This window comes from Macrotis lagotis, chromosome 3 (assembly GCF_037893015.1).
Source record: "Macrotis lagotis isolate mMagLag1 chromosome 3, bilby.v1.9.chrom.fasta, whole genome shotgun sequence".
NCBI lineage: Eukaryota > Metazoa > Chordata > Mammalia > Peramelemorphia > Peramelidae > Macrotis > Macrotis lagotis.
This window is the reverse complement of record NC_133660.1, coordinates 160,278,507-160,350,595: the sequence shown is the minus strand read 5'-3', so window position 1 is coordinate 160,350,595 and position 72,089 is coordinate 160,278,507. Positions and strand designations below refer to the sequence as shown.

The 72,089-nt window shown below is 35.7% G+C and overlaps 1 long non-coding RNA gene and 1 pseudogene across 1 annotated transcript; both read right to left on the bottom strand.

The window, feature by feature from the left end:
• Positions 1–11,046: 11,046 nt before the first annotated feature.
• On the bottom strand, positions 11,047–11,863 carry LOC141516292 (signal peptidase complex catalytic subunit SEC11A pseudogene; annotated as a pseudogene).
• A 28,153-nt stretch (positions 11,864–40,016) lies between these two features.
• Positions 40,017–48,040, bottom strand: LOC141517896 (uncharacterized). Its single transcript, XR_012477024.1, has 3 exons — positions 47,868–48,040; positions 45,256–45,376; positions 40,017–40,071 (listed from the first exon to the last, which is right to left on the bottom strand). It is a non-coding gene; the product is annotated as an uncharacterized LOC141517896 (long non-coding RNA).
• Between the last annotated feature and the right edge of the window lie 24,049 nt (positions 48,041–72,089).

Here is a 72,089-nt window from a genome sequence, read left to right as displayed (position 1 = left end):
CAGGATTTCTCATTTTTGTGACAATTCCTTTTCACCCTTGCTGGCCAGTATTGTTTCTGGTGATAGTTTGATCCAGAAACTTCTTACTGTTCCTGAGATGCCTCTTCTATAATGTAGCAGTGTCCTGTCATCTCTGGGGCCATTTACATCCTTGGAATAGGTGAATGAACTTCTTCACTAGGGAACCAAGTTCAAATCTTGATGTATAGCCCCTTCTCTCTGTCTCTCTCCTGGGTTCTCAAGTCAGTCTTTTTTCTTTATGAAGAGAAAGTTTCAAAATATAACCAAGGTTATGAACTGGCCATGAATCAACCATCCATAACATGGTATCAAAGAAGCAAAGTAGGAGGAACCCATTCACAGGAAAGTTTACACCTTATTAAAGAGAGAACCTTATTAAAGAAATACGGAAAAGATTCAAGAAATTCCTTCCAGATCCCTTCTGGCTGCATTTTCTACAATGGGGAAAAATGTTCAATAAAAGCAGTATTAGTACTAGCCATTGGGAGACTCCTATATAATTCAATATATCCTGACATAATATCTGGTTGTCTTGTGAATCTATGAGTAGAACTTAAGACTAGTCTAGGTGATTTTTTTTTTAAAAAGCATCCTATCCCTAATTTTAGTGCCATTTTCCTACCTTCAGAACTACCCCCCCAAGGTAGTTTTCAAGTTTCAAACTTTATTCTATCCCTTCATGGAGGAACACAATTTTCAGAGTGCATGCATTATAAGGAGAGTGTTAGTAGGGGACAGGGATTCTACTTGCCACTTTGCCAGTAGACTAGTTCACTAGACCTCAATTTCCTTATCTATGAAATGGGGAGAATAATGCATGCTTTCCCTTTCTTTTGAGGTTGTTGTGATGATCAAATAAAATCATGTATCTAAATGTACTATAAAAGATGAATGATAATGGTAAAGTTTATTCATATTAAATGTTATGGATTTGATGTTATCCTTACTTAGATATTTGAAACCTAAAGGAGAATTCTTAGAGAAGGATCAAAGACATAAAATGGAAATTGATCTAATATTTATTTTCTGCTGTGTTCAAGAGGACTGTTTGAGGCACTGTAGTATATACAAAGTAGAGGCAAGATATATAACTTGTCCTCATGGACTAGTCCTTGAGGACCTGTTCTCAAGTCCAATAGGAACATAGGATGCATACAAGTAAAATACAATGTAAAATAAGTTCTATTTCATGTGATCTGTGCTCCACTATTCACTGTCTTTGAACACATTCTAAAAGGCTTACTAATTTTGTCCCTATTTCATGGAATCTGTGTGCTACTAGTCACTGTCTTTGAATACATTCCATTTGCCTTTTCTCATGTTTGTTTCTCTTCCTATAATGATGTTCTGAATGTACCTAAGAGTGATACCGACTGCTAAGGAGTAAGGAAGAGAGATATAACTGAGTGGGGAGTTTGGGAAAGTCATGGCTGGGGAAGAATTTGAGGTGGGCCTTAATGAAATAGAAATAAATCCTTAATAGTGGAATTTTGTGCTTCAGTGAAGGAGCAAGGCATCTGAGTGACCTGGTAGATAGAGTGTTGGGTTTTTAGCCAAAAAGCCTTGAATACAGATTTGGCCTCAGATACTAGCTGTGTGACCTTGGGTAAATCACTTAACCTCTGTTGGTCTTCATTTCTTAATATGTAAAATAAGGATAATAATACTCAGTACCTCTCAGGATTGTTGTGAGGATCAAATAAGTTACAAAAATATTTGCCTAACACATAGAAAATGCTTTAAAATGTTTGTTTCTTCAACCCAACTCCTCCATTCTCCATTTTGTGAATGAGACTCTTCCAGTGTTGCCCAAATTCTGGACACTATGAAGTGGATCAGCCACTTGGAATCTGTAAAGCTCAATTCTCTTAGTTTTCCAAGGATACTGATAGCAGTAAGGATGTGGGCAGGAATAAGAAAATGAAGTTGGTAATAGTTTCCACAGTGGGATAATATATAAAACCAGAAAGTTTTAAAAATTATTTTGGAAAATTATTCATTAAAATGTCATATGCCACCTTACATTGTATCTGTAATTCTCTGTAAGCAAATAATTTAATTTTTTTTCTTGCTGCAAAATGAATTTAAGTTTTACAGTCTTGTACTTCTCTAGGACAGGCAGCTTTAGATGGAAGAATAATGGACCCCACACAGACCTCTCAATTCCCAAAATAGACCTGTGAGATTCAAGACATTTCAGAAGGGGAAAAAAGTCTCTACCATAGTTTCCTTTCTTACAGGTACAGTAGAAATAAAATAGTTTCCATTTGTTTCTACTGTCATTTTAGCCACCTTTGGAGCTTCATTATTTATTTGTTTCTTTTCCTGTTTCTACCCCTTATCGTCCCCAACCCTGTTTTCTCCCAAGATTTTTTCACAGTTCCTCGCGGAGAAGTAAACTTGTAAATTACCTGACAATAAAAGTCAGAGGATAAGTAAATCACCATCAAATCTGATAGGAAAATCAAAATGTTTGTGATATGTCAAGCCTTTAACAAGTCAACCACGTCTTTTAAAAAAATGTGTTTGCTCTGTTTCATGCTGAGAAGAACCTAGTAGTTCTATGAATTTTGTTTCAATGTTAAGGTAAAAGTCACAATGGCAGCAGGCTTCAAGGTATATATCTACCACCTAACAGGAAGATTATTAAGAATTTGGTCCCATAGTTTAGATCCTAGAGAACAGGGCTGACTTCTATCAGTCAGTTAGTTCTACCCTTCTCTGTACCTTGCTCATTGTAGGTAAATGTTTGCTGAATTGAATTTTTGTTCAGTTCCATGGGATAGAAGTTTAAATCCATGTTCCCTGAGCAAATGATACTTTCTCTCTAATAGTAGTTTTTTGTTTCTCTGTAGTTTTCAGAATTATTCTTTGCTTGGATCTAAAATAAACCAACAGCAATAATAATAAAAAATCCCAAACCCCAGAGTTTGGTCCTCAGAGCTCTTATTCCCTTCTTCATTGATCTAAAAGAAAGGAACAAATGAACAAACAACAATAAAACAAACCCAGAGTTGTTATTTTGACCCTTCTTCACAAATAAACAGTTGTTTCCTATTTGATTTACTTCCTGTGGTGTATAGAAGATATACCAACAACTTTATGAGATTGGTTGAGAAAGTAAATTTCTGGTACTAAATAAAATATGAAAACCTTTTCACACATTTTTAAAGCCTTACTAATTTTGTCCTATTTCATGTGATCTGTGCTCTACTATTCACTGTCTTGGAACACATTCTAAAAGGCTTATTAATTTTGTCCCTATTTCATGGAATCTGTGTGCTACTATTCGCTGTCTTTGAATACATTCCATTTGCCTTTTCTCATGTTCGTTTCTCTTCCTGTAATGATGTTCTCCCTAAGTCTACCTATCAAAAATCCTACCTATCTTACAAAGTCTAGTTCATGTACTGTCTTTATGAAATTTTTCCTTATTTTCCCAACCAGAAGCAATTTTTCTTTTCTTTGAAATCCCATGTCACCTCTTGTTTGGATCTCTTTTATGCATATCTCATCCTACTGAATAACATTATAATATAGTTATTTACCAATCTTAGCTCTCCTCTGCTCCTTGAGGGAAGGAATTGCATCTATTAACCTTTGAATCTAGTAGGTAGTTAATAAATGTGTTTTTCTACCCAGGGAAGGAAGGAAAGAATTTCCCAATTTGTTAAGTTTATTTTAGAAAGCAAAGTTGAGAAACTTTGGATTTTTAGAAACTAGGAAAGGGTGAAAATTTTTAAATGAATTATCTCACTGTGGATCATTTGATATACCTATCAAATTTGGCATTCTTATCTTGAAAATGGCAAAAAAATAAATCTTGACTTAGCAAAGCAAAGCCAAACCCCAAGTCCATACTAAATATGTAGTATCAAACATGGTCAGAGAAAATTATTATTTAGTTTCTATTGATATGAGTAACTTTTCTGATTTAGAAGAACAGAACATCTACTCACTATGCAACCAAATCTATATATGCAATCTCTGGCAAGTTTCAAACTGAGAGACTCAATTGTGTCTCAATTGTGTGTGTATTCAAGTTTTTGAACAAAAACACTTTATCTGGACAAGAAAAAGAGCTGAAGGATTTTTCATTCTCACTTTCAATTCCAAACCCTCTATTTTCTCTTGCAAATTCCCATTGTAATACTTCTGAGTTGCCCAATTATTCCTTTGTTTTTCCTTCTATTTAGCCAGTAACAAGGAGGCTTACTTGCTATGTCCAAATAGCCCCAAAGTATGACCATATCAGTCCGGCTGGTTTCTTTAAAGAGAATAACATTCTCTTTGCCATCGTTGTTCCAGTGGCTCAATATATTCTCTGGATACTTCTGCCAGGTTATAGGTGGAAATAGCAATGACATGACCAGTCTCTGCAGCATACTCCTCATCATTAATTCTATTGTACAATGAATCAGACCATTCTGGATCTCATTAGCCAGACCCCCTAACAGCTTGGCCATTTTCAAATGGACTGCTAGTTACAGATCATGCATGCGCAAATATGTCATCAATTCCACATAATTCCCCTAATTGAGAAACTTGTACTTCCATTGCGTCCTCAAAAAGCAATTTCCTAATGACTTACTAAAACAATACTGTCTTCCAGCCTTTCAAAGTTCCACTTTTGCATGGTGTTATGCTATAATTAGTAATACAGCACTGATGATTGAGCTGAATACCAATTTAAGCAATTTTGCACACCTTTAACTGAGTTCAGCTGCTAATGGGGTATGGTGCTCTGATTGCTACTTGCCGCCTGAATGCAATAGCAATGGCTAGATCTTGGGATTATTGTAGCATTTTGATTTTAGCCTCTTAATATCTTGAAAACTATTGGAATAAATGAGTTCCTGGGTCTGCAATACCAGGATTTAATTGTTGGGTTCTTTTTACTACTTTCTCTGGTTCATGAATCCCAAAGGAAAATAATGAGCCTAAAATTTTGTATCTTTATAGAATCTAAACATTCCTCTATGAGGGAGGCAGATACCAGGAATTATGCTTGTTTTATGAATGGGAAAACTGAGGCATGAACTGGGTGAATAACTTTCCAAATGTCATAATGTAGGGTACTAGGAAAGTGGTGAAGAAATCAAAATAATCAAAATAATACTCAGGTCAATAGATTTACATGACATTATTGATCAAAGAATTCAGGACCAGTCTTTGTTCCCAATTTACTCTTTTCTTTTCTATTGCTCTTATCCTCATCGGTGAACTCTTTTTTATTAGTTAGCTAATTGAAACTATTAACTATATCAGAGTAAAGGTCTTTTTTTGAAATAGCATAGTATGAATGGAGGTAGTAGAAGGTCCTCTCTATAAACCTGAGGTAAACTCATATATAACCAAAAGTGGGAAAGTGAACATTCACACAGAGTACACTAGTTGAAAAGGATAGAGAGAATTCATGTGGTTAAAGCAATTGATGTCTCCAGTGTTAAGATGCTCTGAGCTCTTTTTGCTCTCTTGATAGCCTTACACTGTTCCTTGCTGAGAATAGTGTCTCTACTGGGTCAGTTTTACTGGGCTCCCTAAACCTGCTTTTTAAATGAAGCTCATCTGAAAAAAAACCCCACAGCTTTAGTGTCTGGGCATGCTGTCAACTGGGCACCATACCTTCTCCTGAGTGAAGGAGAAGGGAGAGGTGTTCCCCACTGCTCCACTGCACTATGAGATAGGCACAAGGGAAAAGAATGACTTTTCCCCCCTGTTATTTATCTACCACCAATTGCTTTTCAAGATCAATCATTTAGCTCTGATATCAATTATTATAAACATGCTTCAATGGAAAGAGATTTGGAGACAGACAATCAGGATTTAGATCTTTTCTCTGTCACTTACCTCTGTGACTTTGAACAAGTTTCTTAACTCTTTGGGCCTTGCTTTCCTTATCTATAAAATCAAGGGGTTGGATTAAATGACTTCAATGTTCTTTCTTTTCTTCTAAGACCTTATGATCCAATTCAGTACAATAAGTGTTTCAGAGGTATTTTTTTTCTGAATAACACTGGTTCTAAAGGTCCTTATCTTATGATATGAGTGATAAAGAAAATAAAACAATAACTGAAACACAAAATGTAAATCCTTAGGTAATCAACTTGAAGGAGTAGCAACAATGTCTCCAGGAAATGAATTTTCCCTTGGACTATAAGAATAGCAGAGGCAGCCATGAAGTCAATGATTGGAGGAGTCTATTGCTGGATACTAGTCCCATGATGTTAGGGACACATGTGTACAGAAGATGGATAGTGGGTAGAATGCTAGTATATCATTTCAAATTCTTTGTATTGTAAATTGGGAATTCAGAGAACTGAGAATTATTGCAGAATATAGAAGCAAATATCCTTAGCCCATAACTAGTTGGCATCTCTGAGGTGTGTTGGATCCTAGATCAACCATCATGGAGTGATGCAGACTTGTGGGGACTATGGTGACTAAACCCCAGGAGATATGAGTTACTTGGCATCTAGATTAAACTTGATAGCATTTCTGAATGGGTCCATTCCAATGAGAAAACTACAAGCTAAAAGAGAGTCCAGAGGTAACAAATGCCTTTTGACTTGGAGGCAAGGCTGAAGATCAGAGAAGACTTTAAGGAGACATTTGCAACTTTTTAAGCAGATGTAAATGATTCTTAGAGATCAATATGGAGAAAAGGCAGGGTCAGATGGGGGGGGAAGTGCACTATCTTTCAGAGAAAGGGGATGGCGCAGAGGGAGGAAAGGGTAGGATAAATTCAGGAAATCAAGAGAACTCTAGTTTAGTTGGAGCATAGAGTGAGTACATGAAGGAAAGTTGTAAGAGGCAGGAAATTTTAATCTGGTTCAGGTCATACTCTGGAATCAAGGTAAACTGTAGTCAGACTATAGAGATTGAATATGAGAAAAATAGAACATTGAATTTTAATTAGAGTCTCTCTTGATTATTCAAGATGTGGCTTCATTCAAGTAAGATCTCATCTCATATGATCCTTACAAAATCCTGTGATACTAGCATTATCTCCACTTTATAGATAAGCAAACTGAGACCCAAGGATAGTTAATTACTTGCTTAGGGTCACAAAACTTCTAAGGTAGGATTTACATTCAAGTGTTCCTGACTCTTAAGTCCAGTGCTCCATCCACTACAGCATGCTACCTCTCAAATGAGGATAATGATTCTTATTCTAACTATCTCAGAGGGTTTTTGTCAATAGCAGAGGTGTCAAATGTGTGACTTAAGGGCCACATGTGGCCCATAATATTCCAGAGTCTGGCCTGAACCACAATAAAATGTAATTTCTAGTTGATTTTAATATGTTCATGTATCAATAAAAAAGAAATATGCAAACATGTGTGGTTTTCTAAGTCAATATATGGTCCATAGGGATACTTATGAGTGTGAAATCATTGGTCAAAAGCATATGAGATAATGCATGTAAATAGCATTGTAAATTATCAATTAAATGCAAATGTGAATTATCATTATTATTATTTCATTGAATAATAGATTTGGAAATTTAGACTTGACTCTCTGGGCAGTAAGTGAAGGTTTTGGAGAAGAGGAATTCTTTGTTTAGGAAGAGAAGGAAAGAAGTAATGAAAGGCAGGAACAATTAAATTAAAGTTTTGTTGGGCTCCTATGTATCCCAGCCTAAAATTCAGTTTCCTAAATGGTTCTTCTACAACTCTTAACTTGATTTTCTTTTTAAATTACACCCTGCTGACCAGGGACTCTTGGCTCATTAAAAATAAAGCAGGTAATATGATTCAGTGAATGGAGATCTGACCTTGGAGTCAAGAAATCTGTGTTCAAGTCCTGCTTCTAATCTATCTTGGCCTCAGATCACTCTTTAAGCATCAATGATATTGGAAATATTATTGGCATAAATGGACACATAAAATAAAAGATTCAGAAAAGAAAGTCTTCTATATTTGCCTCTGTAAGGTACTTTTCCTGCTTCAATAAACCAGAGAATCACATAGAATTAGCCAAAAATATTTTCCCCACAGTTGCTATCACTAGCTGTATTTCCCTCCACCCTAGTCCCTTGCCACTCTCATTTTGTCTCTTCTTTCTCTCCTTTCACCCTGTCCTTGCTCAAAAGTGTGTTGTATCTGGGTACCCTCTCCCACAATCTTCCCTCTCTATCACCTATCCCCTATCTTCCCTCCCACTGTTCCCCTTAACCTATCCCTTTAATCTCATTTTTCTCTAGGGTAAGATAGATTTCTATACCCTATTAAATGTGCATGTTATTTCCTCTCTGAGCCATTTCTGATGAGAATGAAGGCTCACTCATTCCCCCCCTCTCCTTCCCCTGCCATTGTAAAAGCTTCCTCTTGACTCTTATGTGAAATATCTTAGTCCCTTCTTCTCCTTTCTCTTCCTAATAGTACTTTCCTTTATCACCCATTGACTCCATCTTTTTACTATATTATGTCATTATATTAAGTTCCTTCCTGTGCTTTGTCTATATATGCTCCTTCTAACTGCTCTTATGAATGAGAAAGTTCATATGAGTTATCAATGTCGTCTTCCCATGCAGGAATGCAAGCAGTTTATTATCATTAAGTTCCTCATAGTTAGTCCTTCTTGTCCACCCCCTCTATGGTTCGACTGAGTCCTGTATTTGGAGATCAAACTTTCTGTTTAGCTCTGGTTGTTTCAATAGGAAAGTTTGAAAGTCCCCTGTTTCATTGGCAGTCTGTCTTTTTACCTGAAAGAGGATGTTCAGTTTTGCCAGGTAGTTGATTTTTAGTTGTAACCCAAGATCTTTTGCCTTCTGGAATATTATATTCCAATCCCTACAAGCCCTCAATGTAGATCCTTCCAGATCCTGTATAATCCTGACTGTAGAGCCATGGTCATTGAATTGCTTGTTTCTGGCAGCTTTTAGTGTTTTCTCTTTGACTTGGGAGTTCTGGAGTTTGGCTATAATATTTCTGGAAGTTTTTCTTGGCCTGGAAACTTCTTTTGGGATCTTTTTTAGGAGGTGATTGGTGAATTCCCTCATTTTCTATTTTACCCTGTGCTTCTAGGCTCTCAGGGCAACTTAGTAAAATTGTATTACTTATTTTTTTTCTTTTAGTTTTTCAAAAGGCAATGGGGTTAAGTGGCTTGCCCAAGGCCACATAACTAGGTAATTATTGTCTGAGGCCGGATTTGAACTCAGGTACTCCTGACTCCAGGGCTGGTGTTCTATCCACTGTGCCACCTAGCTGCCCCCAATGCTGTATCATTTCTTGAAAATTGAGGTCTAAGCTCTTTTCCTGGTCATGAGTTTTAGGTAGCCCAATAATTTTTAAATTATCGCTTCTGGATCTGCTTTCAAGGTCAATTGTTTTTTTCCCATGATGTTTCACATTTTCTTCTAATTTTTGGTTTATTTCTTCCTGATTTCTTGCAAAGTCATTGACTTCCTTTTCCATTCTGCATTTGAAGGAGCTATCTTCTTCAGAGAGCCTTTTTATCTCCTTTTACAGCTGAACAATTCTTCTTTTTAAGGCATTCTTCTCCTCATTTGCCTTTTTGTGTTGCTTTTTCCATTTGACCTAAACTGGTTTTTAACATATTATTTTCTTCAGTATTTTTTGTATTTCTTTCACCAAGTTGCTGACTTGGTTTTCATGATTTATCTGCATTGCTTTCATTTTTCCTCCCAGTTTGTCCACAACCTCCCTTAATTGCTTTCCAAAGTCTTTTTTGAGCTCATCTATAGCCTGAGTCCATTTTCTATTTCTCTTGGAGGTTTTGAATATAGAAGCTTCAATTTGTCATCATCTGAGTATGTATTGTGGTCCTCCATGGGACCAATGTAATTTTCTATGGTCTGATTCTCCTTTTTCTGTTGTGTGCTCATTTCCTCAGCCTATGACTGATTTACCACACTTTCAAGGCTTTGGGTTTTTTTGAGCAATCCACAGGAATCTTAATTCCTCTAAGGTCTTATGAGAGGTTTGAGGCCCTCCCCATGCCCTGGAGCTGTGAGAATGGTCCCTATTCAGTTATGGTAGTTTGGAAGCCCAAACTGCAACCTGGATCTGAGTATGGGCAAACAACTGAGTCCTGTCCCAGGGAAAGTATAGAGATTTCTGCAGTCTTCCTTTGACCCCTTTATTGGCTTTGGGCTGTGAGCTCTGGATGTGCTGGGTGACTTTTCTGACTCTGCTGCAGGTTCTTACTACAGGGATGCTCTGAGACTGGAGCTCCTCTCTGCACTCACTCTGGTGCAACAGATCTCTCACCACCCCTTCCAGCTGTTCCCAATGATTAAACTGCCCCCCTGCATCAGCCCCAGGAATTCAGCCTGGCTATGCTATGCTGTGACTGTGGCTGTGCTGTGGCTGCAGTTGTGCAGTTGTGCAGTTGTCCAATCCCCAGTCTCAGTGGAACAGACCTGTCCCAGAGATCTAAGTTGTCTTGGCCTGGAAATTGTATCACTCAGCCTTTCTGTGGGTTCTGCCCCTCGGATGGCTTTTGGAGGTTTTGGGGGAGCGAATTTCTGGGAATTCCTTCCTTCATGCTGTCATCTTGGCTCTGCCCCCGTAACTTGGTATCTTTATAAAATTTAGCTTTTTGGGCCACCTTCAAGAATTTTAAATGGTATTTGGAGTGGGGATTGTGTCCATAAAATTACAGAATGTTTGCCTATTATGTGAGAAGATAGATTCACATATCTCTCTTAAAAAAGCAATTTTTTCCTATTTCAGAAAACAAAGAAGATTGCTTGAAAATATGCATTAAAAGAATTAGACTTAACAATTAGGAAGTTTGGAGGAGAAAGAGTTTATATGGAAACATTTTCAGTTCAGTTAAGAAAATAAATATTCCTTCCCTTTCTTTTGCAGAGAAGTCAAGTATTAAAAAAAAAGAATAAAGTGCCACAGATAGCCTACTCTATTTGATTTAATTTAGAAGATGAAAAGGAGAAAGTTTGAAAGTTGATTTAGAATCTTCCCCTATAAATTAGATCTCTTTCTTTTTTTTTTGGCTCAACCTTTTAATATAAAAAAATTCATTGATGTACAAAAAAATGCTAAAATGTGACATGAGAACATATGAAAACCTGTGGCTGAAATTCCCTATGTGTGTGCACACAGGCACACAATGCACCCACCCACACAGTCACCCATACTCTGCAGTGGAAACTTATAAACTAATTCGAATTGATGCAACCAAGAAGCATTGAAATCTGCATTTTTTTTGCTTCCACTTTTCACAGATCAGGAACTACTCCAAACATTTTGTAACAAAAAGCATAGTACCTTCCTCAGGAGCTATAAGGCAGACATCTTACTCCCGATGGACCAGCACAAATGAACCCAGTAAAAAGAGGACTGCATATTTAAATTTAGGATAATCAATCATAAGAATTGTCACAATTCCAATATAAGGAACAAATCCTCTAGCTCGTCCTACTACATCCTTCTTCTCCAGCCAGAGTTGTCCTTGCTTATAAAGCCCACGGTCATCAACAGCATTATTGTCTCCTTTGGTCAAAAACTTGACATGTCCATCTTGCCTTTCATGAATTTTCAAGACTTGGTGAACAATGGGAATTTCCCTTCCTTCTATTTTAAAGACAACAATTTCTCCTACTCTTATGGGATCTTCAATTTGATTGGTTAAAAAAAGATCTCCTCTGTGAAATGCAGGTTCCATGCTTCCACTGAGTAACACAACAATTGGACTTTCACTTTCAGTTACTACCATTAGTCCTTTCCAGATCATTAAAGCTGAGGAGACAATCATCCCAAAGTTTAAGACTTGATAATAGAGCTGCCGCTTGTTCATCTGCGGCACATTGTACAAGAAGTCCAAGGGACAGCATGGCATGGGCGGGATGGAAGCGAGGGCAGATCTTTCTTTTATCACAGTATTAGTCAAAAGGTTTAATTGCTATTACTTTTTCTTTCATTTCGATGAGAAAAACAACCCCTACTCTTGACAATAGTTTTCTCAAGTTACATTGGGCATATAACTATGTTTCCTTTTAAAAACATTCAGAATTTTAGCATAGCTACAATATATACCTATATGGTGAAAGAATTAATACCAGACTGAAAAAAAACTTCCTCCCTACCTCCACTACTTGAAAAATTCCACCAAATAAATATATACATTGCTCCAAGCAAAGTTTCATTTAATATTGGACACTAACTGTTCAGAATTGGTTAGTTCCTCATCATTAATGAGGTGCTTTCATGCCTATGAGTCATTCTTTGTACCAGTCTTGAAGAATAGGTTTCAATTGCAATTCCCAATTTGCAGGAATTGAACAGAGAGGTTAAGCAATTTTACCAGAGGTCACATGGTGAGTTGGTGGTAGAACTGAGATTGGAATGCGCAGTCCCAGTTGATAATTTCACTTTCATTGCCATTTTAATGAAAGCTGTGTAGTTATTCATCAAGTGCTTTTCATTCAAAATAGAAACTCTCTCAGAGGAAAAAAAGACAAAGTGCTAAGGGATACAGGGGAAAGCCATTCATTCTATTTGGAGGTGGGGTGGCTTAAAGAAGGACTTCATTGAAATGGAAGCACTAACTGTGGATCTTGAAAGATGTGAAATATTTTAACAGGCAGGAATTTATCAGAAAATAAATATGAGCTCCCAATGTAGGGTCATATATTCTTTTCCATATTTCAGCTATAGTTCTTATGACTCGCATTACATAAAACTTTTTATTTGCTTTGGTTTGCTTGGTCTAGATCTATTATTTACTTGTGTATGGGAACTCTCAGTGTGGAAATTCCCTTCATTCTCACAGATACATGGACTAGCAATTTATCCATAACTTCCATATAAACCTTGCCTGAGGACATAGAGACACTAAGTGATATTACCATGGTGACACAACCAGTATGTGTCAGAGGAAGGACTTGAAATCAGAGGCGATGCCATGTAAGGTAGCTTTTCTACCCTCTAAACTGTGTTGCTTCTTCTGCATAGTAACATTTACTTATATAATTTTTATCCTGTACTTTATTGTGTATAATAATAATGACAAATTATTATTTAATTGTATTAAATGTATAAGGCTTTTATCGGTAGTAAGATAATAAACTCCTCAATGGCAAGAACCAAATCTTAGTTGTGTGATTGGGAAAATCACTTAATCTATGTCTGCCTCAGTTTCTTAATCTATAAATTTGTGAATAATAATAGCACTTATCTGTTAAGGTTGTTGTGAGGAGCAAATGAGATAACATTTTAAAGCCCATTATAAATGCAAGCTATTATTATTGTGAAATATGAATGTCTGTAGGACTTTCTACAAAGCTCAGTTAGGGTGGTGCAATGAATGGAGTGAGTGCTGGTTCTGGAATCAGGAGGACCTGAGTTCAAACCCAGCCTCAGACATTTTACTAGCTTGTGTGGCCCTGGGTAGGTCACTTAACCTGTTTACCTCCATTTCCTCATCTAAAAAATGAGCTAGAGAAGGAAATTGCAATTACTCTGTTATTTTTGCCAAGAAAAACCCAAATGGAGTCATGAAGCATCAGATACTACTGACAAAAAGTCCTCCAAAGTCATCACAAAGGGGATGGTGGGAACCACTTGTACTGGACCTGTGATTTCATTAAATTGAGAAATTCCTGGGTAAAGAAACTCCCTGTAATAATTCAAATCTGGCACCTTTTTTTGCAGTTTAAAGTCTTAGAGGATTATCTAAAACATGGAGAGGTTGTCATTTGCCTAGGTTAACACAACCAGTTTGTGACAAAGGCAGGAGTTGAACCCAGGATTTCTTGACTTCAGGATTGGCCCTCTATCCTATTTACAACTCTGTCTCTCTTTTTTAGGGATGTTATAAGGATAAAATGAGATGTGTTGAGGTACTTCAAAGATCTTGAAGAGCTAAATAAATGCCATTTATTATTATTATGATTATGCAATATAATATATTCATATATGAATTTCAGAAGATTCTAATCAAATCCTCTGATAACTTTAGGTTGTTAGATTGGGCAAATTACAACTTCTCTGTTCTTTCAACTATAACTGTTTAAGATTTTAAATTACAATTTCAGAATCTGCCTTGGTGGAAATAACTTCCATACTGGGAGTACTCTGCACAAATGAAATGGGTAGGGTCTAAATCTACATCCCAAGCAAAACAAAACAAGATACATTATCATCATGATGGTAGTTTCTAACCACGCATTTTATGAGAAAAAAAACTAGTAAAGTTTATTGTGTTGTGTAGGCATTATTCAAAATAATTCCCATAGTTGTTTTTCTTCAGTATTTGATTCCTTCTCTTTTCTCTCTACAGTTGCTCCCCTGCTTTCTGATTTATTGATTTCTTCTTTAATGATAGTAGTTCCACATCTATTTTATGATTCTTGGCAGTTGACTGCTTCTTTCCAGAGCTGACTGGACAATTTGAAAGGCCTGCATTTCATCAGAGAAATTGTATGTTGAGAAGACCAATTTCCTCCATTACTTCCCTTGTTATTTTATATTTGGACAGCCTGAGTAATACATAAAATCAAAGTAAATGATCAAGAACAAAAGAGAAATTCAAGAATGTAATATTGAAGTTTCATAGATTGGAGACCCAATGGCAACACAGTTTATAGAAGTGGTTAGAGCCATGGCCAGGGACAGTGATTCCCAAGGTCAGCAAATAAGCTGGGCCTACTACTAGAAGGTACTGTCTCATGGCTGTTGTAGTGTGCAGAAAGTATTAGCTGAGTATTTAAAGAGTAAGATAAAAACCTTATATTATCCATCTGGTTGAATTTGGTACTTTTAGAATGTTGACATTGTTCTCAAAGGGAGAGTATAACACAGGCTAACCTGTGGACCTTGGGAAATATTCCACTTTAGAGGCTCAGCTTTCTGTGGAGAAACTTTTTTTGGTTTTTGTGTCTGTTCCTTGTCCCATTATTTTACTGGAATAGAACTGGGAGATGGTGTGTACCCCATTAGTGGAAATGTTTCTTTATTTTTGAGTTGTTTGTTGTTTCCCTGTCCAATGGAAATTCTTTTCACTTTATTTGATCATCATAGGAGATGGAAAATGACTGGTCACCCACGTGTATGTACAGTACTTCAGAACTCCCTTCAACCTTTTTTTTAAATGGTTAAACACTGTTAATCTTTTAATTTTTTCATATAGCTCTAATTCCACTTGCCTTTTATTTCTTTGTTTTCCTGATAAAATATATTTATTTATTATCAGGCTGAAGAAATCTTGCATAAGGAAATAGAGAATGATTATAAATTTGGGTGATGTAGTTTAGAGGATTCAACTAGGGTTAGCTAAGAATATCTTTGGCCCAAGGTTAAATCAATTTATAAATATCAAGAGGACCAGCTTAAGTATAATAATATTTTCAAATGAACCTATTACTGTTCTCATATACTACAGCCCTCTCAATATTTTTTTACTTATTTCCTACGAAAGACATTAAGAACATATCTTGATGATTGATGCCTATATCTGCATAATGAATACATAAAACAACAAAAGCACAGCATCTATGATAGAACTCTATGTCATGAAATTGAGGCAAAAATTTTTAATATTTATTATTACTTGGATGATTTCTTAAGAGATCCTTTTTTTTGGAGTAGCAAGATGATACCATCATCAAGAGTTCATATCTTCAATCAGTATCACAATTAAAGATCTAGCCTTTCTCTGAAAAGTTTATTTAATTTCTGTAAATATATGGTCAAGAGAATAATAAAATGTTATAAAATCATAGTTTCAAATTGTGAAAGAACCTTAGAGGTAATATCGGACCAGAAGGACATCATAGTATAGTGAAAAGATTGTTGGACATAGAGTTAGAGTATCCAAGTTCAAGCTACACTTTTGTTAATACCTATATGATTTTAAACAACTCACTTAACTTTTATGGACCTCAATTTCTTCACTTGTAAAATGAATGCTAACCTAGGGGTTCCTTTTAGCTTTAAATATATGATAAACAAACCCCTTCATTTTATATGTGATGAATCTTGGTTCATAAATCCCAGAGATCAAATAATTTACATAAGGAAATAACAAATTTCAGAACCTGGATCCAAAACAGGTCCTTTGATTCCAAATTTACTTTTCTTTTATGCTGTCCTACATAGTTGGCTGGAATTCACAAGGCTGGATAGTTGGCTGTTCTAGTCTTCTCAGTTATTGGATTTTTACTGTAATTGTTAGAAACAGAATATAATAGAAGAGGAAGTATCAATACTTATGGCAGATGGTGTTCCTTTCAGTCATGGTACTAGTATATTGGAAAAAACAATATTAACAATAAAAGTCCTCTTTCTATCTTCTCTAATAAGAATATGGAATTTAAATTCACTAGTGAGAAGTAAAAGGAATGGGGGAAGAATTTATTACAAGGTAGAAAGGCACTCTCCACCTCAGTTACAAAGGCAGAGGGCTAATAGCCTTCCATAGCCATCCTTTCTCAGAAAGATTTGCAAGAAGTCAGGTCAAAAATGACAGTATTTCCTTGCAGATGGTGCACTAGACAGTAGGTTAGACCTTCTTCCTTATTATTGGCATCTTCAGGAATAGATTTTGAGCTATGGCACTACCTTAGTTTATGATGGGGGAAATCAATTGATTTCTTTATGTTTCATTTGTTTGACTATCTTTTAAAATGTGGCTCTTTTTTGGGTAACATTTGCTTTTATTTGTGAGATAGAACCAAGATTCAGCAATTTTGCAAATATAGTCTATTGAGGCAGTTTGATGTGTTGGAAAAGCAATGAACTAGGAATTATAAGATTTAGGTTTGAGTTTTGACTTTACCACACTGGCTCTGTGATCATGAACAATTCACTTTACCCTTCTGAGACCAGTTTAGGCCTAATGGAAAAAAAACAAAACAAAAGACAAATGAGGAGAACAATGCCTTATAAAACAGAATTGGCCAGCTGGAAAAGGAGATAAAAAAGCTCTCTGAAGAAAATAACTCCTTCAAATGCAAAATGGAACTAAAGGAAGCTGATGACTTTGCAAGAAATCAGGAAGAAATAAAACTCTTCCAAAAAAAAGCCACAAATTAGAAGAAAATGTGAAATATCTCATTGTAAAAGCACTCCAACCTTGAGAATAGATCCAGAAGAAATAATTTTAAAATTATTGGACTATCTGAAAGCCACGATCAGGAACAGAGCCTAGACTTCATTTTTAAAGAAATAATAAATTGTCCTGAGATCCTAGAAATAGAGGGTAAAATAGAAATTGAGAGAATTCACCAATCACATCTTGAAAAATCCCAAAAGAAAAACTTCCAGGAATATTATAGCCCAATTCCAAAACTCCCAAATCAACAAGAAAATTCTAAAAGCTGCCAGAAACAAACAATTCAACTACTGAGGCTCCATAGTCAGAATTACACAGGATCTGGCAACATCTACATTAAGGATTTGTAGGGATTGGAATAGGATATTCCGGAAGGCAAAAGGTCTTGGTTTACAACCAAGAATCAACTACCCAGCAAAACTGAACATCCTCTTTCAGGTGAAAAGATGGACTTTCAATGAAACAGGGGACTTTCAGACTTTCCTATTGAAATAACCAGAGCTGAACAGAAAGTTTGATCTCCAAGTACAGGACTCTGGTGAACCATAGAGGGGGTGGACAAGAGGGACTAAGTATGAAGAACTTAATGATATTGAACTGTTTATAGTCCTGTATGGGTAGAAGATATTGCTAACTCATATGAACTTTCTCATTTATAAGAGCTGTTAGAAGGAGAATATATAGACAGAACATAGGAAGGAGTGGAATATAATGATATAAATAGTAAAAAGATGGAGCCAATTGGTGTTAAAAGAAAGTACTGGGAGGAAGGGAAAGGAAATGAAGAAGAAGCTGAGAAATTTCAAATAAGAGTCAAGAAAAAGCTTTTTCAATGGAGTGGAAAGGGGGAAGGCAAGGGGGAATGAGTCAGGCTTCATTCTCATCAGAAATGGCTCAGAGAGGAAATGACATACACACTTAATAGGGTGAGGAAATCTGTCTTACCCTAGAGAAAAATGAGAAGAAAGGGATGGGATAAGGGGGAATGGAGGGAGGAAAGGGGGGAATAGGTGATAGAAAAGAGCGAAGATTGAGGGAGAGGGTACTCAGATACAACATACTTTTGGACAGGGCCAGGATGAAAGGAGAGAGAGAGAATAGAATAAATGAGAGTGGGTAGGAATAGAGTGGAGGTACAGCTAGTAATAGCAATGTGGGGAAAATATTGAAGCAACTTCTCTGGTAGACTTAGGATAAAGAAAGCAACTCACCCCAGAGACAGAGCTATTTGAATCGGAACACAGACTGAAGTACATTTTTCTCTCTCTTTCTCATTATTCTTGAGGTCTCTCATCTTCTTGGTGGGAGAGAGGAGTTTATGTTTACTCTTATGTTTACTCTTATAACACATTCAATTTTGATCAATGTATAGCATGGAATCAATGTAGAGACTATCAGACAGCCTTCTATGGGGGGTGGGGGAGGGAAGGGAGGTGGGGAAAAATTGTAAAATTCAAAACCTTACAAAAATGATAGGTAGAAACTACTATTGCATATAATTGGAAAACAAATAAAATGTCAATTTTAAAAAGTTAAAAAATAAAATCAAATTGGGCTAGACAAAGAAAGAGGTAAAAAAAGAGCTTTGAGTATTAGAGTTGGAAGGACCTTAGAACAAAGAATATTAGGACATAGATCAGAGACTATCAAAGCTGGAAGGAACTTAGAGTTGCTCTAGTCCAACCTTCTCATTTTATAGATGAGGAAACTGAAACTAAGAGATGGTAAAGTGACTTACACACCTTTGCTTTTTTCTTTTTTCTTAAAATGGACTTTTCTTAATATCTTTTATTTTGAAATCACTTATTTCACTATATTCCTTTTTCTCCCTACTTCTGGAGAGTCATTCCTCCTATCAAAGAATTTTAAAAAGAGAAAGAAGAGAAAAACATTTAGCAAAACCAACAGACACATTGAGGAAAAAATTTAATATTCTATAGAACATTCCACACTCATGGATCCCTACTTTTTCAAAGAATCATAGGTCAATGTTTGTCTAGCTCTTCTTTGGGTCCAGGCTTGGTCTTTGCCATTTTGCAGCATTTAGTATTGACTTATGGCCCTGACTTTTTTTTGGGGTTTTTTTTTTTTGCAAGGCAAATGGGGTTAAGTGGCTTGCCCAAGGCCACACAGCTAGGTAATTAAGTGTCTGAGACCCGATTTGAACCCAAGTACTCCTGACTCCAGGGCCGATGCTTTATCCACCGCGCCACCTAGCCGCCCCTAGTATTGACTTATGGTCACTGTTCTTTTCATGTATATTGCTGTAGTCACTGTGCATATAGCTTTCCCAATCTAATTTCTTCACTTTGCATCGGTTCATATCGATTTTCCCATGCATCTCTGTATTCATCATGTCATCATTTCTTATAGCATAGAATTATTATATTATATTCTTGTCCCACAGAAAAAAATTGGATCACCTCAATTATGGATTTCTTTATTCTTTGTGTGGTCTTATTCAGCTTTTATGATACCATTTTATACTTCTTCATATTGCACATTGAAGTCTCGGATATCAAATCAAATCAACAAGCATTTGTTAACAACCTACTGTATGCCAGCACCTTGCTAAATATCAGGGAGATAAAGAATGGCAAAAGTCAGTCCTTGCTCTTAAGGAGCTTATTTTCTTCAAATATTGGGTTATACTGTCACTTTTGACATTTAGTCAAATAAATGCTCACAGATATATATATATATATGTTATGTTTGTTGTTTGTTCACTGTAATTCTTCAAGTTTCATCTTTAAATATTCTGAGAATATCTGGTTCAGTGTGTCTCATTCTCAGCTTCCCACAGATTTAGTTTTTTTCCCCTCCATCACTCTGTACTCTTTTATGAAACAACTCTATTCTTAATATTTCAGTATTCTTCTATAAGATTGTGCAAATAAATTTAAATTCTCAATCAAATATTGCCTTAACTACCATGACTGTCTGGTGAAGAGATCCAGTGTGCTGGTTGAGACAGTTTTTGTGCTATTTTTTTTGATTCCCTTAATTACTTAAAAGCAAAAAGAAATCCCTTTACTAGTGATGTAATCTATTTAGGGAATTCCTGGTAGGGATACTCCTTCTATCAATGCATATCAATAATTGTTTTGAACTTTATAGTCTTAGAGAATTGCCTGAATATTGAGCGATCAACTGACTTACCCATGATCAAAAAGCTATATGCCAGAAGAGATCTTGAACCTATATTTTTTTATCTTTGTCTCACTATCCATCTTGATATGTTGTCTTTCTGGGATTCTTGTATATGAGATGAACTTCTATAGAACATTGTGGTAAATTGTGTCAACCTCATTTTCTTCATTCTCTTTCAATTTTTCATTGTTCAACAGCTTTTTGAATAGTCTATATTTGATCTATTATATATCTATTATATATCTTATCTTCTCATCTTCACTCTCTCTAGTTTGATGTTGATTTTGATTTCACAAATTAATATTCTGATGGTACACAGATGACTGCTTCAGAAGTCACACCTATCTCAGTATCCAATCATTTCCTGCTTAAATAAGATGTGGTCAATTCCATTTTTCAGTAAATTGTTTTATTTTTATGTTCACCATGTTCATCACCATGACTTTCAGTCTTCCTCATCCCATATCTCCAACCCCTCATATTCTACCCACCTTTCTCTTTGCACACAACCACAACCTTAGTTCAGGCTTCTATCAGTACTCTCTCACACTCTTGTAATAGCCTCCAAACTGGTCTTCTTGCTTCCAATCTCTTCCTTTCAGCCTATCCTCCATGTATCTGACAAAGTAATTTTCCTTAAGCACAGATTTTGCTATGTCACTGTATTACTCCAATTGTTTCTTACTGTTTCTAGGGTAAAATATAAAATTGCTTATATGGTTTTAAAGTTCTTTACAAACTGTTTCCAAATTTACTTAAATTTTTGATACTGATAGGAATTTGAATTAATTTAGTAGTCACTGATTCAACCAAATAAATATGATTTTCCTATTCTTTTAGCTCAAACTAGGCCCATGTGAATAATGAAGTAGGGTTTTCTAAAATCATTTTAGGGTAGCATTTATAAGAACATTTATTGAAGTCTTTATTATTACTATTTATTTTTTGTTATTGTTTGTTTAGAGCAAGGGCCTTAAGTCCTATATCTCTAGGCTATAACAAGTAGACTACATGCCTGAGAAATGTGACACTTGGATCCCATTTCTGGCACTGCCCCTGGCTCACTATGTAATCTAGTATAAATCACTCATGCCTCTCCCTTCCCAATTGGCAAGTTAGCTGCTGAGAACACTTAGCATTGTCTAGGCCTAGGATATCAAAATTTTTCTCTGGCTGTGAGCTTGAAAACAAAATGGTAGGATTGATATCCTTTGTCAGAGGATCCAGACAATCATGTTTCCCTAAGAAAACTCAGAAGCATTTGAGTCATGCCCACCAGAGGGTCAGGCACACATTTTTCTTCCTTTGCAGTTTAAAAAGAAATCTTTTTGTTTCACTTTTGGAAAGTACCAAAATGTTGGATGATTCAGGAAATTTAAAAAATCACAAAGAAAAATAATATTGAAAATTTGTAAAGAAAGTATTGCTCTTAAAAGCTTTACCTATGAAGCTTCTCTCCTGGCAAGAGGAAGAACCTTTTCTGAGGAAAAAACTTTCTTTATCTCATTAAACCCTCAAGTCATATATATTGAATGCTCTGTGCTGGGTATTCTGGCTTATTTTATAAAATCATTTCCTAAGTTCTTTTTGAAAGGAACCAATTCACTGAGTGTTATCCTAAGTCATTCAATAACATTCTTTCTTTTCAACAGTATTAGCACCTTTATTATAAATTGGCTCATTTCAAGTAGGTGGGTCATAATTAAATCAGGGTGACTTAGGTGGGATGAGTTTGAATCTAATCTTCTTTATTGGATTAAAAACTAGATCTTTCTGTTAGTAATATATAATATTTACATAGAATTTTACATTTTACTTTACAAAACTTTTCTGATAATAATAAGAAACTTTTTCCTTTAAAAGGAGGGGAATGTGGAGAATTAGGAAACTGTTTTCATGGTTCCATCCCTGAGGAAAATTGAGAGTAAAAACTTGCACTATTAATACAGATTGGAAACTTGCCTGCAGTTTATAGTCTTAGAACATTGACTGATTTGTTAGCATTGAAAAATTAAGTGATTTGCCCAGGGTTACATAGTAAGTGTAAGAAGCAGAACTTAAAACTAGATCTATTTGATTCTATTTTACCTTTCATCCCCATTTGACAGATTAACAAACTGAGAATGAGAAAAGTTGGGACATTTTTAGGGTTACATAGTTATAGTTTATGTTGGTAAGAACTTAGATATAGATCTTCTTGAAAGTTTATTGCAATTTGGGATTTAATATGATTCTCACTCAAAGGATCATAGTCTATGATTTTATCTAGCTGTTTGTGTGTGTGTGTGTGTGTGTGTGTGTGTGTGTGTGTGTGTGTGTGTATGAGACAACCCTGGTAGATGCTGGAAGATCACAGTGTGTACATTTTCTTTACTAACTGCTGTACTGAAATGTTGCTAAGACAGCTAGATGATATCATGGATAGAGTCACAGGTTTGGATTCAGGAAGACCATTTCAAATTCTGCTTCGGACACTATGACTCCAGGAAAATCACAAATTCTCTCAACCTCAGTTCCTTATCTATGAAATAAGTAAAATACCACCCACCTTATAGGTTGTTGAAAGGATAAAATGAGATAAAATATGTAAACTTTGAAAACTTTGCAAACTTTAAAGCTTTATAGAAATACTAGCTATTACTAAAATAATCATCATAGGAAAAGGGGACAAGGAATGGTAAGGAGGCAAATTCAGCTTGAGAGATATGGGGAGGGGATGCCTCTTGTCATGTGTGGGTCTTTTAAATTGTGTGCATATCTCAGGTGTTTATAATGTCTTGCTTTTCAAACTACTATTTGCTATCTGTGAACTTACAAAAGTAACTTGTTCAAGTTCCTTCCTGGAACTCCATTTTCTCTTCTGTAAAATGAGTGAAGTAGACTGTGTGACCTCTGAGATCTCTTCCTCTTCTAGATCTAAGATCCTGTTTCATAAAATGAGAAAGTGGGACTAAATGGTTTCCAAGACCTCTTCTAACTCAACTCTCATCTTTGGATCTCTTTCCTTTTCCTTATCTACTGCATTCCTGGACCTGACCTCCTTCCCCCCTCCCCCCAACCTCCTTGTTCCTCCAAACTTCATAAAGTATTAAAAATAGCAGGACTGCAGGACTGATTGTCAGTCCTCAGAGATAGCTCTTGGTATAAATATATTGTCTCTTACAGATAAATAACAAAATGTCTATATTTGATTCTTGAGTACCTTACCAGATCTAACTTCAGTTGTCAGTTTGGTCCATGTCTGGTACTAGAGACATTTTAGAAGTTCATTGTTGTAGCCTCAAAATGATGATTTTGGAGGTTTTTAATATGGACACACATTTGCATTGTTCAAAGAACATTTCCTCCCTTATCCTGCAATAGGCATTTCTTCCTATTATACAAATATTGGTAAAGTGAGGCAATGAGAGAGTCAGGGACAGAATTACTGTGAAAATTCATTGCTGAGATAGAATTAGAGAGAAGTAATGAAATAAAAAAGGGATTATTAAATCATTTGAGAACATCCTTCAGTTTTAGAATGGTCTCCTCCTAGGGCATTACTCATTCCAACCAGGGTTCCAGGGGAACTTATAATATGCTTCCTAATCCTTCTGCACATCACCTTTCGATTTGGCAGTTTTTCTCTCTTTCCTCCATTTTAAAAAAATTCTGTGCTTTCAGACACCTTATTAAAGCAGCTCTCTTTAGACTGTTAGAGCTAAGAGTCTGTCAGCATTTTCCATTATAAACCTCTATCTGCTGACACTCGAGCCTTAATTGGCACTGTTGTATTAAAAAGACAAAAAATGCTTTAGTTAAAGCTAGGGAGACAAGCTGAATTTCTAGCCTTAACTCTGCATTTCCTGAATTTGGTGGGTTGAAGTTAGGACTTTCATGTCAAATTTCTTTTCTTTGGAAATGGTTTCCACCTTTGTCCGCAGTGCTCAATTTACCTGCAGAGAATTAAAGAGATCTCCCTTTGGGACACTTTGTTTCTTTGTTCTCTCTTTGCAATTTTCCCTGAATTTAGCTGTAGTCTTTCCCCATCCCCCTCATACTCTTATAGGATCATTATGGCATGATAATCACTGAACTGTTAGTTTCAGAGCTGGTAAGTACCTTGGAGAGCACCTCATTTAGTTGCCTCATTTTATAGATGAAGAAGCTGAGACCCAGTTAAGTTTGGAAGTGACCTACTCAAGATTGCCCTGCTAGTTAGCAGCAGAGTTGGAATTAAAGGCCAGATCTTTCAGTTCCCCGTTTGGCAAGATTTCTGTTTTAGGTAAATCCAGATGAAATGCTCTATGCTGAGCTCTTTAGTCAGTCATGAGATACCTTGGTGTAGTGGAAAAAGCATTGAACTGAGACAAGAGGGCTTTGGATTTGAGCCTGGTTTTTGTCATTTGTTGTGGTTTAGTTTTGGATCCCTTTCATTTTTCAAGAGGGTCAATGACATCAGAATTAAGGCATCAGATTGTAATGCCTTGACTCTTGTGTGAATTGGATTTTAGTGAGGCAGAGTTGTGCAAAGTTATCAGTTATCACAATGTCATTGAAGTCCAGTGGCATTACCAGATGACTGGTAATGCCTTGGGATTCAGTGGCTTTGATGTCTGAACAAATTCTAAGCTGGGGTGGGGAGCCTTTTTTCCTGCCTAGGGCTATTTGGATATTTATAAAGTCATTTGAGAGCCATATGAAATTATCAACTAACCCTAAAAAGTTCCTAGATTTACTGAATTTCAAGACCCACCTACAGTTGCCTTGGCAATGCCAGATGAAATGATTTCACAGGAGGTTCCCTGCCTATGCAAGTGATTCCCAGCACCTGCTTTAGTCACCTTCATAGCCTTTGGAACAAATTATTCTTTCCACTTCCCCATAGGGAGTCTTCCCAAGCTTGGGACAGACAGTGGCTTCTCCCCCCAACTCACTATTGGTTTGAGGCATGTCAATTACTGTCAACCTGGTTTAGCCTGTCTACTAAATTGGGTTTACTGGAGTGTGCCTGCTGCACATGCCATAGCTACCAGGGGCTTGGTGAAACTAGAGCTTGTTTTGTCATTTTCTAGGTGGGAAACAGGATAAATCATTTATTCTTTCTAAATATCAGTAAGTCTAGGATAATATTGTAATATGTGGAGATAAAATGAATTAAAGCAGGTAAAGTGCTTTGGAAACTTTAGTGTGATTCAAAAAATCATTGGTTACTCATAGTTAATCAGTTATCAAGGACTTTCACAAAGAGATAGGTGTTAAATTAATTTTCTTCACTTTCCCTATTTTCTTTCAAAAGATTCCTTCTTTTCTGTGGAAAATGATACAAAACATGGAAAGACCTACTTAAACTGATGCAGAGGTAAGTAAACAGAAGAAAGAGAATAATATACATAAGGAATTGGATTAATGAAAACAAAACTGGAAGATAGCCTTACTCAGATTAATTCCATTGAGGCATCTTGGTCTCAGAAAATAATTGAATTCAATAGTTATCAGGAATACAAAATCAAAAGCAGGAGCTAACTTGCTTTTACAGTCATATCATCAACTTGTTAGAAAGAATGAATGACATGTAGTTGAGACAAATTCAACTTGAACTATTTAATAAGCTGTTGGTTCTGAAAATGGAAAATGGATAAACACACAGGCATTGAAATTAACTATTACCATTTTCTAAGTAAGTTTGCAACCCAGATTGAGAATATGAACTTAGTTTACCATTTTCCTAAGTAAGAGAACAGAGGGCCAGCAGTTTTGGCTTAAAAAAGAGAGAAAGACAAATGAGTGTACAGAAAGATGAAATAGATAACAGTCAAAAAAATGGAATACATCTATAAAGATTTCTATAATAGCCTATTTTTCTTTTAATAATAATGAAGTAATAATACCCATTGTGTGGTATGAGGAAATAGAAAATCAATTAAGGAAAATCAAAGATAGCAAGAGCAGTTGGATAAGATCAGAGGAGACCCATTCTGAAGGTATGTTGAGGACTTGAAGGGTAGAGGGAAGAATCAATTCTCAAATTTTTTGTAAGGGGAAAGATACCAAGTACTTGTCAAGATCATTATCCTTATTAAATGTAATATTTCTGGTTTTAAAAAATTATCCTAGTCCGTTTGAATCCTGATTCTGTCCTCCCATGTATTAGCTATTCCTCTCAGCTTTGTGTCATTTTCATTTGTCATTTGATAAGCCTGTCTTCCTTTTTACCTTCCCATAGGCCAATTTCTAGTCACTTATATAGTAGATATCAATCAAATCTCAGCTTATTTTACTTGTTACTCCTTTTTATAGGGAATTTCCACTCCAAGATATTGCTTAAGGGAAGAAGGAAATATAGCCACAGTTTCAAAAGGTCATTAGAGCTGAGGCCTTTTTCAGTTGGCAAGAAGGCAAACTATGGGCCACCTATTACTAGATACCACCTCCTATGCCTAAAGTATTCTCTCCTAGATAATGGCTCCAGGAATCAAATCATATTGGAGTCACTGTGGAAATGAGCCAAGTTATCATTGCTCTTTGTCTCCCCAGTAGCCAAGTTTTAATTCAACTTCCTCTTACACCATTACTTGGTCTCATAGACATTCTTCTTTTGATATGGATCTCTGTCAGGCTCCTTTGTAAAAATGTAAACCTATTACATTCTCTTTATTCACCTTGGCACTTATGTCCTGACTTCAAATAAATGTCCTGAAGCCCTTTTGGCTAGCTTTTATAGAGCAATGAATTTCCCAGGTACCTTCCATCTGCTGTCCTGTACTCATTTAAGATTGAAAATGAGAGCAAAGAATCACTAGATACAAGTAATGACTTATAATTTCTTCGTGAATCTTCTGTTTTTATGATATTATTTCATTAGCACTTCCCTGATCTATGGAATCTCTTCTTGATAGGGATGATTAAAGTTTAACTTATACATTGGTATTTTGATGGAGCTGTGATTGCATTAAACCCCATCAGAACCTCCTAAGCAGGGGACTCTGGGAAATGCTGGTCCATTAACCAGTTTTCTATAGGATCATTTTGCTCTCTTCTACTGGGTGATGGAATGTGGAACTCAAAATATGGTTTGGGGGATAAAATTGTTTCTAAAAAGTGCTGTTTCTCATCTTTTGAAGATCTTTTCTCTAGAGGAGTTGATTTCTCTGTGTAGTGTGTGACCTCTAGCTATCAAGGAGTGATATTAGCTTAAAGTTTCCCTTACATAATTACATGATTATGTGGAATTTTGGATGAAAACCCTACTCATTTCCTCATCTTGGATTTCCTCATTTTTGTCTATGTATTTCCATAATTCCTTAACATATTTACGCAATTCACTGGAGGCCTTCTTTTGCTTTCTTTAATATTGCAGAGGTATTAATAGAGGAGGCAACTACATGACATAATGAATAGAGTGCTGAGCTTGGAGTCAAGAAGAATCATCTTCATAATTCAAATCTGGTCTCAGACACGACTAGCTCTGTAACCCTGGGAAAGTCACTTCACCCTGTTGCTCCAGTCGATTATCAAAGATTTAGAGAGATTGAAGACAGAAGATTTAAGGTCACTGAAAAGGTAAAAGATTTGAACTCTGTTTGGGATGTTAAAATTGCTCAAGATTTTATTATAGCAAATTATTACAAATATACAGCTTAAAACTCCAGAAAAGGAGAAATCATTTTAAGAATAGGTGAAGTTTGAGTGAGAGTGAAAGTGTGTGTGTGTGTGTGTGTGTGTGTGTGTGTGTGTGTGTGTGTGAGAGAGAGAGAGAGAGAGAGAGAGAAACAGCCATGTGGTATGGGGGCCCATGGTGAACCACCAGAATCTAGTATGGGAGTACATGGCATAGGAAGGATAGAGAGTTGTAGAATCCTGCAGGGTCAGAAGATAGAATCAAGAAGAAGAAGAAGAGCCCAGAAGGGCCAGTGCTTCCTGACAAATACCCTTCTGTGGGAGGTTGGGCAAGGGATGGCACTTGGGGAGTGGGCTTGCACCTTGGGCCAGGTATCTTCCAGTGGCAGGCTACATACTTGTCCTTCCTGTTCCAAGATGTGCGACTCCCAAGTTCAACATGTTACTTCCTGTCACACCAGCTTCTATGGGAAGGTGAGATGAAGGGGAAATCCTTCTCCTCTTATGTCACCATGACCGAAACCCCAGGTAGAAGGTTGGAAGCTGGGGGGGGGTTGGGAATGAAGAGACAGGATACAAATTTTACATTAAACAATGAAACAATAGGAGTCAATTTACATCTCAAAAGTACTTTCCACACCCTTAACAAGATTCTCAGATTTTAATAGCATTAAAAGATTACAGATTTGTTTCTGCTGCATTCATAATATTCTACATCAAAATGATATTGCAGAAGAAAAATGGCAAGGTACTCTAGTGTCTTTGATGAGAAAACTGAAAAATGAAGTCATGAGGATTTGGATGAGATTGAAATGACTTAACAAAGTAAAAAAGTCACACATACATGTATATGCATATGCATGTTGTCTATATGTAGGCACACACATATAGATAAATAACTAAATAATTACTTATCAACAGCTGTAGCATTTTATCTTACTTATTAGTTTCTTTAATATTTTGGGGGGAGGCTGTCCATGATGACAGTGACCATCCTGTATGTTTTGGCTGTTTTGGGTGTTAAAAGGGGTTTTCACAAAAGAATTAGCTGAACAATTAAAACTTGGCAACAATAGGTTTTTTAATATACATGAGAACTCATTCAAAATTTGTGGCTTAATGAGACAGTGTGATAGGGGCAATAGAGAAAGACACAGGGCAACCTATACTTTCACAGTGAGGCCAGGGGAGTGAAAGATCTTGAATGCTACATGACACAGGTGAGGGCCTTGGAATTATTGGTAGGTGGGCAGGATCTCAATTAGGCACACCTGATTAGCATCTCATATCTAGGAAGAGACAGCAGAGATTGGTTAGGAAGAGGAAGCCCCCCCCCCCCAATATTACCAAGAGAGCTTCTAGAATAGGACTTTTCAGTAAAAGTAGGAGCAGGGAGAAATCCTATTGGGCAGGAAAAAGGAATCATGTCTAGAGCAAAAACAGCTTTCCCCAAGAGGATCTCAGTGTCCAATCCCAGGGAGAGTTTTTTAATCACTATGATCCATAAAACAAAATAAAAAAATTAAAAAAATAAAACATCAGTTTCTTTGCCCATTCCCCTCAGTACTCCCAGAACTGTCTCCATAGGCCTATGTTCTCTCAGGCTTTTAGCAGTTTTTAATTATTACAATAGCTATTTTAAAAAATATTAAAATACATCTTATTAGTCATTTTCTCTGCATTAAGGTTAATTTTTTTGATTAAGTTATTCCTTAGCATCTTTAGCATCTTGAGAAAAGACAAATGGTACCTAGTTTCATTATTTTAGGTTCCACCATTGTTATTCTATTCAATTGTTATTTTCTACATATAGCTCATAACAGCACAAGAAATCAGAAAATCTTTGGTGAGAGTTTTGAGTTCTTTCTGATATCTTCTGGTTTTTAAACCAATCACATTTTCCTCTTTTAAATTTCTTAATGATACTTTAGGTAAGTGATCCAGATAATGAAACACAGGAAGAGTTAAATCTTAATTTTGGAGTTGATGCTGAAGAACCGTGGTTGATATTGTAGTGGGAGCAAAGCTCCCTTAGTAGATGGACAATTAAAAAGGGAATGGGCAGATCCAAACTAAGATGTAGAAGATGTGCACTCTATTGCTCTATATAACATGGTCAAGTGTAAAAGAGTCTTGAATATAGAGTATAGTTCTATATTACTGCAGGGTATTTTGGGTGATCTGCTATTCTCAATTTCTTGACTTATAAATGTGCTATATTCTTTCTGCTGCACAATACTATTAACTGGCAGAACTAGACTTTGAAAAGAAAGAAGTTTTACCTCCTCCTCCTCCTCCTCCTCCTCCAGTATCCTAATCATCAGATCACTGCTTTTCACTGTGGTGCTATTCATCTAATCATATTTAAATCCTCTAAATATTCAGATTGACAAAATGGTGTCAGACCAAGCAATATTTTTCCTCCCCATACAGCATAAATTAATTAGTTTTAAGTATAAACTCATCAGAAAGAAGTCTAGAATATTTGAACTTTAAATTAAAGGTAACAGTTTTAAAATATTTTAGTGAAAGAGAACTGGGAAAGGGCTAATGCAGCTACTTGTTATGATTTAAACTGGGTGCTATTCTCAGTCAATAGTTCAAATGAATTGGCTTGTAATCGATTCAACTTCCAAAGAGAAGGTGCTTATTCTGAAGTTTCATCTCACCTTTTTAGACAGATAAAGGCAACCAGAAAGAAAAATGACATTGTTGGATGGATTGTGGGAAAACAGGTACATATTTGCATTGTTGGTGGAGCTGTGAATTAGTGCGACCATTTAGGAAAGCAATTTGGATCTTTGTCCAAAAAACTGGTAAATCATGTTTACCCTTTGACCTAGCAACTACTAGGCCTATACCCCAAAGAACAAAGTGTCAAGAAAGTTAAGATTTTCATATCAATTAATATGAAATGTGAAATGAATTTAATCATAATAATTTAGTTTCTAGAGAATCTTTTTACAATCAGGGTCTGAGAAACAGGGAGAACAAAGCAACTAATAATTTGCTTCAATTCTGCTTTTTCCTTTTTGTTAAGGGAAGTGAATCAGAGAACTGTCCATTGTACACAAGGAAAAATAACATGTATCCCCAAGATTATACAATCAACTTAACCATTCTCATATGACTTGAGGGCACCTACGTAGTCCTATATGGATGATCCTGACTCTTAAGACTTGCTGTAATTGATGTCTTGTCCTGCATGGTGGATTTATCCTGGGAAGGTCACTCAAGTCTTCAAACTAATTGTGTTATGATCCATTTCCCCCTTCCCTTCCCATTAATGATCACATGTATATATTCTCTGCCTGAATTGTAGAAGCAAGGTGGAGCTCCAATCAAGAGAAATCTCATGATTTGCAAATTGGTTCATTGCAGTGAAAGCAATTAGTGAAACTGCTACCTGATTACTGGCACTCTCTCTGGCCTGCTCTGTCACTCCTAGGTTAGAGACTGGCTCAGTAAAAATTGGGTTAACAGAAGGAAAGGATCTATGAATGTAAAAATATTTATAACTGCTATTTTTATAGTGGCAAAGAATTAGAACTCAAAGGGGTGCCCATTAATTGGTGAATGGGTGAATAAATCATGGTATAAAAATGTAGTAGAATACTATAATGTCATAAGAAAAGATGAATGAGATGGTTTCAGAGAAATCTGGGAAGATATGCTTGAAATGCTGCAAAATGACATGAGCAGAACAAGGAGAAAATTTTATATTTTAACATCAATATTGTAAATATTAATAATTTTGACTGACTTTAGGTCAATTCCATAGCACTGATGATGTAGAATATTGCTTCTTGTCAGAAAGGCAGTGGAGAGAACAAGGCCAATACTGAACATGGTCAATATTGGAAATTGTTTTGTTTGACTCTTCTTGCACATGAATTTGGCTTTCTCAAAAATATGAATTTGTAATATGGTTTTGTTTTCTTTTCTTTTTCATGGGGGAAGAACTGGAAGAGAAAGAAAAAATGCTTTTTAGGATAAGAAAAAAAGAAACCTTAGGTTTTGGCTTATATCCAAGTCTCTCCAAAATGGAGAATAGAAAGAAATTTAATGTTCAATGTAGATCAATTATTGGATAGATTTTGTTTCCTACACAGAAAAACAATGATATTATATATGAATCTAAACACAACTTAAAACAGGATTCAATAATTTAATATATAAATAGTAATATGCTCTCCCAGGAGGCCAATTTTTAAACCTCATCAGAAAACAAGGCCATTTTAAATGCTTTTGATTAAGGCATTTTATATTTTACCTTGTTCTGCATTGTCTAATCATTTTCTCCTCTATGTCTTCTGATAAAACACACCAGGTTTTAACCTATCCTGCTGGTGTGATCATCTTTTCCAAGAACATTGATGTAATTGTTGCCACTCCCCTCCCCCCACCCCATGTAGCTACCAGTCAGCTCCAACTCAAAGAAACCAGGACTATCTATAACATTTGAACTTGTGAGGTCATGTATAAACTTAGACGTCTTTATCTTGGGAAAGGCATTTATTCACTTGATATCAGAAAATAACAAAAAACAAAAGAGGTAACCCCAAAGCTAGGCTATTGATTGCTTAGGGAGGACTTGTGCTTTAGATGTCACACCCTTGAGTGAAGAATAGGTCAAACTGCCCTGCCTTGCATTCCTCACAAGAAGCCTCACATGGATTATTGAAGTCAGGGACTGAGCTGGAATCCATCTCTCCTTTTACCTGGTGTAGCATTTCTATGAGCTAAATCTAACTTTACATCTGGCTTATTCTTTATTGAGAATGTACCAGCCTTTTCTTCTTACTCTGAAAAAAGAAAAAAAAACTGCTTGAATTTTGTAGAGTCAGCTTCATCCTCATCCAAAAATCCAACTCATATATCCACAAATTCCAAAAAGAATGTAAACTCTTAAAAGATAGACACTAGTTTGGATTGAAGGCAGAATGAAAAAGGAAGACATTCAAATGTGGACAAAGATAAAAATGGATCTACTCTAGTAGAAACTCGAGTCATGGAAGAATTTCCATTTAGTTAACTTTATTCAGTGTTGAAAATTGCATATCGGTCTATAAACATGGGGGAAAAATGTCTGTGTGTCTGTGTGTGTGTGTGTGTGTGTGTGTGTGTGTGTGTGTGTGTGTCTGTGCTCATGTGTGAAAATATATCAGACTGAGTGGAGCAGCAGGCCAGTTAATGATCTGTTGGGTGAAAATTATATCTGTAACTATTTTAGATTCAATGTGCAGTAAGAGAAACTACATGGCAAGAGAAGTAATAGGTTTTAGATATTTAGGAAATTGTGGTAAAATTTAGGTGAATATTTAGCATAAACAATTTTGAATTTCTCCTGAAGGAAGCCTCTTTTAATATGGAGAAGGGGGAACAGCACAGAACAAATACCATCTATAAACTGATGAGAAGTAGGAATTTAAAAAATACATATTGTAAAAGATGAAAACTTTAAAGAATATATTAAAATTGGTGTGATGACTAATGTGTATGAATATGTATAAATTTATTTTCCATGGTTATCATGAACACTGTTATCATGAAATATTGTTTTTCAAGGATAATAAAGGTAATATTTAGATAATTTAAGTATCTGTGATTTAGAGTTATCCCTTTCACATAGGTGGGATTAGGGGCATGGCATTCTATGATCTGGAAAATCTGAATTAAATTTTTTATCCTTCTATTCATACCAGAGAATTATGAACTATTATGGTACTAAAAGATAAAACAATAGTATAATATAATTTTTGAGTATTTTTGAGCTTCTAAACTTTTCCTGTGCCATCTAGAGCTTTCATAAATCTCCTCTCCAAATTCCCATTTAATTTCTTATGCTGATCTACACTACAGAGAAACTGCAAGGTGGAAAGGCGCAATAAGAAAAGGATAACTGTAATTAGCATGACCTCTTTCTTCCATATGCAGAGGTTCAAGTTACTATATTTAAAAAAGTTCTCATGGTCAACAAGAATTCACCAATTTGGGACCAACCTTCTAGTGAGGAGACTTTCTGAACTTAGCTAGCGCATCAACAGGGTCCACACTCAGTCTTTACAGCTTGGAAAAATCCATTAAGAGACAAGATGTTGCATCAGAAGGTGACATTAGTATAGAATGTATATACAAAGTGATAAATAAAACTGTAAAAAAGCACCTTTTAAAAACTGAAATTCATTTTTTAAAATTATTGAATATTGATTTTTTCTTTCTTCCTCCCTACTGGGGAAAAAATGAAAAACAGAACCCTTATAACAAATCTATATTAATGAAGCAAACTAAGTCCTGCAGTGGCCATGGCAAAAAAAATATGCCTTTTCTTCACCTTGAATCTCACCTTTCAGTCAGGAGGTGGGTAGCATGCTTTTTCATCAGTCCTTAAGAATTGTGGTTGATCATTGTACCAAAATCTTTAAGAATTATTTATTCCTACATTGTTGTTATTGTGTATAAATTGTTCTCCTGAAAACTAGCCTTTTATAATTTTGTCCCTGGGGTATTGGGGTCAAGTTTGAAAAGTAAAAGAATATGAGAAAAGTCAGCCTATCCCTTCTCTTATTAGAGTTCAGACTACCCCAGGACAGAAACTGGACTAGATTGAATGTCTGGATTCAGAGTAGAAGGGCACTTAGGAAGGAGTAGGGACCCAGTTCTTTAGGTCCAGTAACCCTTATTATTGCTATCTTCCCCCCCTTAAAAAAGAGATATGGCCAACAGGAAGCAAGATCTCTGATATATTATAAACTATCATCTGAAGAACCATGGTCCAACTGCTGAGGGAAGCTAGAAAGATATCTGCTAATAAAACATAGTAGTGGTTTTCTATAAGCTATATCATTCTTGGAAATCTGCACATGACATGTTCAGTCAGAGCATCAGATAAGAGAGATCCAGGAAACAAGAAGAGGCAACAGAACTAAAGAATCAAGATATTCAGCGATCTGTTACAACTGGTTTCCATGATCTATAGATCATTCTTACTAGTTAGCCCCTCTCTCATCATCAGACCCTTCTACAATTTCAATTCTCCCCATACTGACCCTGAGGTCCACAATTATAGGCTTCCTACTGATTTTTTTGCCCTTGCTGTCAAAGAGAAAGTTGGTATATTATTTTTAAAAAAATGATGACTGATTCTATGCATTTTGTTACATAAATATTTATCTATAGTAGTGGAGGAAAGATCTCTCCTCTGGTATAGATTACAACTTATACATGCTTTTGAATTGCATTTTGTTCTTTTCCATATCCTCCCATAAAGGATCTCCTCAATGCGTTGGAGGCTTTCTTCAGGGTCTTTGAATATTTTATAAATACCAAATACACAGGCTGTTATCCCTCACTCTTAATATATAAACAGTACTCTTATTTAGCTCATACATTTCACAGTTTACATATAGGCATGTGATGGAAAAGAGGGCAGAAGGTATGAAGTTTACTTAATAAGTTATTTAAATAGGGTTCCTATTGGACCAAAAGATAGCAAACATATGAATCACAAATTCAGATTTAAATTAAACTTTAAAAAAATTGCCGGCTATATACAAGACACATAGGTATACAGAGACATTTTGAGTATGCAAAAATGAAAATGTAGCTATTGTGACTCCCAGTCTCTGGAGGCATTTTCCCTTGGAAAACTCTCTTAGGAAGCACTCCCACCCTCCGAAAGGGAAATCAACAAACACAACTTATTTGTGTCCCATTGGACATCCTCTGAGTCTGTGGCTCTGTGACTAATATGCCTCAAAAATCACACACAGAGTACACCTTAGGGAGAGATCTATGATGAGTCTGTTAATTCAGGTTCAGTGGCAGCTGTTTGCTTGATCAGTGCCTTCCAAGGTTCCTCCTGTTCTCAGAACTGTGACAGTAGGGACTAGTGTGTGACAAGAGAAAAGGTTTAAAGGAAGAGGAGAGAATGGCTAGTCAGATGGAGAATCAAGGAAACAGCAGATAAAGGTAGCAATATCTTCATATAAAAGAATCCCATCTTAATTATTTACTAGCTAAGTCTCTTACCCCTTTTCTTGAAGTTGGTGTGAGCAGGAAGCACTATTTTCTTGTACCTGAGTCACAGATCCTTTAAGGATACTAATAAAAACTGCCACACTCTCATTACCATTCAGACAGGACACCTTCCTCCAGACAAGTCCTGCCTACCATGGGAAGAAGGCATGAACAATACTGATAATCAAGTGAAGCTGCCAGATATTTCCAAGTCAGATTTGATTTAAGAAAAGGGGGGGGAAAAGGAAGGAAAGATTGGTAGCTTTCAATTCCCCCCCCCGAGGAAAAATCTTATCATCTCTTTTCTTCTTTTGACCATATCTAATTGGTCAGTGATTCTGTTTCATGACAAAAGTCACTTATTGACACTGAGTTTTGGCTTCACATGGAAAAGCTATTTTGCAATGGAGTTATGAGTTTTCTAATTAGGGTTTGTAGAGAACTTTGAGATTCATTTTGGAAAGTCACTATAGAACTCCTAAGTAGTATTATCATAATGCTTATTGAGAGGTGATGAATAAATTTCTTAAAATAGTCTTATTCATTGTTGTATGGCTGAAAGCATGCCATACTAAGTCTCATTCATCTTGGATATAGAGTTTCTTGAAGATGAATGGAAAGAGGAAATTAGTGGAATTTGGAGTAGCTTGTGGAGAAGAGAACAATTTGGGAAAAAAGGGTTCATTTTCTTAGAATGACAAATGCTAGAAAATGCCTTTAGCAACATTTACACAGACTAGGTAATTGTAATTCTAACAAATGGGTGTCGATTGGTGTTACCTCAAATTCCCCTCAAATGGAGAGTCTAAGGAGAAGTTTTGACTTTGAAGTAAAACCAGGCACTGCAGCTGAAGAATATATTCATGGCCCCTGAGACTGAAAATTGTAGGTTATATACTATTTAGTAGCTATTGTCATTTTTTCTTGTGTTTCTTCAGATTGTCCTTACCTGACTCCTTTAATGGAGGATTCTACATTGGTGACTCTGGTAAGCAGCCAAGAGAGAAGGTAGTTCCACTAGATGATACTAACAACGCCTTGAGGTTCATATCTATATAGCAAGGGAATATGAATCATGGCATTATGAAATAGAAATGAAACAGTGTTAGGAAATTTGGGGTTTGAATTCTGCCTCACACAATAGTTATTGAAACTTATTAAGTCAAAGAAGAGCTGTAGTCTTCTCATTTGTAAAATGGGATAATAGCATTCTTTGCCAAAAAAAGCCAAATAGGGTCACAAAGAGTTGGACATGCCTGAAATGACTGAATGAAGTGCTTTGTAAATCTTAAATAACTATTTAAATGCAAGCTATTATTAAAGAATTGTATAAATGGATAGAAATAGAGGTATTGAATTGAGATGTGCTAATTTGAAGTTTGATAAGAAAAAGATGAGAAATAATAAGATTGCTTGAAGGGAGCAGGTGGTAAAATGGTTTTCATCCATTTGGCTTGCCCTATGTAGTCTTTTTGGGGCAGTGCAATGGCTAGAGTGCTGGGCCTGCATCAGGAAGACCTGAGTTCAAATCCCAGCTTAAACATTTACTAATTGAGTAACCCAAAGCAAGTCACTTAACCCTCTTTGTCTCAGTTTTCTCATCTATAAAAATGATCTAGAAAAGAAAATGGCTCCAATGTATTTGCCAAAAAAACCCAAAACCTCAAATAGAGTCATGGAGAATCAGACATGAACGAACTGACTGGACAACAGGCTTTTGAGTTTCTGAATCTATTTTAGGAGAGCCTATCATGTCCTAGGGCTTGATACAATCAACATTCAATGTCACTAGAAACCAGGACATCAACTGGAGATGGTCACGATTTATAGGAAATCTCTCATTCCCTTGAACTTTACATTGGGCATCCTCCATGACACTGGTAAGCTCCTTTAGTGATTGTAGGTCTCTCTGATGCATACTTTATTTAATACTCATAATCTGAGGACCATCTTTGTTGGTGAATCCATCAAGGGAACTTGTATGCTCTTAATAAATGCATAGAAGACACCTTCTTGGAGAAGAATCTTTATTTCTTTTTCACCAGGCCAAATCAAATTCTTTTCAGAAGTCACCAAGCAAAAATCATAGTAGGATCTTGACTGTAAGAATGTAGCTTGCTATAGAATATTGTTTGTGTAAGCATGCCTGTTACATTCTCATATCTTCATTAAAGATATCTTGATAAATGTGTAAGTTATTCTCAATATTTTCTATGTATAAAAAGTAGACATAGGGGTTGTTATTAACTTATATCTTTTTTTTTTAGTAATAATGCTAAAAATTGTGATTCTCTTCATCAATTGTTCAATAGCTTTTCCTTTTTTAGGTAACTTGAATCACAATTTCTTAATGTCCTCAGCATTCTCATTTCCAACATGAATCTCCACTGTGAATACAAATGTCCTAGATGTTCTACCCATCTTCATCTATTCTAGTTCTATTTCTTTATATGATACATGGGGGACTGAGATTTTATCATGAAAATATGACAATTTTACTGTTTTAGGATTATATGTTTGAAGACAGAGGGGACACCAGTTGTCATCTAGCCCAACTTCATTATTTGACATGATAGGAAACTGATCTCAGAGAACTTAAATGATTTGTTCAAGGTTTTATATACATACATACATATACATATACATATATATGTATAATCTATGTAGAAGAGAACAGAAATAGATTTTGAAACCCTTCTCAATGACAACTAAGCCAATATTCTTTCCAGCATAGCTTGCTTATTCAAGATGAAAATAGTTTTATTATAGAAATACTATTTTATTTTTGATCTGTTTGTTGTATTCCTTCTTGGGTCATCTTTAAATATCCTTTGTATCATATGGTTTAATTGAACCTCATCCCAAACTTTCTTCTTTTAACAACTTCTTGCTACTTTTGTGAGATGAAACCATTTTTTACCATTCTTTGTATGATTTTTATTGAGTTTATGTATTAAAATCATATTGTATTTGGTTACCACAACCTCTCTGCTTGTCAAAGAGATCAAATATTTGCTAGTTGAAGCAGTTTTTGGGTCCTTTTAGCCTCCTCAATCACTTGCCCAAGATCATACAGCTAGTGTGTCTGAGCTCAGATTTGTACTCAGGTCCTCCTGACTCCAGGGCTGGTGCTTTATCCACTGGGTAACTTAGCTGCCCCCATGATTTTTATTCGTTATTTTTCATTTGGGTCAAATTTGATTTTTACTTTAATAATTAGATAATCTTACTACATACTGATGATTCAGAAATGATCCCGACATTGGTTTTAAGTTATTTCCATTCTGTTAAGGTGTGATCAACTTTATTTTTTTGTTTTATTATTCAGTCCTTGCCAGGTCCAGCATCTCCAGACTTTCAGATAGGTAAGTAAGAGGTTCCTCTGTAATCTATACACATTTGATTTCTTTTATTTCTATATTCTAAGCCATATTACCCAACATAGGACTACATAAATTATAATAATAATAATAGTAATGAAAATTATACTAGCATTTATATGGTGATTTAAATTTTACAAAGTGCTTCACAAATGTTACCTCATTTTATCCTCGTAACAACTTAGGATTTTATAAATTATCTTAATTAAGGATAATTATCTTAATTTTATAGTTGAGGAAACTGAAGTCCCTGTTTGTTTAGTTAGTAAATATCTAAGGCTGAATTTTAACTTAAGTCTTCCTGACTCCAGTCTGATGTCTTGTCCATTTATACCATCTAGTTGGTTTCATGGGATCATATTTTTATAATTGGAAAGGACCTTATAGATCATTCTATCAACCCTCAATTATTTTATAATGGAGGCACAGGGAGATTGTGTCTTCTCTTTGGCCACACAGAGAAGATGAGATCTGAAACAAGGTCTTCCTGATGCTAGGTCCACCTCTCTACTCTTTACACTGTTTTTTTAATCATCTGCCTATTTGACTTTTGCATTGAAGCTACAAGTGATAAAGTATATGTTGACTTTATTTAAAAGATTTTAGGAAGTTTTTATAATTTCTTTCACTTCCTATCCTCTGCAACAAATATTGTCTCTTAAGGTATAATTATTTTCATGGTAGTCTTTATGTTCATCGTGAACCCCATGTTGAAAAATAATATTCTCTGTGAAATTATGTTTCTAGTTGTGTTTATATGCATGATTAATATAAATTCCTCCAACTCCTTTATTTACCTTTCCCAAAACTGTCATCCTTCCATTTAGTGCCATGACTTTCTTTTGTCTTCTGTTTTTAATTACTATAAGGATATAAAAATTGAAGTAATTAAATTCTCTCAATAAAATATAAATTTCTTGATCACTGGAAGAAAGGATGTAAACAAGCAATTATTAAGTACTTACTATGTCCCAGGAAATTTGCTAAGAACTTTATCTCATTGGACTAATAGCTCATATTTAGAGTATCTATAATTTACCAGTTTATAGTTAATATAAAAAATATGATTATTATCAACCTCTTCCATTTCTGCTATTCTGTTCCTCTCATTGCCTGAGGAGAAGGGGGTTATACAGGATGGAAAACTAATTTTAATTTATCTGTTTTATGAGTGCATTGACTAAAGAGTTCATCATTTAATGACTATCCTAGTGGCAAGGATTTTTTTTTAACTTAGCTAGACTGGTTCTTGGAAGATAGGTCTCTCTTTAGAACTATCTAATTCTATAATATAAAACTGATGGATCATTTTATGGACTTATCTGTAACTTGATGGGAGACACAGTTAATGTTTTCTTGACCAAGACAGTATTAGGACTGGATCTGAGTTCTTTAGTCTTTTGGTTCTTGAATAGGTATACAGTTTTGTTTCTCTCCAATTTCATATCAGAAACATCAAACATAGCATTTGTAATTCTGCTTGCTATAGGTGATATGTTTCTTTGGATTTTTTCTCATTTTTATTCTATAAAGATTCACACTATGGTGAATTTATCTCCTACAGGGACTTGATACAAAATTTGCCAAAATTGGACCTTTCAGTGAAATGTAGTGGTCCTTCATTTTTCAAAGAGGATCAGTGACATCATGGAGCCTCCACTCTTGTGTGAATCAGCTTTAAGGGATGTACAGTTACACAAAATCTTTCTCTTCCAGTGTCATCAAAGTCCAGTGGCAAGAAAAAAGTCAAGATGACTGACAATAGTCCAGGATACAGTTCATGACTTTGGCATTTTCTATGACTGACCAAGCTCTAAGAACTTGACAGTGCTTCTACTACTTTCATTGCTGTTGGAACAAATGGTTTTCATCTACCCATTCTGCCAGGAGATATCTTCACATCCTTGAGGTAGAAATCTTCTAATTGAGGCCTGTTGGTTACCCTTAACCTGAGGAGGGGAGAAGGGAGAGATGAAGGGAGGGGAGGGAGAGGAGGAAGGGAGTAGAGGGTAAAAGGTGAGGAAGAAAGGAGGAGGAAGGAGAAGGGGGTGGGGGGAAGAGTTATATTGAATTAACATCCACAGTTATGGAGATAAATTTGAATGATGAGCCAGTAAAGGAGAATGAACAGGAATAGTAAGCCAAAGAGGAGGAGAATCAAGAGAGATGTGCCATAAAAATGCAAGAAAGAGTGAAATAGTGACTTTAGCTTTTTAAGGCCAGTGGGTTAGCCATCTGAGTCAACCACAGTCAGGGAGGCAATTAGTCAATACTTAAGCAGATTTTTCAAAATCAGTTTCTCTTTCCACTTCAGTTGAAGAGGAGAATTACCTTCTAAAAGGTCTCTCTGAGCAGCTATACTTTGTGCAGCTCTGATTACTCAGAATAGGAGATCAAATAGGCCTGTTGGGGTCAATCTTCTTGTTATTAAGAAAAACTGACATGTAGGAGCTTTTAGAAGGTGATTGATTATAGTGATTTAAAACAAAATTTCAAGTAAGAGATTCCGGTATCTGAAGCTTAGGTGGAAAATTCTTTATCCTCAGTAATTGTGACTTTTGAGATAAACACTGACTTCCTAAGATGTTAGACCTTTCTTTCCCTTATCAAATGTCTCCTCTTCTTGCCACTCCCCATATAAACTATATTATAAATAAAAGTTTCAAATTGTCAAAGATGCTGAAAATGCAAGCTTTCTCTAATTTGACCCTTTTCTAGTCTTCTCATTCATGTACATAAAGTCTAGCAGTGAAATCTTTGGGAATGGGGGTCACCTAGATGTAAGATTTGTCTGGGTTATAGACAACCTTGATTTGGTAAGTTTTATGTGTAGAAAATTCCATAAAAAATAACAACATATTAATTTGACATAGGGGTAAGACATTGACAAAATGTAGCAACCCAGAAAAAGGGCATTCCAGAATGATGAAAAGACTTAGATTTTTTTTTTTAACTACATGAAGGTCAATTAAAAGAAGTTGGATTGTATAATGAGAAATGAAGACAAGTCTTGGGGTGCCATGATTGCTATCTCTGAGTATTCCCTCTGAGGAAGAGGTATTTATATTCTTCCATATGATCCTAGAGAATCAAAATTGGAATAAAAATGGAAGTTATTCAGAGGAAAATTGAGACTTTATTTTATTTTATAGAAATCTTTCTGAAACTTAGAATGAATCAAAATGGAATGGGTCACTTCATATTCCTTCTCATTGATGGTCTTCAAACAAAGGGTAGATCACTGATTGTGTGTGTTGGAGTCAGGATCCTTTATCAAGCACAGATTAGGTCAGACAGCTGCTGCTGCTGGCTTCTCTCCAACTCTGAAATTCTGTGATATGGGTGATGTATAATAACCCTCATGGCTTAGTATGGTGATAGGGAGAGAAAAGAGAGAGATGTTTGTGAAAAGAGACAAGGGGCAACTAGGTGACCCTGGAGTCAGGATGGACCCAAGTTCAAATTCAACCTTAGATGCTCACCCAACTGTGTGACTCTGCTCAAATCACTTAACCCTGATTGCCTCAAAAAAGGAAAGAGAAAGGAGTCAAGTTTTGGTCTCAATGGTTATTCAAATTAAGGAGAAATGTAACATTTCTTCACTGTGTGTTTCTGGCCCCCTCAGAATTCTCTTTTCCTCTTTCTTTTTTTATATACAGTGAGAATGATGCATGGTTCTTGCTTCTCCTCATTTCACAGAACTGTGATGAGAATGTCAGAAATGAAGTAGTTATCCTTTGCTCTGAATTTCTGCTCTTAAAAAAATTACATTGAAATTGCTCTTTGTACACAGTTTGTTTAATCGAGTTCTATAATTTTTTCTGCAATTTCTGTGCATTTCTTTTGTAAAATCACTTACTAACTTTAGAAGACTTTCATGTCAAGTTAAAGAACTGTACTCATATCTCTGAACATTATAAAAAGAAAAGATTTAGGCACTGTTATTCACTAAAGAACAGTCACAGTTAACTTTGCTCATCAGAAATACTTCTTGAATATGGTAGAATTGGAGTTTCTTTTAAAGTGGTGTCAAATTTAGAGTACCTAACAAAAATGCAGCTATTTTAAGTATTTCACTTTAAATAAGAGAGTTTAATTCCTTATCTTTCCTTAGAGGACTAAGAAGACAAGATATATATATATATATATATATATATATATATATATATATATGTAGAAACTTATAAAGTGCACATTTCTTACTATATCGGTGTTATTACTTTCTGGCTAATATGACAAATTAGTCTTTAGAAGATCTGGTTCTACTTTATGCTGTCATTATCTAGGTTTGGATGTCTCATTTACTTTCTTGGGGCTGCTTTGTGTTGCCCTCTTTAAAATAGAAGGATTTATGCCATATTCAGAGTATTTATAATTTTTCTGAGTTATAAATGGGAAGACATTGAGGAAATCAGAGATTTTTTTTATTATATAAATATTTTATGTTTTCCAATCATATACAATAGTAGTTTCTAACCTATCCATTTTGGTAAGCTTTTGAATTTTACAATTTTTCCCTCTACTCTCCCTCCCCCCCCCCCCCACAGAAGACAATCTGATAATTTTTACATTGTTTCCATGCTATGCATTGATCAAAATTGAATATCTTGAGAGAAAAAAACATCCTTGAGGAAGAAACAAAATATTAGAGATAGCAAAATTATGTAGTGTGTAAGACAACTTTTTTTTTTTTTAAATTTGAAGGTAATAATCTTTGGTCTTTGTTTAAACTCCACAGTTCTTTCTCTGCATACAGATGATATTCTCCATTCCAGATACCCTAAAATTGTCCCTGTAAGACAAAGATTTTTTTAAGGAAATATTTCTTCACTGATAGTGTCACTGACTTCACACCTTAAGCAATGAATTTTTTTTTTTAGGTTTTTGCAAGGCAAATGGGGTTAAGTGGCTTGACCAAGGCCACACAGCTAGGTAATTATTAAGTGTCTGAGACCGGATTTGAACCCAGGTACTCCTGACTCTAAGGCCGGTGCTTTATCCACTACACCAGCAATGAAATCTTTTTAAAGGACCTTACCAGGAAATTTAGTGTGTATGTAATCTTTTTTAAATTTTATCACTTCACTTGATGAATTAGATTGCTTTTTGGAAAAAGGGTTGAATGTAAAGCATGTATTTCCATATTAATTCAAATATCCCCTCTTATCTCAATTATAATATTGATGTTTTTAAGCACAAAAATTATAATAAAATCCATATATGTATGTATGTATGTATGTATGTATGTATATATATATTTATATATCAAGAAGGAAGTTGTCTTCATTACTGGGCACTCTATTTTCATTTAATTTTCTCAACCTTTATGGAAAGTAAATTAGATAATCAATGATTTGATCTTACATAATAATTTGAAAACACAAACATATTAAAATATACTATGTAGTTAATTCCTTTTTTTTATTTCAATGTCTCCTTGACTCCATGGAGTTTGAATGTTTCCTGGCTATGACATAACACCATATATTTAATGGCACTCCCTAGGTAGAATCCTAGGATCATGAATTCATAGACTGAGGAATGGAAGGGGCCTTAAAGGTCTAATCTTGCTTATTAAAAAGCTGAGTTACAGGGGTGGCTAGGTGGCACAGTGGATGGAGCACCGACCTTGGAGTCAGGAGTACCTGGGTTCAAATCCGACCTCAGACACTTAATAATTACCTAGCTGTGTGGACTTGGGCAAGCCACTTAACCCCATTGCCTTGAAAAATCTAAACAAACAAACAAACAAACTGAGTCACATAACCAACTTGCTTATGGTCACAAAGCTAGCAAATGAAGCTAGCAAGTTTGATGTATATTTGAACCCAAGTCTTCCTGATTCCAATTTCAGCCCTCTATTCATTTCTCTACATACAAAGGGATGCGTTTTTAGATACTTCCAGAAAAGTTAGTAAATACCTGAAATGAAAAAAGGTGTCAACTGTTTTTTTTCAGAGTATAATTACTGTGTTTTGATTTGCTCCAAAAATTTTTGCCTCAGCTACTTGTTAGTAGCAGAGATAGTCTCTCTAATGTCTCTTACCTTATGGCAATGTTCATGAGGTGAACTAAGCCAGTTGTTCTGCAACTTGTGGAGGCTTTGACATATAGAAACTATTTTCTCAATAATCAGCATTGATGTTTTATGAAAAGCTTGTTTTGTTCTGTGAATTGAGAATAAAACATTTTTTTTAAAAAAAGCAATCAAAAACAGTCATGAGATACAAAGTTGTTTTTGAATTCCTTATGTTGATTGATTGCATTTGACATTAGTGACTCTTATGATGTTTTCTCCTGTGCCTTCAAAGCCACATAACTCTATCTCTTTACTTTTTCCTCTCTCATTCCTTCACTCTATGTTCTCATCTTAACCCTTTCTAGTTAGTGGTCTCATAGAATCTGACCTTGGCTACTCTATTCTTTCTCTCTCAGCTTGGCCAGTCTTGTTCACTTCCCTGGCTTCAACAGCTGATAGTGAGAGGTGTAGGGAGAAAAATAATAAACTGAGATTTGGACTAGTTGAACTTATGGACTTCTTGAGGTGGACTGTCTTGTTGGAGATAAGCGCCAGGCAATTGGAGATAGAAAGCATAAGGATAGATTTGGAAATCATCTGTTGATGGTTCACCCTACACCTCTTTTGTCTTTATTTTTTGTATTTTGGCTAGGGGTGTCATTTTGGTAATTTATCTTTTGACCCTCTCTCTCTTTCTCACTTCTCATGTCCAGTAATTACCCAGTCCTATTGATTTCACTTCCATGACATTTCTCACATTTGTTACCTGTTTCCTTCCTTCATGATCACTAATCTAGAACTGACCTTTGTTATCATCTACTTTTATTACTGAAACAGCCTTCTAATAGTTCTTTCTATTTTTATGCTCTCATTTTCTATTTGTCCTTCATTTCACTCCCAAAGTAATTTATCCTATGTAAAGAAATGTAAAATCATATGTCAGTCCTTTGCTTGGAAATGTTCAATACTTCTCTATTCCATAACAAGAAAATTTAAGCTTTTCTTCCTGGAATTTGAGTCCTCCATAATTTACTGTTACCCTTTTTAACCTTATTTCATATTACTCAAATGAGAGAAGATTTATAAAGTGCTTAGCACTTAGCATATAAGAGCTTATTCCCTTCCCTTTTCCTTCCTCTCCTTCTACAAACACATTTTTTACTACTCTTTGCAACCCAAAACAAAGTCTGTGATTTTTACTCACATTCTTCCTGCTTTCTGCTATTTCTCTTCTCTTTTTGGCTTGTTGAATTTTTACCCATCCTAAAAGGTCCAATTAAAATGATACCTTCTCCCTAGAGCAGCTTTTTCTGATCCTTCCTGTTGGTAATGACCTTCCCCTTCAGATAACCTATAATATTTATTTTACAACCCTAAGGGATCTTAATCCACTTAGTATTGTGTATTATTTGTAAACTTGACCTTAAACAGAAGATTCTAGTTAACATGGATTGGGTGCAATTTTTTAATTCCATTCATTCATTCATTCATTCATTCATTTATTTATTTATTTTAATGAATCACTCTTTTTGGTTTGTATTCCCACCTAGAATTTCTCTTGAGAAGTTCATAATTTTACCAATGTCTTCCCATCTACTCTCTCAGGATCATCAGAATTTGATTAATATATAGTTCTCAACAGAAAAGATAAAGAGACCTCATGTCTTATGCAAAAGCTCAGGTTAATAGAAATCAGATATATATATATATATATATATATATATATATATATATATATATCCATCTATATTTCACACAAAAATAAAACATAAAGGGCTCATATCCAAGCTCATATAAACAGTTAAGATAACTTTCTTTCCACCTACAGTTGCCCTTCATCTCCTCATATAACTGTAACCTTCCAGATTTAGAATACCATCTTAGAGCTGAAAATTCTTCAGAAAGGGGAAAAAACACACTTTTATTGGAAAAAAAAGAGAAAAGTACTGGAATTACTACAGAGTCATCCTTTTTGAAGGCAAGGTCTGGATTTGTTTCTCCACATTATGGTTTTGTCCTCTACTGTATCTTGTCTGGTTCTTACCTGGTCCCTGATCTCCTTTGATTGATCAAGAAACTTCTTTATTTCTCTCAGGGAGGTTGGATCCTGGAATTTTCTCTGCCACATTACTATTACTGCTTCTTTATATTTATACGGCCTCTAACTTGGTTTAGGTCACTTGGATATACCTCACCTGGCTTTCACAGTCCCCTGATACACATGATTTCCTAGAGGAAAGTCTATGATCCAGGCCTGTGACCTTCCATTTTTGTAGACCTTTCTTGAAACTGGAGTCTTTAGATAGCCAGTCATCTTCACTCTGGCTGCCTAAGTTCTAACTCTCTTTTTCTCTGTTGTTTGCTCATGTTTGAAAGCAGATAAAATCATATAACTGCTTATGATCAAATTAATCATTGTAAATATGGGGATAACAGGAATGCAACACTTACTGAAGCATTTTCAATATGAGAAAAAGACAACATTCTTTAACCTTTTCAGTATGGAAATGATTTTGACTAGGCTTCTTCTGGGCATACTATGTGAATATGAGGAATTGCTTATGTTTGTCTTATTTGCTTACCAGATTGTAAACTCCTTGAAGACAGGGATAGTAACTAATCTAGAATTTCTATTTTACCTAGTACTTGGCATAATGATCTCCCCAGTAGATATTTCATAATCATTTGCTGAATCAAATGGCATTAGATATCCAATTTGTTGACTGTATTCACAAAATTAAGTTTCTGCTGAAATGTCGTCAAAGGAAGTTTTATTCCTATATCAAAAAGTAGAAAGCAGCTGCTTCTTCTGTCCTCTGGCAATAGGAAAAGAAAGAAAACTGAATTATTCTGGGAGGGATTTAGGAAGACCTTTCTCATTACAAGGGGTTTGAGATCCTGAAAAAGATTATACAGTCTTTTTGAAGGCACTTAGCTAAGCTTATGGGAAACAAAGAGAAGGCAAACTATGGCTTTAGAGTAAGAGAGTTCATGGACTTAATGAGAGGAGAAAGAAAAAGAACAATATGTTGTGATGTGGAAAAAGACTAAGATAATTAAAATGTATGCATTTACACATTTCTAAGTCAGGAAAGGAATAGGCTAAAAGGATAACAACACATTCAACAGAAGGAGAAACAATGAAAATTTGAGTATTTTGTGTTTTTAAAAGGACAAACAGATTTATGGAACATTTTAGGATTGATGGTGATGGGTAAAGTAATTCTTAACTTGTTAAAATGTAAAACTTGAGTATATATTCATGACTATATGACTCAAACTCTGAGGATTCCCTTTTTCTAGAGATTTTTAAAGAAAAGATTGGTGACTATCATCTACTTTGTTTAAGGCAGATCTAATCTTAGATCTAGGAGATGGCCAAGGCAAGTCTTCTAGTCTATAAAGTATAAGGCCCTGAATTATAAATGTGCTTTTTTATTGTGTCTTTCTATGAGTGATCAAACTTGGACTCTTTGACCAATACTTCCCCCCAATGGAGGCCAGTCTCTTGTGAACAATACCCATTTCAGAGTAAGAAAGAGTTAAACTTTCCCCTAATGGCACTTTCTTTTGGGGCTTTTGGTGCCCTATTGCTTATTTCAGGCAATATAAAGTTTGTACAGTTGACATTTTCTGACTCAACTCCTCCTATAATTGAAATTACTTTATTAAACAAGCTTGAATCATTTCAATTACTTGGTGGCCTGGAGCGTTGGTGGCATACATGATGACTACATGCTGATTAAATTAGAGGTAGGGCACCCCGGAAAGATGCACACACCAGAAAATGGCTTTCTATTTTTTCCAATATAAAAAGCCCTCTCTAATTCATATTCAGAGGATAGATCCCTTTGGGTTGTATATTAATATTCATAAGATAAACCATATAGCTAAAGCAGAAGATTAAAGTCAAGTCTCTTAATAAAGAAGCAAGAGTAATGACTACAGTAAAATCTCCAAAAATGCCATTATCCCCCTGAAGAGTGAACACTGCTACTGTACATGTGTTGCTGCTAAGCAAAAGAACAATAAAAAATGAATTATTGCCGCGATTTGGATTTTAAAATCCGCCAGAGAGGAATGAACAAACAAACACTAGACTTACAAGAGACAGTAGCCAGGATGAAGCAGTCTTAGAGAGGAACATACTAGGAGCAGAATTAAAAAGAATGCCTTCTTACAAAGGAAGAGAGGGGAGCTACAGGAAGTAGCAAGAAAGCAACAACAACAAAATGTGGCACCCATTAGACAAGGTTTTCTGGATGACTCTTGGATGAAACAAGCAAACAAAGAACTGAGATCTGAGGACCAATTCAGCTTACTAATCATGGAGGGGGACCTTTATTTTTTATAATTGTGATAATTTCTTTTTGGTATAGGAAGAATATGTCAGACTCTCAGAGTTGGAAGGGACCTGAGAAGTGATCTAATTCAAACTGAACCTATTCCAGAATCCCATTGGTGCACCATCATCCTCCATGAGAATAGAATCAGGAGCTTGCCTTTTACTCTAATAACTGATATTATTTTAGCATCCTAATTGATTTTTAATTTATCCAAATAAACAAACGATTCCAAGCCTATCACCCCAAAGAGTTCATCATAGTTCAATCTCTAATGTCCCTTCTAGTGCTAAAATTCACAATTCTGCCCCTCTTCTACAAGAACTCATTTGTTGGGCACGTATCAGCATCTCAGCAGATCTTAGCTATTAAAACATCTAATGGCAAAAGCCCAAGTGTAATTTTCTCAAATGAACCATATCTGTGTCAACTGTTTCTATGTCTGCCTTGCTGGATCAGATAGAGGATTGTATTCTTGGAATAAAAGAATGCTGAACTACCCAGAATTCATGGGAGGAGAGAGTTAGAAAGAGTGGGAAGGAACTTCCTAGTATTTCTTTAGGGATTATTCTGACCTGGACTGAGGTCACATATGTGTTTTGGGAGGCAGTTGTAGGGAGGGACATATACTTCTACCAATCCCAAAGTGGAGAGTTATTGAAAGATTCTAAACAAAATTAAAGTAGTTGACTATATTCATATAAAAACAGGTCTATGGCAAAAAGGGAATCAGGTCATATAGTTCAACTCTTTAATTTCATAGGTGAGGAAACTGAAGCCCAGATAGGTTAAGTCACTCACCTAGTCACACAGGTTGTAAGTACTGTATTTCCCCATGTATAAGATGCATCCTTTTTTAATAAGGCAATGGGGTTAAGTGGCTTGCCCAAGGCCACCCAGCTAGGTAATTATTAAGTGTCTGAGGCTAGATTTGAATTCAGGTACTCCTGACTCCAGGGCCAGTGCTCTATCCACTGCACCACCTAGTCACTCCCAGATGAATCTGTTTTTGAAAAATTTGGGGTCTAAAAACTGGGAACAGCTTATAATGTGATTATAGATTTTTTTAAACTTGAATTTCCCACTTTTTTGCTTTTGTTGTCTTTGCACTCATTTTTTCACATTTGTTACCAGTATATTAGATTATTTTTTGCCACCTTCTGCCCAGCAATGATTCATAAAAAATTTTCATACAATGTTGAATTTTAGTTTAGAGTGATCCAGTTTGCAAAAGTGAATGGAAATTTTGCTGCTGAATGTTGGTTTGATTCTCCTCCAACTGAGAAACCAATCCAAGATTGGCTGCCGGAAGAAGAAACCTTCCTGACAATGCCACGGCAGAAGAAGGCCATGAGAGGCAAGTCAACCAAATGACCTGAGTTAGAGAGAGAATTGAAGAGATAGACTGAAGAGCAAAGGGCCATTGGAATTCCTGTGTCCACAAAAATGGTTTAGCAGGAGGCCAGAAGAATTGCTGATGAAAAAGAAGTGACTGATTTCAAAGGACACAAATGGTGCTTCAGGTACATGAAATGGAATGGACTAAGCATGTGTCCATAGGTAATGCTTGTGGTCAACCTTAGACCAGAGCATGGGCAGGAGATTGGTCAGAGCCTCTCCTAAGTCAGTGATTTGTCATCAAACACAGATCAGAATGAACTCATGGATGGGAGTTTTGATGGTATGAATTTTATGATGACTAAAACAAGTTCAATAACTTTATGTAATACATTTATTTTTTTTTTCAAATTTAGGGACCCAAAATTAAGGTGCGTCTTATCCATGGGAGGATCTTATACATAGGGAAATATGGCAAATGTCAGAAATGGGATTGTTTCTAGGTTCTTTAATTTTGGAACAAATGTTTACCTCCAAATCCCCTATAGTACTTAATTGTTTACAAAACACTTCCACAAACACTATTTTATCTGTGTTCAAAACAGTCAAGAAAGATAGACATAATTTCCCAGACTTATGGCTAGAAGGGACCTTAGAGGGCAACTGATTCAATCAGTCCATTTTACAGATGATAAAACTGATGCCAAAAGAGGGGAGGTGATTTGTCCAAAGTCATTTAGGCAAAAAACCAAACAAACAACAGAGCTGGGATTCGAATCCAGACCCTCCAGTTATCAATTAATTGCTCTTTTGACACTATTAGACCAGCAATACAAGTAATTGATCGTAATACTGACCTGTGATTTTATTGGTAGAGGGAACTTCCTGGGTAGAAGTTCCTTCTCTGTGTACAGATCAACAACTTTTTTAGAAACTTGAAGTCTTAGAAAGTTGCATGGGGCCAATGAGAGAACAGATGACTTATCCAGGGTCACTGTGTTATCAGAGGCAGCATCTGAATCCAGATCTTCTAGAATTAAGTCAGGTCTCTATCCATACCAGATTGCTTCTTCTACAAATATTATTTTCATTTTATTGGTGGAACAGAAAAAAAAGAGCAGTGATTTTACTTGCTTGTAATCATATAGCTATTAATTAGCAGAATCAGAATTCAAACCTAGGTCTTTTGATTCCAAATGCAACAGTCTTTCCTTAGGGATTACTTTGACACATTCAATTTAGAGCAGGATTATAGAATTCTAGACAAAGGATCTTAGGAATGACCTAGTTCCGCATCATCATTTTACTGATGAGAAAATTGAGGTGCTGGGAGCTGAAATTGCTTGCCCAAAGACATGCAATGCCAGAGCTGGGTCTAGAACTCAGTTTCTCAATTCTTATTTTGGTGCTCTTTCCATACCCTATGCTGTATCCTTGCAAAGTGACAACCAAGAGCCATGCCGAGTAGAATTCAGCAAACTGAAAAGACAACTCTGGCATTACTGTTAGGAATCACACTGTTTTGAATTACATAGTCTTCTAAAGAGATGGAAAATTTTTGGACTAAATGTTGACTCAACGGTAGGTAACCTCCCCTACTGTCTGTTAAAACCAGCTGCCTCTGATTTTGCCACAGTTTAGTGAATATAATGAAATGGCTTTCAAAGCAGAACATGACTTCAGTCCAAAGCAGATTCCCTTTGGTGATTGCCTGAGAAGAGGAATACTTCAGCAGAGACATTTACCTTGGGTTCTATTTCTTGTCCTTGTCACTAAGTAGTTTTGAGACCACTCATTTAACCTTTTTGGCTGAAATTCCCTCATCTTAAAAAGGAGGAGGTTGGATTATATGTGAACTCTAGCTAACGTCTCTTTCAACACAAACATTCCAAAGTTCATGAATCTTCTACCTTTAAAATTTTAAATTTCTATGATTATCTTATGAAATTAATCTGTTTCAAACAGATATCACAAGTCTATCATGTTCAAGACATTGTGTCTGGCCTTTGGGGATACAAATTGAGCAATGAATTTGCCACTGATCCGAGGGGCTTACATGGTACCTCTATCTTCCCCTCCCTTGGGTACATCAAAAATGAATTCCAAAATGTCCTTAAATTTGTATTATTGCCCATATGGACCTCCTTTGTGTATATGTACACAGAGTTCTGGTGCAGAACTTTTTTCTGTCTTTGTCTTTTTGTTTGTTTTCTGAGTGTCATTTCTACTTTATTTCTTTTTTTAAAGATTTTATTTATTTTGAGTTTTACAATTTTCCCCCTAATCTTACTTCCTTCCCCCCACAGAAGGCAATTTGCCAGTCTTTACATTGTTTCCATGGTATACATTGATCCAAAGTAAATGTGATGAGAGAGAAATCATATCCTTAACGAAGCAACATAAAGTATAAGAGATAGTAAGATCAGACAATAAGATCATTTCTACTTTATTTCAAAGACAGAGAGGTGGCATGGTAAATCAAGGGCTGGTCTTAGATTCAAGCCTTCTAATCCTGACTCAGTCACTTCCTACTAGCTGTGACTCTAGGCAAGTCACTTCATTGATACTAACATCAATTTTTTTCCTTGGCAAAGTTAGAATAATCAGGGTAGCTACCTCACAGGGTTATTGTGAGAACTGAATAAGTGAATATATGTAAAGTACTTTGTAAATCTTGGAGTACTTTGTTAATCATGAATGTTATTTTAGTATTTCATAAGCAGAACTTATATATAGATGAGGTTCATAGGATTATAGATTAAAACTAGAAAGGACCACAGAGGTAATATAATCCAACTTCTTTTATTTTCTCTTTAACCTTATTCTTCATACTGAGTCCATCACCTCTTGGTAAGGAATACATGAGCAGGATTCTTTATCATTAATCCTTTGGAATCGTGATTAATCGCTGTGCTGATCATAGTTCTTATCTTCTAAGGCTGTTTAGTTGATTTTTTAAAACAATATGTTTATTAAAGTATAAATTTTTCTCCTGCTCTATGAATATGATAAAATGCTATTGGATCATAAGTAATGATGTAATTTTTATTGTGGGAGAACTCAAATGAACTGTTACAGTTCCCTCATTTTACAATTAAGGAACCCTAGACCCAGAAAGGTTATGATTTACTCAAGGTCACACAGGTGGTTAGTGATGGGGGTGAGGGGTGGGGCTATAATATTCAGCATCAATTTCTCTATACGAATTTGTCAAGGCAACTGTTTGTTTTCGGATCAGACTTGTGATCTCACTAGTTCAATCAACTTCCTTACCTATGCAGATTAGTTACTGTTAAGCAATGTAGTTTTAAGCCTAAAGGTCCTAGGAATTCAAGTGGTGACTTGTCCAAAGTCACACAGATAGTAAATGGCAGAACTGATAATCTAATCTGGTACCTCTGATGCCTTCCATTGCACCTTGCCAAAATAACACTTAGTTTACTTTGTGTTAGGTTGTGTTTTCAGAAGCCATCTTATCAGCAACACCACTACCACTACCACCACCACTGCCAACAATAACAAAAACCATCAAAGAAAAAAGATTCTTCCTTTCCTTACCTTTCACCCCAACAATGAATAACAGGAAATTATAAGAAACTGTCGAAGGAACTGAAAGCTCTCCAGGCAATTACAATAATAATAATTATTGTAAAAACAATAACTGGTGGAGAGACTTGACTAGTTTCATAAAATTAAGTGTCAGAGGTTGGATTTGAGCTTATGTCTTCCTGCCTCTAGACCCAACACTTCATCCATTGTACTATCTCACATGCGTAAAGTAGACCTTGATCTTTTGCCTGTAGGATCAAGCCCATTAATACACTCATTGACACACTATGTCCCATGACCAGACACATTTCTTTCAATTTCTCTGTGTCTAAATGTGATATGACTGGCATGTAGAGTTGATGGTGGGCTTTTAGAGTGAGAATTCTGTGGCTTTGGATGAGAGGCTAAAGCCCCTGTAAAAACAGTAGCTATAATCACTACATTTAACCCTTCTGATAAAAAAGGAGCATGGTAAGTTTTCTTGATACTTTATGAGAGGAAAGGGCTAAAGTTGTCTGTCTGCTAGCTACAGGCAATGATCAAGAGCTTTTAACTTCCTTTTCATGCTGTCCAAAATAGTGTAATATTCCATCTGAAAATAGTCCTGCCATTCTCCTACTAATCTGGAAGTGCTGCTAAACAAGGGCACTTAACTGCTTCAAACACAGAAACTGTCAGCTGCTCCCTATTGATGTACAGCATTTGGGGTGAACAGACTAGTTTCATTCAAGCAGCCACAATGATCTCTGTATGATTCTGCCAAGAGATATAGGGGCAGAAAGGGGGAAATGGCATTCTTTCTGAGAAAGAGGGAAGGAAGCTTTGTGAAATAATTATTCTCTTTAAAAATTATTATACCTATGTTTTCTGGGAGATATCCCCAAAATTGAAATTAAGCACTGAGTTTAGTTCAAGATATATAAGGAGGGTCTTTGAGCATAGTTAAAGATATATACATAAATTTATATCTACATATATATTACACAAATATATGTATGTATGTTCATTATATAAGTAAGTGTGTGTGTGTGTGTGTGTGTGTGTGTGTGTGCATGTGTGTATGTGTGGCTATGCACATAGTTTGAGGTTCAAGTTCTGGGGTCTGAATTCTAAACTGGTACTTCAGAATGACCTGTGGTGGGAGTTTGGCCAGTTTGGCTCAGTTTTCCACCCTGTGAACACATAGTTCACACTCTGTCTCAAAGAGGTACCACTGTCAATGGCAGTGAGTAGTTTTGCTCTTGCAGGTCCAAGTTCTGTAAAGATATCCTGGTGACTTGGCTTTGAGGTATATCTAAACAAATGACAGTCCAAAGAAGGATAAGGACATGCTTTAAAGTTCAGCAGAAATTGTTTTATATTACTGATAGAATTAAATTTGATTAATTTAATCAAGTCCTCACAAATACCATTTTTCAAAATTTCACTTCAAAGATATTTCAATTTTGCCTGTCATGTACTCTTCTCCATTTTGTGTTTGTCCTTAATCCTTTAATACTTTCTTCTTATATTTGCTCATTTGTTCAGTATCCTTAATATTCCAAAATGCTCTTTTCAATCAGGTTCTGTACTTGTCAAAGAACAGTAAATAAGTACAGTATTGCAGATAAGATGAAAAAAGGTTATTAAAGTCATATCAGTGTATGGCATAGGAATATTTGAGATACCAAGGGGTTTCTGCACTGATTGAACTCAGAAGAATCTGAAACATCTTAATCCCTGAAATGTGGGCAGGGAGAAAGACATCACATTTTGACTTGTATACCCAAGCCACCAGCTTCAAACTCATCTGTCTCAGGGCATGCTGAGGGATATTTGCACATGGAGAAAAGATCCATCAAACAGCTTCCATTTTAAGGAGTTCTCATTTATTTCCTTTAGGCATTTGCCTGTTTGGATTTATTTTTTCCTCTCTTCTTCTTTTCTTCCTTCCTGCTTTTTAAATCAGTTGGGATTTACTCACAGGCACCTGCAAACTATTTTTAAATAAGTCAGGACTCTAGCATTAAAAATGGAGAATCACAATAAATCCAGAAGAAATAGTGTGTTGGTAAGTCTGCAGATCTTTATATGGTAGTTTGGGTCCAAAAACACTCTCATTTCTTACAATATTTGAATATTTTTGGTTTACAAAATACTTCCACTTGTTTTTTTAATGTCAGAAGTGTCTACATTTTTATAACTCTTACTAAGGCATCCTATGTTCATTACTGTCTCCATAAAAACTAGTGATTTGGTGGAAGTGGTACACTTTATGAGCTGTCATGGGATATGCTCCATATTATGTTAAAACTTGTAGGAAGAAGATGACAAACAAATCATAAAGGTCTCTATTTTTGCAAGACAATTTTAATATTGGGTTTCTTCTTTTCAAAAAGTTTTAAATGATATGTATATTTGACAAAATAATGTATTTTTTTGCATCTTCCCCACTTTCCTTCATATGTGATGACACCAAGGAACTTAATTTTACCAGAAAAATGCCTCAACAAATCTGGGGACTCTTAGCCCCAGTACAGAAAATAAGAAACCTATATATTTTCCAAATGTCCTATTCAATCACTAGCTATGTGAAGGACAAGTGAGCTATTCTCTCTGAATGTCAAATTCATTGTCTGGTCTTTGGGAATTGTACTACTTTAGTCAGGAATCAGAAGATGGAAAAGGAAAAGATGGGAAAAGATGAATCCTTAATTTAAGGACAATTGCCAGTAGACATATGTCAGGGAAAAAACTAATACCTTAGGGTTGGAAGTACCATTTTGTTATTTGGAATTTTCTGGAATCCACAAATTAAGCAAGAAATGAAAGGCTCTTGAGAAACTTTTACAGAAGTAATTTGCATCAGTGAAACAAGTTCACCAGTGAGATTTGGAGAAATTTCACTGATAAAATGTTACCTCTCAATATATCACCAAGAATTGATACTCTGATGGTTTTGTGATCTCATTGACTTGGGCATTCCTTCATGCATTATAACTCTCTGCCTATCAGTATTTAGTCTGTATAAATTTTACCCATATCTTTCTGCAAATTGCCCCAAAGAAGGGTCACACAACCATTGGAATCTTTCTATATTTTTATTGAAATTGTGTAGCTATTGATGAAATATATAAACTGTTCATCAGATTGTTTTTCACTCTTACTACACGATCAATCGACATTCTTTTCTGGTCATTCAAAAGGTTATTTCTCTGATGACATCCTTCCCATTACTTTTCCTGGGTTGACAACTTTTTGCAACTTGCCTATATGTATCAAATACCTTTTGATTTATTTTCCATCAAGATCCAGTAAAACTAAGGTGTAATCAATGAAAAACAATGTCACATGGGTATTATACCTTGCTGTAGCAAATTTTATATTGACAAATAGAAATTGACAATAGGTCAAAGGAGAGCACTGATTGAAATAGAGATGATAGCAGTAGCAAATATTCTATTTTGCAGCACATTAGAGATAGTTTATTCAGGCTTATCATAACCTAAATAAAGTATTCTTTGAGATCATTGAACTTCATTTACTTTGTTTTCAAGCTCACGAAGCAATTTTTCTAATTCATACTTCCATTTCCTAGATACCTCAATATCAGGAAGGGAAATATTAGAATATTACATTACCAAAAATCGTTCCTCCCATTTTGTCCTGGTGATAACAAAGCCTCTTTAAGTATTTTTGATATGGTCCTATCATTCTCTTAAGGTGCCATTCTATCTCTGCAGTTGTCATCTTCTCAACTTTTCTACGAAGGTGACCATCTCTGCTTTACCATTCAACTCCTGCAACCTTTTACTGAAGCTACCATGGTTAGTTACTGTGGCTACTGCTTATTCCTGTGCAGTATACTGCCTCCTTCCCCATTTGTGTGGTGAGTTTCACAAAGAGATAGCTACCAAAGATTCAAGGCAATTTGTATATCTGCATCTCCTAAGACTGTATAAAACTCATGAGTCCTCACCATTTTTTTTGGCAAAGCAATGAGGTTAGGTGACTTGCTCAAGGTCACACAGCTAGGCGAGTAGGTGTCTGAGTCTGGATTAGAACTCAGGTCCTCCTGAATCCAGGGCTATTGCTCTATCCACAGCACCCTCTAGCTGCCCCTCATCAAACCTTTCTATAGTCAATTAGAGGATGCAGCTTAGTTTAAAGTTATTTACTGAAAATACACAGCAAGAAAAATTAGCAGCAAAACATTTCCATTTAAACTTATGGCACACTACTCCACAAGTACACAACATCAGTGAGAAGAGTGGATAGACATTTTGTCCCAGCAAAATTATAATAGTGGAGGACCTCAACCTTCCTCTCTCAGAACTAGATAAATCTAATCACAAAATAAACAAGAAGGAAGTTAAGAAGGTGAATAAAATCTTAGAAATTTTAGATATGATAGACTTCTGGAGAAAATTGAATTGAGACAGAAAAGAATATGCCTTTTCCTCTAGGAACAGTACATGGCACCTAGGTGAAGCAGTGGATAGAGTACTGGTCCTAGAGTCAGGACAACAGGAGTTCAAATCTGGCCTCACATACTTGATTCTTCCTAACTGTGACTTTGGGCAAGTCATTAACCCTTTTTTTGTCCTGTATCTCCAGCCATCCTGATTTGTATCTGACCACTGGATCCAGGTGACTCTGGTGACAGCACCCACTCACTCAAATCTAGTTCACGTGTTTGCTATAGTATCACCTCCCTGATGTCATGGTCTTTTTTGAAAATGAAGGATAAAAATTGGCATCTATACCAAAATTGACTATGTATTAGGGTATAAAACCCCTAAGATCAAATGCAGAAAGACAGATATAAGAAATGCATACTTTTTAGATCATGATGCATTGAAAATTACATGTAATAAATGACCTTGGACCAAAAATTATTTGGAAACTAAATAGCTTAATTTTAAAGAACAAGTGTAATAAACAACCAATCATTTCATCCAAGAAAATGATAACAAAGAGATATCATGCCAAAATTAATGGTATGTAGTCAAAAAAGTTTTTAGGAGAAATTTCATATCTCTAAATACTCATATGAATAAAATAGAGAAAGAGGAGATCAATGAATTGGGTGTGTAACTAAAAAAGCTAGAAAACAATGGATTAAAGATCCCCAATTAAATATCAAATTAGTAATTCTGAATCAAAGGATTAATAAAATTGAAAGCAAGAAAACCACTGAGCTAATAAATAAATAAAACTGAGGTGGTTTATGAAAATAAACACCAACAAAAATAGATAAATCCTTGGTTAATCTGATTTAAAAAAGAAAAAAATCAAATTACCAGTATCAAACTTGAAAAGGGTGAACTGACTGACAATGAGGAGAAATTAAAGAGGTAATTCAGAGCTGTTTTTTCCAATTGGTTGCCAATAAATTTGATAACCTGAGTGCAATGAATGAATATTTACAAAAATATAAACTACCCAGGTTAACAGAAGAGGAAATAAAATACTTAACCCCATTTTAGAAAAAGAAATTGAAGAAACCATCAGTAAATTCCCTAAGAATGTCTCCAGCCACAGATGGATTTACATGTGAATTCTACCAAGCATTTCAGGATCAATTAATTCCAATTCTACATAAACAATTTAAAAAATAGAAGGAGCAGTTCTACCAAATTCTTTTGTGACACCAATATGGCACTGACACTTAAACCAGGAAGAATCAAAACAGATATAAAAACAATTATAGAACAATCTTACTAATGACCCTTGTTGCAAAAATCTTGAACAAAATTTAACAAAGAGATTATAGAAAGTTATAACTAGGATAATCCATCATAATCAGGTATAATTTATACCAGGTAGGCTGAGATGGTTCAATCTTAGGAAAACATTCAACATAATTGAACATATCAATAACAAAACAACAGAAATTATATGATTTTCTCAATAGATACTGAAAAAGTCTTTGATAAAATACATCCATTTCTATTCAAAACACTACAGAGTATAGGAATAAATGGAGTTTACATTACTAAGAAGTATCTATCTAAAACTATCAACAAATATTATAAGTACTAGGGATAAACTAGGAGCATTTCCAATAAGATCAGGAATGCCCATTATCACCATTACTATTTAATATAGTATTAGAAATGTTAGCTTTAGTGATAAGAGAAGAAAAAGAAATTGAAAGAATCAGAATTGGCAACAAGGAAGCAAAGGTTTTACTCTTTGCTGATGATATTATGCTATACGTAGAGAACCTGAGAAAATCATCTAAAAAACCCACTTGAAACAATTAACACATTATATAATATAATATAAATATAAAATAAACCCACACAAAGTCATCAGCATTTCTATATATAAGAGATAGAAAGAGAAATTCCATTTAAAGCAACTGAATAAGGGGTGGCTAGGTGGCATAGTGGATAAAGCACTGGCCTTGGAGTCAGGAGTACCTGGGTACAAATCTAGTCTCAGACACTTAATAATTACTTAGCTGTGAGGCCTTGGGCAAGCCACTTAACCCCATTTGCCTTGCAAAACCTAAAAAAATAAAAAAAATAAAGTAACTGAATAAAATATTTGGGAACCTACCTCCCAAGAAAACCCGAAACTCTATGAATACAATTACAAAACACTTTTCACACAAATAAAGGCGGATCTAAACATTTGGAAAAATGCCAATTGCTCATGGTTAGGTCAAGCTAATATAATAAAAATGATAATTCTACCCGAATTAAATTTATTTAGTACCATACCAATCAAACTACCAAATAATTATTTTACCAAGCTAGAGAAATACTAATAAAATTCATCTGGAGCAACAAAGGGTCAAGAATATTATGAACCGGTTCTAAAACTATACTATAAAGTGTCAGTCATCAAACTGGTATTGCTTAAGAAATAGAGTAATGGACCAGTGGATTAGGATAGATACAAAAGAAACAGTAATAAATGATTGTAGTAATATGTTGTTTGACAAACCCAAAGACATTACCTTCTGGGATAAGAACTCCCTATTCAACCAAAAATTGTTGGGAAAATTGGAAAATAGTTTGAAAAAAAAGGCATAGACCCACATCTTACATCCTATAACAAAATAAGGTCAAAATTTAGACACAAAGTGGATACCATAGACCAGTTAACAGATCAAAGGATATTCTATCTGTCAGAGCTATGGAGAGGGGATAAATTTATGAACAAAAAAGAAATAAAGTACATTATAAATTGCAAAATGGATGATTTTGACTATATCAAATTAAAAGGGTTTTTTGCACCAATAAAATCAATGCTGCCAAGATTAGAAGGAAAACAGAAATCTGGGAAACAATTTTTACATTCAGAGGTTCTGGCAAAGGTCTTATTTCTAAAATATATAGAGAATTGAATCAAATTATACGGTTACAAGTCATTCTCCAATTGATAAATGTACAAAGGATATGAACAGGCAGTTTTCAAACAAAGAAATTAAATTAACTTCTATGAAAAAATGCTCCTAATTATTACTGATCAGAGAAATGCAAGTTAAAATAACTATGAGGTGCCACCCCACACTTATCAGATTGGCTAAGATGACAAAAAGGAAAACAATGAATATTGGAGATATTCTGGGAAGACTAGAACTTTAATGCATTGTTGGTGGAGTTGTGAATTAATCCTACTATTCTGGAGAGCACTATGGAACTATTCCCAAAGAGCAATAAAACTGATCATACCCTTGGACCAGCAATACCCATACTAGGTCTATATCTAGAAGAAATCATAAAAAAGTGGGAAAAGTCTCACATGTTCCAAAATATTCATAGTAGCTCTTTTTGTAATAGCAAAGAATTGGAAACTGAAGGGATGTCCATCAATTGGGGAATGACTGAACAAGTTATGGTATATAAATGTTATGGAGTACTATTGTCCTGTAAGAAATCATGAATGGTTGAACTCTAGAGAAATGTGGAAAGAATTACTGTAACTGCTGCTGAGCAAAGGGAGCAGAACCAGGAGCAGTTCAGAGAGCTAGGACAATCCTGGGAGACCTGTTATGGACATCATTCACATCCAGATCAAGAAAAACAAAACGAAAAACACAACAGAATCTGAATGAACACTATATTCACTTTTCAAAAATTTCTCTTATATTTTTCCTTCCTATCCCATGGTTTTCTTTCTTAAATCTAATTTATTAGACAGAAAATGACTAATCTATAAACATATTAAACACAAATGTACATGTACAATGCTCACTAGATCTTTTGCTGCAGGGGGGGTGAGAAAGGAGGGTAGAAGAAAAATTGTGTAACTTTTAAATATGCATGTGGATGAATGTTGAAAAACTTTCATAACATGTAATTTGAAAAATAAAATATCAGTAAAAAACTGTCAGTAGAGAGTTACTGGAGTTTGAGTAGGGGACTTTGGAATATCTTTGATAGTTGTGGAAAGAATGGATTTGGAGGGGTGGCTAGGTGGTACGTTGGATAGAGCACCGGCCTTGGAATCAGGAGTACCTGGGTTCAAATCCAACCTCAGACACTTAATAATTAACTAGCTGTGTGGCCTTGGGCAAGTCACTTAACCCCATTGCCTTGAAAAATCTAAAAAAAAAGGAATGGATTTGGAGAAGAGAAATGAATGCTATTTATTAATGAGAGGCATCATGAATTATTTTACATTATACAATAAAATACTTGCTATCATATTAAATGTTTAGCATTAATGAGTTGTATTTTATAGTGAAAAAGGCAACAGTATGCTCTTGAAGAGTTAAAGTTTTCTAATACTCAGTTTTTTTAGTCATACTTCTTATTTAGTGGTGGGGGAATAGCTCTAAGTTATTTCTCATACTCTTATTCAAAGTTTCAATGTATAATCTTTGAAATATTCATAAATATTATCTTGTTTCTTTGCCAATGAATTCAGGGCAGTTTCTTTATTCCTTTTCTTTCTTTAAAATGAATTTTTGCCAATTCTATGAGAACTGGGATCTTCAATACTAGGATCCTAGGTGTGGTGGAACAATGTTAAATATTTGAACAAATATCTAAACCTTAATCATGACACATGGTTCTTTATTCCCATCTTCTTCCCCATCCCATCCCTAAATTTTCCCCTCAACCCTCAGAGCTTCCACTTAGTTTTCTGTGGGATCTTAGGGGCAACTTGGTGGTACAGTGGATAGAGCACTGGTCCTGGAGTCAATAGGATAGTAGTTCAAATCCAGACTCAGACAATTTACACTTACTAGCTGTCTGTTCTTGGGCAAGTCACCTAATCCAGATCGCCTCTTCTCAAGGATATCTCCACTTGGCCTGGTTCAGAGCTGGTTACTGGATCCAGAAGGCTTTGGAGGAGAAAGTGAGGCAGGAGACTTAGCACAGCACCCCCTCATTCAAATCCAATTCTTGTGCTTGTCATGGTATCGCCTCCCTGATGTCATGGTCCTCTAAGAGAACAAAGGACAACTATCATCATTGTGGGACCTGATCTTACTTCTTTCATCTTAATTCTTCCTTCTCCCAGGCATATTTATGCTAAAATCACTTCTAGTTGATGGAAAGGGGCAGAAATTTCTTGATTAATGGAAGGGGATATTAAGTTGAGGTATCTTGAAATTTAGGTCCAGTGGATGATTGATTACATTTGTAATCACTTAGTAATAAAGGTGGGAGAGGTTTATCTTGGAATATGTGCTTATCAAAAGGGTGGACTTATGGTAGTCCAATTTAAAAAGTCATTTGCTTCTGGTCACAGTGAACCCTATATTGAGTTTTTGCACTAACCCTTAAGCAATTCAGAAACCAGCTCAATCTTTAAGTGAAATCTGGCAAATTAAGTAGCATCTAAAGGACACTATTTGAAGAAGGCATTTCAGTAATGCAGTGTAACAGATACAAAGGGAGATGTCAGAATAGATTTAGAACTTCATGCTTCTCTGGAGAAAATGAAGCCGTAAAAGTTCTTAACCTATGAAGGGTACTCTGTTCACGTAGAGGAAACTCATAACCTTGTAGCAGTATATATGTTTCTCCATGTACTATTATGTAATTATCAATAGTCAAGAATTCTTTGAATGGACATTTTATTTAATCAGGATGGTGTTTGTGTGTGTGTGTGTGTGTGTGTGTGTGTGTGTGTGTGTGTGTGTGTGTGTAGGGGAGCAAAGAGGGGGAGGAGAGAGAGAACTAGAAGAGAACTAGAGATAGAGTGGTGGGGGGAGGAAAGAGAGAGTGATTATTGGTTTGTAATGAATCATGGAAACACAGCCCAGGAAATTGAAGGTTTGAAAGTCAATATACACTTGTAGAATTAGGATAGCTAGACCACACTATATCTTAAATGTTGATTAAAATTCCTTTGGGATATTAAAGTCTCTTTGGCAGATTGTTGCACAGTATACTGAATGTACGTGGCATTCAAGCTGGTTCACCCTTGCAATGAACTCACGATGGGAGCTATTCTGCTACTTATTCAACGGTTGTCAGGTACCCAGATGGCTGAGCAGGTCTCAGCAGGATAGAGGCAGGAGGACTTGGGTACATTCTGAGATATTCATAACCACATAGCTCAGAATGTCACCCCTCCCCATGGGATGCATTTTTAACCATCTTATGAATCAATAAGTTAGGAACACAGCAGAGAGAATATGTAATATTTCCTAGATGTTCTTTGGTTTATTCATTCCATCCAACATTTATGGAGTCTCTATTGTTGCCACATACTGTTCTATGTCCTGTTAGAACAAGGGTCTGAAGATTAGAGTCCTGTGATCAGACATTTTGTCTGGGGAAAGAAAAAGAAACTAAAACTAAAAGCCTGTAATAATTTCCAGCATCCATCCATCTTGGATAAAGAAACCCAATACCTAGACATGGTCAGCCTACCTAGTGGTGTCCATGGGCATGGCAATCACAATTGCTATCAAAAAACAGCCTTATAGGGGAAGAAGGATAAAGATAAGGAATGTGCCTTTGAGCAATTCTGCCAAAGCAGTTTTGCCAATGCATCTCAGCTCTTCAAGACCTTGTGTTTGATAAATCCAAAGGTCCCCACTAGGGGGGCAAGAACTCACTATTTAACAAAAACTTCTTGGAAAAAATTGCAAAGTAGTCTGCCAGAAACTAGGCATAGACTAACATCTCAAATCTTGTTCCAAGATAAGCTCAAAAAGGGTATATGATATAGCTATAAGGCAGATTTTATAAACAAATTAGAGGAGAAGGGGACAAAAATGACATGCCATTTCTGTGAATAGGGGATGAGTTCAAGGTGAAACAAGAGATGAAGAAAATCACAGAGGATAAAATGGATAATTATGATTAAATCAGATTAATTTTTTCCCTAAACCAAACCAATATAGCCAAAATTAGAAGGAAAGCAGAAAACTGGGAAAAAAATTTTATAGCACATTTCTCTGAAAAAGCTCTCATTGAGTCAAATTTGTAAACATAAGTCTTTTTCCAAATGATAAATGTTCAAAGGGTATTTTCAGAAGAAAAATGCTCTAAAACACTAAAAATTGGAAAAATGCAAATTAAAACAACTCTCAAGTAACATCTCTCAGCTATTAGATTGGTTAAAATTTCAGAAAAGGAAAATGACAAATGCTGGAATGAATGAAGGGAAATGGCTAATGTACTGTTGGTGGAACTTTGGTTTATTTATTTTATATTATTACAATAATCTTCTTGTGAGAGTAAACATAAACCCTCCTTCCCCCCCCCCCCCCCACCAAAAGATGAGAAACTGCAAGAATAGTGAGAGGGAAAAAATGTACTTCAGTTTGTGTCAGATTCCAATGACTCTGTCTTTGGGATGAGTTGCCTTCTTTATAAGTACACCAAAGAAGTTGCTTCAATATTTTTTCCCACAGTTGCTTATTACTAGCTGTATTTCCCTCCACTCTATTCTTTCCCACTCTCATATATTCTATTCTCTCTCCTTTCACCCTGTCCCTGTTCAAAAGTGTGTTGTATCTGAATATTCTCTCCCATGATCTTCCCTCTTTTCTATCACCTATTCCTCTCTTCCCTTCCCCCATTCTCCTTTATCCCATCCCTTTCTTCTCATTTTTCTCTAGGGTAAGATAGATTTCCTTACCCTATTAAGTGTGTATGTCATTTCCTATCTGAGCCATTTCTGATGAGAATGAAGGTTCACTCATTCCCCCCTTGCCTTCCCCATTCTACTCCATTGAAAAGACTTTTTTCTTGACTCTTTTGTGAAATATCTTAGCCCCCTTTTCCTCTCCTTTCTCTTATTTACAGTACTTTCCTGTATCATCCATTGAGTCCATCTTTTTACTATATTATATTATTATATTCAGCTCCTTCCTGTGCCTTGTCTATATCTATATCTATATCATCTATCTCTATCTCTATCTCTATCTCTATCTCTATCTCTATCTCTATCTCTATCTCTATATCCTCCTTCTAACTGCTCTTATAAATAAGAAATTTCTTATGAGTTATCAGTATCTTCTTCCCATGCAGGAATCCAAACAGTTTATTGTCATTAAGTTCCTGATAGTTAGTCCTTTTCTTCCACCCCCCACCCCCCGCTATGATTGACCTGAGTCCTGTACTTGGAGTTTAAATTTTCTGTTCAGCTCTGGTTGTTTCAATAGAAAAGTTTGAAAGTCCCCTATTTCAATGAAAGTCCATCTTTTCACCTGAAAGAGGATGCTCTCTTTTGCTGGGTAGTGGATTCTCAGTTGTAAACCAAGATCTTTTGTCTTCTGAAATATCATATTCCAGGCCTTATAAGCCCTCAATGTAGATGCTGTCAGATCCCATGTAATCCTAACTATAGAGCCACAGTAGTTGAATTGTTTGTTTCTTGCAGCTTTTAATATTTTCTCTTTGACTTGGGAGTTTTGGAATTTGGCTGTAATATTCCTGGAAATTTTCTTTTGGGATCTCTTTCAGGAGGGAATTGGTGAATTCTATCAATTTTTATTATACCCTCTGTTTCTAGAATTTCTCGGCAATTTTGCTGTATTATTTCTTTAAAAAATGAAGTCTAGGCTCTTTTCCTGGTTGTGACTTTCAGGTAGTCCAATAAATATTAAATTATCTCTTCTGGATCTGTTTTCAAGGTCAGTTGTTTTTTCAGTGAGATATTTTTCACATTTTCTTCTAATTTTTGTTTTTTGGGGAATAGTTTTGTTTCTTCCTGATTTCTCACAAAGTCATTGGCTTCTTTTAATTCCATTCTAAATTTGAAGGAGTTATTTTCTTCATAGAGCTTTTGTATCTCCTTTTCCAGCTAGTCAATTCTGTTTTATAAGGCATTCTTCACCTCATTTGCCTTTTATGTTGCTTTTCCCATTTGACCTAAACTGGGTTTTTAACATATTATTTTCCTCAGTATTATTTGTATTTCTTTCACCAAGTTGCTATTTGATTTTCATGATTTATCTGATTTGCTTTCATTTCTCCTCCCATTTTTCCTCTACCTCCCTTAATTGCTTATCAAAGTCTTTTTTGAGCTCATCCATAGCCTGAGACCATGTTCTATTTCTCTTGGGGGTTTTGGCTATTGAAGCTTCTATTTTATCTTCTGAATTTTCCATTGAACCAAAGTAATTTTCTATGGTAGGATTCTTCTTTTTCTTGGGTTTGTGCATTTCCTCAGCCTATAAACTGATTTACTACACTTCTAAGGCTTTGGGGTATTTTTGGGACAACCCATGGGGACCTTAATTTCTCTAAGGTCTTATGAGAGACTTTGACTTCTCTCTCACCTGTGCTTTGGTATGCAGATGACCATAGGCACTACCCTCTGCTCTGGAGTTGTGAGGAGGGTCCCTCCTCAGCTATGGTGGTATGAAAGCCCAAACTACGATTTGGGTGTGGGCAAACAGCAGAGTCCTGACCCAGGGAGAGCAGAGACCTCTGCAGTCTCCCCGACTCCCTTACCATCTGTGGGCTGCACCCTGAGGTGCAGACTGGCTTCTCCAATTTCTGCTGCAAGTTGTCACCACAGGGCTACTCTGAGGTCAATACTTGCTCTGCACTTACTCTGGTGTGGCAGAGTTCTCTCACCATCCCTTCAGCTCTTCCTGGTGATCCCTGGGCCAGGAGGTCTGGAACCTGTTCCCTCTGCCACATACCCAGGTGCCCCCAGGGATCCAGGCACTTGGCCCAACTGTTCTGTGCTGACTGTGCTGGCAGTGTATTTGCAGTGTCTTTGTTCAACCCCTGGGCTGTTGAAACAGACCTTTCCTGCAGAACTTCTAAATTCTTGGACTGGAAAATTGTATTACTCAGTCTTTCTATTCAGGAAGTGGGTTCTGCCCCTCTAAATTTTGGCTAGAGTCATAATTTGGTGGCTTTTGGAGTTTTTTGGGAATGAGTTTTTGAGAATTCCTGCCTTCACTCTGCCATCTTGGCTCTGCCTCTGTCCTGGTGTTTTTCAATCATTCCATTGTATCTAACTCTTTGTGACCCCTTGGACCATAGATCACCAGACTTTTCTAACCTTCACTATCTCTTGAAGGCTGTTCAAGTTCATGTTCTCTGTTTCCTTGTCACTCTCTATCCATTTTATCCCCTTTCTCCTATGCTTTCAATCTTTCCCAAATCAGGATCTTTTCAGATGAATGCCATTTTACATTATGTGGCCAAAGTATTTAAGCTTCAGTTTTAGTATTTGATTTTCCAGGGATTAGCTTAAATTAGTTTCTTCATTCATGTCCTACACAATATCATTAGTGGGTGTGTGTGGTTTGGTACCCCAAAGTTCTATCCTGGGTCCATTTTATTCATTCTCTACATTCTGTCTTAATGACTCCATCAGCTCTCAGAGTTTCAATTATCACTTTTATGTAGGTGACTTGCAGATCCATATAGCCTACCTCAATTTCTTTCCTGAGCATTAGTTCCTCATCATGAAATATCTATTAGAAATTTCAAAATGGATGTACATCACAAACTCTACAAATTCAAAACAAAACTTGATTGTTCTCTCCTACCCCCAAACCCTAAACTCAATCTACCAAACTTCCCTATTTCTGTTGAAGGTGTCATGATTCTTATAATCTCTCAGATTTGTAGGCATTGTCCTCTACTTCTCATCTTCCCCTCTCTTGACATGTCTAATCAATTGTCACATTTTGACATTTGTACCTCTGTGACACCTCTGGAATCTTTTGCTTTCCTCTCTACTCACACAGCAATTACTTTCATTGGACTTTCATGATCTCTCACCTATCTATTACAATGTCTTGATTAGCCTCCCTGTCTTAATCTTCTTCCACTTCAATCTTTCGTATAGCTGCGAAAGTGATATTTGAATCACATCACTAGGATTCAGTGAACTACTGTGACTCCCTATTGCTACTAGAATAAAATATCCATTCTTTGCTGAATTTATTAAGCCTTTCACACAACCTAGCCTCAGCCTAGCTTCATTATACCTTGTTTCTCTTCCCACCCTTTTCAATCTAGCCTGATTCTGCCTTTTCCTCATACATAGCACTATATATCTGATCTTCACATCTTTGTCCTAGCGGTTCCCTATGCATGAAATGCAGTCTCCTCACCTCTACTTCATATTCTACATAAAACCTTTCCTGATCACTCCAAAGGTCATTTCCCCTAGTGCTTTATACTTGACTATTTTAATATGCAAAAGCCAAGATATTAGGATACAAGGTTTGTTTGTATGTGTGTGTGTGTGTGTGTGTGTGTGTGTGTGTGAACATATATATAAACATTTGCCTTGTCTCTTCATCAGTTTTTGGGAGTAGGGATTGTTTCATTCTTTGTATTTGGATTCTCAATGACTAATACAGCACCTTCTATATAGTATCACTTTCTCCTTTTCTTAATTATAGCAACAATTTGCAATTATTACCCAGAAATCATGACTCAAATTTTTTTTAATAACAACACCAGTTTAATGTCTTATGCAGATATAGAATTCTAACAGCAGAGGGCTTTTGATCAGATCTGGACAGTCTCGAATTTTTTATATGCCACAATTCCTTACTCAAATTAAGAGAAGGTTAGACCACGATCATATTCTGTTCATATCTCTGTTTCAATTAAAAGTGTTTGGAGTAGGGTGGATTAATTCCATTAAGTTTGCATCCAGTCCTGGTTTCTTCTTTAAACTTCAGTCCATCATTGCCTTGTTTCCAAAATAGAATTCATTATCTTTTCTCCAAACCCATTTCTTTTCCTAAGTTCCTATTTTGGTCAAAGGGCTCTCTATTCTTCCACTTACAGAGATTCAAAACTTTGGATTTATCTTTGCCCCATTACTACATATATTCAATCATTTGCCAAGTCTTGTTTGGTCTATCTTCAGTACAATTCTTTTGTGGCCAAAGTATTTAACATCATTCTCCTTCATAAAGAATTCTCTGTGGTCACACAGCTACCATTTTAGTTCAGGCACTCATTCCTTCTCCCCTAAACTTTTGCAAAAGCTTCCTAATTGGTCTTCCTGCCTTTGTCTTCTCCCCTCTATAGTCCAATAAATGATTGTCCTTTATTCTCAAGAAGACCATAACATCAGGGAGGTGATGCTATGATAAGCACATAGATTGGATTTGCATGAGAGGGTGCTATCCTAAGTCACAAGCCTTACTTTCTCCTCCACAGTCATCTGGGTCCAGTGGCCAGATATGAATCAGGACAACTGAAGATGGCTCTGAATGTGAGGCAATCAGGATTAAGTGACTTGGCCAAGGTCACATAGCTAGTACAAGTCAAGTGTCTGAGGCTGGATTCAAGCTCCTGTCCTCTTGATTCCAAGGCCAGTGCACAGGGTCTGACTATGACTCTTCCCTGTTTCATAAATTTCAGTGATTCCCTATGTTGCCTTTAGGATTTTCCACTGAAAGCCATTATCCAATATGGTTTCAGTCTATTCTAAAGTCTTGGTACACATTAATTCCTTTCATGCACTTCTATGGTCTGATCAAATTGAACTTCTTTTGGTTCATCTCACACCATTCCATTTTTCATCTATATACCTTTACAGAAGTAATTAGGTCTCTATGCCTAGGATGGCCTTCTACCTCATTGCTATTTGTTAGAATTCCTAACTTTGTTCAAAATTCAGCTCAAGGACCACTTTGTACAGAAGTTCTTATATAGTTTTCTTAACTTCTAGTTCTAAACCCCAATATTTCTTTGTATTAACTGTTTATTCGCTTTGTTGTTGTTCAATCATTTTTTAAAGTTATAAACAACTAACTCTATGTGATCTCATCTGAGGTTTTCTTGGCAAAGGTACTGAAGTAGTTTGCCATTTCATTCTTTAGCTCATTTGAGAGATGAGAAAACTGAGTCAAGGAGGGTTAAGTGACTTGTCTTCTTACATAGCTAGTAAGTATCTATTCAGGAAGATGTTTTTTCCTGACTCCAGACCTGACAGTCCATCCATTGTATCACCTCATTTCCCCTTAGAGACTTTACATATTCTTATATATGTATATACTATTTCCCCCAATAGAACGTGTGCTCCTTTTGGATAGGGATAGTTTCATTTTTTCCTGTACTCCTAAGTGCCTTGAATAGAATCTGATATCCAGTAGGTACTTTATAAATGCCTTTTGATTGATTGATTGTACTGTGAGGACAAATGTACTCAAGAGGAAATTTTGTGGTGGAAGCTTTCAGGTTCTCATCATATTGCTCTTTATTTTTCTCCCTGATCTAACTTGTTCTCCATTTT